This window comes from Neolamprologus brichardi, chromosome 23 (assembly GCF_056152115.1).
Source record: "Neolamprologus brichardi isolate AB-2024 chromosome 23, ASM5615211v1, whole genome shotgun sequence".
Lineage (NCBI taxonomy): Eukaryota > Metazoa > Chordata > Actinopteri > Cichliformes > Cichlidae > Neolamprologus > Neolamprologus brichardi.
In genome coordinates this window covers 43,859,231-43,929,699 of record NC_142125.1, presented here as the reverse complement: position 1 = coordinate 43,929,699, position 70,469 = coordinate 43,859,231, and the positions used below count along the sequence as shown (strand labels likewise).

General features: G+C 43.2%; 5 protein-coding genes across 8 annotated transcripts; 3 read left to right on the top strand and 2 right to left on the bottom strand.

Moving 5' to 3' along the window:
- Positions 1–10,490: 10,490 nt before the first annotated feature.
- On the top strand, positions 10,491–25,906 carry LOC102794178 (double-stranded RNA-specific editase 1-like). Its single transcript, XM_006802633.3, has 8 exons — positions 10,491–11,411; positions 14,842–14,956; positions 18,748–18,916; positions 19,710–19,864; positions 19,984–20,152; positions 21,690–21,871; positions 24,452–24,630; positions 25,654–25,906. Exons 1-8 carry the CDS (start codon positions 10,494–10,496, stop codon positions 25,828–25,830), a joined length of 2,064 nt encoding a protein of 687 aa, XP_006802696.2. The 5' UTR covers positions 10,491–10,493; the 3' UTR covers positions 25,831–25,906.
- A 6,008-nt stretch (positions 25,907–31,914) lies between these two features.
- On the top strand, positions 31,915–41,314 carry cep70 (centrosomal protein 70). 2 transcript variants are annotated; one of them, XM_087836015.1, is made up of 12 exons: positions 31,915–32,401; positions 32,709–32,808; positions 33,140–33,263; positions 34,183–34,363; positions 34,817–34,968; positions 38,009–38,114; positions 38,196–38,318; positions 38,414–38,563; positions 38,690–38,858; positions 40,501–40,609; positions 40,682–40,761; positions 40,980–41,314. In XM_087836015.1, the coding sequence occupies exons 1-12, from the start codon at positions 32,393–32,395 to the stop codon at positions 41,039–41,041; spliced, it is 1,365 nt and encodes a 454-aa protein (XP_087692141.1). In that variant the 5' UTR covers positions 31,915–32,392; the 3' UTR covers positions 41,042–41,314. The 2 variants fall into 2 exon arrangements, with proteins under 2 accessions (XP_087692141.1, XP_087692142.1); XM_087836016.1 differs by lacking the exon at positions 31,915–32,401 and adding an exon at positions 32,452–32,638.
- A 2,683-nt stretch (positions 41,315–43,997) lies between these two features.
- Positions 43,998–46,828, top strand: LOC102775574 (ankyrin repeat domain-containing protein SOWAHC-like). The gene is made up of 2 exons (XM_087835732.1): positions 43,998–45,133; positions 46,801–46,828. The coding sequence occupies exons 1-2, from the start codon at positions 43,998–44,000 to the stop codon at positions 46,826–46,828; spliced, it is 1,164 nt and encodes a 387-aa protein (XP_087691858.1).
- A 470-nt stretch (positions 46,829–47,298) lies between these two features.
- dhrsx (dehydrogenase/reductase (SDR family) X-linked) lies at positions 47,299–68,323 on the bottom strand. Of its 2 annotated transcripts, XM_087835734.1 has the most exons (7): positions 68,188–68,323; positions 56,795–56,902; positions 54,036–54,104; positions 53,110–53,211; positions 52,822–53,029; positions 49,375–49,582; positions 47,299–48,376 (listed from the first exon to the last, which is right to left on the bottom strand). In XM_087835734.1, exons 1-7 carry the CDS (start codon positions 68,285–68,287, stop codon positions 48,194–48,196), a joined length of 978 nt encoding a protein of 325 aa, XP_087691860.1. In that variant the 5' UTR covers positions 68,288–68,323; the 3' UTR covers positions 47,299–48,193. The 2 variants fall into 2 exon arrangements, with proteins under 2 accessions (XP_087691860.1, XP_087691859.1); XM_087835733.1 differs by lacking the exon at positions 68,188–68,323 and having other exon boundaries at positions 56,795–60,231.
- Positions 60,297–68,321, bottom strand: LOC102793692 (E3 SUMO-protein ligase ZBED1-like). 2 transcript variants are annotated; one of them, XM_006802631.3, is made up of 2 exons: positions 68,188–68,321; positions 60,297–62,873 (listed from the first exon to the last, which is right to left on the bottom strand). In XM_006802631.3, the coding sequence occupies exon 2, from the start codon at positions 62,847–62,849 to the stop codon at positions 60,792–60,794; it is 2,058 nt and encodes a 685-aa protein (XP_006802694.2). In that variant the 5' UTR covers positions 62,850–62,873; positions 68,188–68,321; the 3' UTR covers positions 60,297–60,791. The 2 variants fall into 2 exon arrangements, with proteins under 2 accessions (XP_006802694.2, XP_006802695.2); XM_006802632.3 differs by having other exon boundaries at positions 68,081–68,206.
- Positions 68,324–70,469: the final 2,146 nt, after the last annotated feature.

The window sequence follows — 70,469 nt, the reverse complement described above, 5'->3', positions numbered from 1 at the left end:
ATTTAATAACAGAGTTGTTTTTATTTCACTTTCAATCTGAAAAATGTTACAAAAGCCTTGAAATAAATCTGGTCTCGTACATGTCTTTAGACGCTGTTTCCTGGACGGCTGCTGTCAGCCTCCAGCACGCTGTATGACCATAGAGACTAACGTCTGGAGCAGCTGCTTTGAGGAAGGACTCCTGCAGCTTTTTCCCAGTGAAGCTTTTAATTGTCGCTACAGGAACAGGAGCTCGTGCCTTGGATGCTACAAACACATTTGTTTCTCTCAGCCTGACCTCATCATCTCAGTAACAGAGGAACTCCACACACACATCTGAAGATTACAGGGTGACAATGGGACACTGCAGAGCAGCGCATTGAACAAAGAACTGAGCAAATAATTCATGTTGAAGGTTTTTAACGATCAAATTATTCTAATTACTGCATGACTGAGCAGCCCTATACGTCACACACTCCCACTCAAAGGTTTGGACTTTTCTTTATTTTTACTATTTTCTACATCGTAGATACAAACTGAAGACATCAAATACATTTCATTTATTTATTTCACACATGGTTCAACAGCGTTTCGTTTCCTACACACAGATCCTCCTTACCATTAATATGACACTGCAGCTGTGGGTGAAAAGGAGCAGCAAAAAGAATAAGTTCTTGTTAGCGCCTGCCCCCCATCTGCAATCCAATTATTCTTACAAGATATAACCCCCCAAAAAACCCTCTAACATGTATCTCTATGTAAATATGCAAAACTAAACAACAAATCAGTATAATCACAATATGCAGCATTAAATGGCAATGAATTACCCAAATTACTTTCATGTTCTTCATATTGATTTATCCTGTTAAGTATGTAACACTCCAGCGTGGAATGAAAGATAGGAAAATATAACAAAGAGGAGTAATTATACAATCCAAAGTCTTTTTAATATAACCATATCTAAACCATCGCAATCAGTAGATGTCTTATTTTTAGTCTTTTTTAGAATTGCTGCAATTTCTTTTTCAGTGATATCAGCTAAAAATATAGACTTAACTGCTCTGCTTCCACCTTTCCAATCATCCTTTTCTTCTAACTTATCGTGCTTTCTAATTAGATTCGCCAAATTAGGGCCAATATTTACAAAAAAGGAATTGAATTCATTTACCACTTCATTCATGTCCTTTATAATCTTATTTTCCTTATAAAAATAAATTTAAGGTAACGTTCCTATTTATTACCTTATATTACCTTATTGCCTAATATCTCTCTGAAAATGTTCCAAATACCCTTTATATCATTTTTCTTTCTTGAAATAGTTTGTTATATTCTTTCTTGGCCTTCCTCAATATTAACACTAGCCTGTTTTTATAGACTTTATATTTCATGTCAGCGGTCGTTGTTCTGAGTTTTATATAATCACTGTACAGTTTGTTCTTCTTTTTGCACGTTTACAGCCCCTTAGTTATCCATGGTTTAAAATTACTTTCCTTCTTCTTAACCTTAAGCGCTACCAGTGGACAATGTTTTAAGGCCAAATAAGTATTTAAAAACACGTCATATGCGACATTAACATCATTTACATAAACCTCCTTCCGATCTTCTTCTATGAGGTCATGTCTACATTTATTTATTGCATCCTCATTTCTTATCCTTATACATCCTCCTCCTTACGATTTCTCGTATTGTAATCTAAGGTAAAAAAAAACAGGTAAATGATCACTTATATCATTTATGATGAGGCCATAATCTATTAATAAAAATATGATCAATTAATGTTGCTGATGTATCCGTTATTCTACTCGGCTTTAAAATCAGAGGGAATAATCTATTTCCAAGTAGTAATTCCATAAAGTCTGATGCCATGTGATTATTCTCTTTTAGAAAATCAATATTATAATATTATAATCTCCACACAAACAGAAAGTCTTGTTTGCTTTAGCCCGACTTAATAAATCTTCCACTACATCTAAATATTTCTGTCAGTGTTCCAGGTTTTCTATACACGTAACAATTATATTACTTCTTCTTTCCATTTCTACTGTAACAGTCTCCATTAAGTCGTCAATAACCATAGACATATCTTTAAGTTGTTTACATTTCAGATCACAGTTAACAAAAAGTGCCACCCTCCTGCCTTCTTACTAGATCTATTTATGTGATATAACTCATCAAAATAAAACTCACAGCCTCTTTTCTCATCTAGCCATGTTTCAGATAAAGCAATTACTTTAAACTTGCCTCTCAAACTATGCAAAAAATCATTAATCGGAGCAAAATTTTTATAGAAGTTTCTACAATTAAAATAAATGAAAGAAAAAATATCACTTATATCAACGTTATCTCTAAATTGCTCCTTCGTATAATATTCACGTCTCATTAATTGTGTTAAGCATATTCCCTTCTAGATCAATATTGGCTTCGAAATCATATGATTTATAATCTAAATCATTATAAATGAGTATTCTTTAAATGACTACTATTCTCACAAAAACAACAAAAACAACAACAAACAAAACAACATTAGCAGTCGTTTGTCTACCAACATAAAGAGAAGATCCGGTGATCTTATCACAGTCCCGTGTCCAAATTACAACCTGACTCTGGTCCTCTTCCATAGTCGACTCCAGTAGTATTGTCTCTTATATCCAATTCCTCGAGATCCTTAATCGTGATGACCTCAGCTTCTTCTGGTGCTCCATTAAACTTTATCATCACTTTACAGTTTCACGTCCAAGTTGCTTGGATTTTTGTTCCTTCTGTAATACGCGAGCTGGTCTGGCGATGTCTGCATTCTTTTTGTAAGACGTTCGTTCAAGTTTACTCCGCTTCCTCTCAGCTGTCTGCCGCAGTAAGTCAGTTTTGTGTTTTCGATTTACAAATCTCACTACTATCGCTGGAGGTGCTTTAGCATTCTTTCTGGGGAGGGTATAGCATGCTGCAATGTTGTTACTGTGCAGGGGCAAAACACTCCACAACTTGCCGCTCCAGTGTTTGCAGCTCCTCTACTGGGGGCTCACCACCACCAGTTTTTACACCGATCCCAGTCTCAATGACTCTCGCGTAACTCCAGACCAGTAATGATGACATCCTCAAGTCGTGTCTGCTGTTCCAACTCGTCCACTGTCCTTTCTAAGATTTTTTTGTCTTTCTCCGTAATCAAGTTTTTTAGTTCTTTAATTTGGTCCGTCAGAGACGTAAGTAATGTTGCTTAATTACTTTCTCGACATCCGTCGACAATGAATTAAGTGAAAGCTTGATCTCCTCTGAATCCTCTTCGATTTTCTTCATTTGTGCCATTTTCTCCTCTTTTAAATATCTATCCTTTGTTTATTTGTGTGCCTTTGTTACTGTTACCTAGTTCCAGGCAGGATACTCAGGGCTCGCAAAATCGCTAGCCCGACGTCCCGGGGCTAGCGACTTTTCCAGTCGGGCTACCAAAATCTATCGCTGCTCTGCCCGTCGGGCTATCATAGGAAGGAAAAATATATGTCAATGCTTTTGCATTCTTTCGGAAATGTAGCTGGGTAATTATGTCATTGGCGTCGGTGAGCCACTGTCAATATGTGACATATTGAAATCGCGTTTGAATTTGCGCTTGTTTTTTGCTGTCACTTTGCAATCGCGTGAACTGTGTATAGAGAGCAACAGCACTGATTGGTGAGTGACGATAATTTGCGCACCAATTCCTCTGACATCGTCTTATCAATCGTTAGCTTACTTTGCAAACATGACAAGTGAAATCTCCCGCAGCTTAAACATGTGAGAGGTTGATCGCGCAACCAGGGGTGCACATAAGTGGTCTGCAGGTGCGCATTCGCTGTCAAAATAAAAGACGCGCACAAGATAAGAAGTTGCAACGCGTGTTTGCGTACATAAGATTTTCTGGAGGAGGACAGACATTTGTTTAGAAGTCTTAAAGATGTCGAAGAAGCTCCTTTAAGCAATTACTTTGGTGTTCCTCCACCTCCAAAGAAATGTCAGGAGGAGTCCGAACCACAAAAGAAGCGCGTATTCTCGGAAAAGTGGTTGCAGGAGGTGAGCTGGCTTCAAACAAATGATGAACGCACAGAGATGTGGTGCAGAATGTGCCGTGAAAATCCCACTCTAGCGGACAAAAACAGCCTTTTATATGGACGCAAACGCGCGTTGCAACTTCTTATCTGCTGCGCGTCTTTTATTTTGACAGCGAATGCGCACATGCGGACCACTTATGTGCACCCGTGTAAATAACATAATGTTCTGCCGGGTGTGTTGTTGGTTTTCCCTCGATTTCTGATTCGACAAACGCCTTTGTTACTGGGACCAGTAATTTTAAGAAAGGCCCCCATTAGAACCCATGAGAAATGCAAGAAATGCATTATTGCTCAGTCTGCAATATCTTTCCCAGAACAAACACCAATTGCAAATAACAAACTAAAAATAAACCTGAAAAATCTGTTTAGAACAGCTACTATGTTGCAGAGAGTGAACTACCACTGGCACAATGTAGCAGTCTTTGCAAACTTCAAAAAGCAAACGGCCTCGATCTTGGTTCCACTTGCCTCTTACCCGTGACTTCAGTGGAAATTTCAAATTCAGGATCTGAAACAGACTGATTCATGTTCACAGTTCTTACAAGTTCACAGAAATTTCTGTTCAATTAGAACCAAGTATTTGAGTTGATGATTGTAATTTTTATACAATGTTGTAATTTGTGTTTCAACAATTTTTTGATTAATGTTTTGTTTCCTTTACAATATTATACTTTAATGTATAATATTGTAACAGAAACAAAACAGGAAACAAAACATCAATCAAAAAATTGCTTTCTTTTTTATTCGGGCTACTTAAATTTATTTTTTACCAGGGATTTTGAAATTTTGCGAGCCCTGATACATAGAATTACATAAAATTAATTAGACTCACCAAACAATTTTCACCACGCCACCCGCCTGTAGCTGCGCCCGACATCTTGCTGCGGCTTGTGAGCGTCACCAACATGAAACAAGATATATGGAAAGATAAATAACTCTAACTATGTTTTAGATTCCTGACAGTAGACGCCCTCTGCTGTGTTGACAGCGCTGCAAACACTCGGCCTTCTCTCAGTGAGCTTCATGATGTCATCACCTGACATGTTTCACCTCACAGGTGAGCCTGTCGGGGTTCATTGGTGGAGTTTCTTGCCTTCTTAATGGGGTTGGGACTAGTGCTGGGCCATATCATACCGTTCACGGTAATACCGGTATAATGTTGGGCAACGATAAGAAAATGAAATATGGCGATAGAATTTGGGTAAAACGCGCATGCGCAGTGCCTTTGTTTTCATAAGCATATGCATATGATTTTTCTGAAAGTCGACAGAGCCCCTTATAATCCCGTGTGCCTTATGTATGAACTCTGGTTGTGTTTACTGACCTCTAGACGATTTTATGTCAAATATCAAATGTTTTAGTGCGACTTTGCTAAGCTACGAAGCCGCACCGCTTGATGGATTAATACCGTTTTTGCAATAGTAATCCCTTACTTTACTCGTTACTTGAAAAAAGTAATCAGTTACAAGTAACGCGTTACTGCCCATCTCTGCTCATGAATATGGTTGTTAATGGGCTGAGAGGCTGTGCTGTTTACCTAGATGACGTGGTGGTATATAGTAGCACCTGGGAGGATCATCTGGATCGTATTCGCACTCTGTTTGAACGACTAGTTTGGGGAAATCTGACTATCAACATGGCGAAATGTGAATTTGCGAAAGCAACTGTGACCTATCTTGGTAAGGTTGTAGGCCAAGGTTATGTGAGGCCGGTTGATGGTAAAGTGTTGGCCATCAAAGAGTTCCCCATTCCAGTAACCAAACAAGAACTCAGGAGATTTTTGGGTCTGGTCGGTTATTATCGCTGTTTTTGTCTGAACTTCTCAACAGTGGTTGCTCCTCTGACTCATTTGTTGAAGGTCAAAGTAAAGTTCATTTGGTCTGCGGCATGCCAGCAAGCTTGATGTAAAAGCTTTACTATGAACCTGTGCTCTTAGCACCTCGTCTGGATCAGCCCTTCAAGCTGTATGTGGACGCCACATTGGTGCAGGTGCTGTTCTAGTCCAAGCTGACAAGCAAGGTACTGAACATCCAGTTAGTTTCTATTCCAAGAAGTTCAACTCCCATCAGCTGAATCATTCAGTCATTGAAAAGGAAGCTTTGGCATTAATTTTGGCCTTGTAGCATTTCAGAGTATATTTAGATTCTGCTCGGCCAATTGAGGTATCTTCTGACCATAACCCTCTCACCTTTTTGAACTCATTGCAGAACCCAAATCAGAGGCTCATGCATTGGGCTCTCTTTTTGCAGCCTTACACTTTGGACATCCAGCACATTAAGCAGGGCTCGCAAAATGGAAAAATCGACGTCCCGGGGCTAGCCATTTTTCCAGTCGGGCTACCAAAATCTATCTCTGCCCTGCCTGTCGGCCTATCGTAGGAAGGAAAAATATATGTCAATGCTTTTGCATTCTTTCGGAAATGTAGCTGGGTAATTATGTCATTGGCATCGGTGAGCCACTGTCAGTATGTGACATACTGAAATCGCGTTTGAATTTGTTTTTTGCTTTCACTTTGCAATCGCGCGAACTGTGTATAGAGAGCGACAGCACTGATTGGTGAGTGATGATAATTTGCGCACCAATTCCTCTGACATCGTCTTATCAATCGTTAGCTTACTATGCAAACATGACAAGTGAAATCTCCTGCAGCTTAAACATGTGAGAGGTTGATCGCGCAGAGAATCGCTGAGCGTTATGTGAATGCGTGTGTAAAAGCAGCAGGATATATGTTTTAGTTCTGCTGAGCCAAATAAGACAGGTCAGGGTGAAGAAGTGACAGCCAAAGAAAAGCTTACCACAAAACGGAAAAGTTATGACAAATCAGACTATAAGGCAAAAAGAAAGAGCAGCTTTATGGTTTCATGGACAAAAGAATTTCTGTGGCTGCAATATGACGAGCTAAATAACCAGAGCTGTACATAAGTGGTCTGCAGGTGCGCATTCGCTGTCAAAATAAAAACGCGCACAAGATAAGAAGTTGCAACGCGTGTTTGCGTACATAAGATTTTCTGGAGGAGGACAGACATTTGTTTAGAACTCTTAAAGATGTAGAAGAAGCTCCTTTAAGCAATTACTTTGGTGTTCCTCCACCTCCAAAGAAATGTCAGAAGGAGTCCGAACCACAAAAGAAGCGCGTATTCTCGGAAAAGCGGTTGCAGGAGGTGAGCTGGCTTCAAACAAATGATGAATATGTATGTATGTATGTTGTAATTTGTGTTTCAACAATTTTTTGATTAATGTTTTGTTTCCGTTACAATATTATACTTTAATGTATAATATTTTAAAGGAAACAAAACAGGAAACAAAACATCAATCAAAAAATTGCTCTCTTTTTTTATTCGGGCTACTTAAATTTATTTTGGGCTACAAAAAACTGAAGAGTCCCTGCCCGAAGGGCTACCAGGGATTTTGAAATTTTGCGAGCCCTGACATTAAGGGCAAAGATAATGTCTTGGCAGATGCTTTGTCCCATGCCCCTTTGTAACCAGCAGCTTCACTCCTCTTATGCTTTGACGTATGTCCTCTCCAGTATCGTTTTCCTTCCTCTTAAATTGCTCCTAGGTACCAAGGTTGCTGAGGTTGGAGATGTGCTAAAGATGGAAGGACTTTGAGCATGCAGAAAGGTGTTGCGTGGGTGTACATATGTTGAACATTAATCTCTACATGTTCTTCTAGCTGCAAATTCATAATGTGCATGATTGTGTTTGTCGACTCAGGGTGAAACTGTTCTATGGGGGGAGTGTGACAGCCAGTGGGCTGGCCTTTTGTTTTGCTTTTTCTGTTACCTGTTTCTTGCAGGTAGGTGGAGCTGACCCCATTATAGATGCAGCACACCTGAGAAGGCCAGTCCCAGTGTATAAAGACACCTGAAGCATGGGCGGCTGTCTCCATCCTTCATGTTTATTTGAGGCTTCAGTTATGGCTGTTATATCATTTCAATTGTGTTTAAGTTTCTTCGCCTTATTTTCATTAAATATATCGTACAGCCTTTAAAAGCCTGTGTGTGGTCTCCCACTTGCTTGTCATTTCCTTTGAGCCGGGTTGTGACAGACCCGGCTCAAAGACAGACATTTCCCAATACAGTAAGAGACAGTCGATCGAACGGCCTCTGTGCTGGTGAAATGCAGCAATGCTCTGGGGACTCGTTCAGTGGAGTGGCTTTACAGATAAAAGCTCCCAACATAAAGAAAAATAGCAGCAAGGAACTTGAGCTGAAGACTGAAGATTGAGGAAAAATGTGTTTATTGCAGGAGATCAAGCTCATACCTCAGAATTACTTTGGTTATTTATTTCTATCCCATAATTTTAAAATTCTTTGGATGTTCATCACACATGACATGAAATACAAGCAGATTCTGGAGTGGTTTAAATGATTTGAATTACTAACTACACTGTATGTTTACACACCCACTGTTCAGTGTTGGAGCTCCCACAGATTCCACGAGGCAGGTCCAGTTTGGCTTGATTAAACACTGGAGCATGACATCCACTAAACATTCTCAGGATAATGTTCAAACTGTTCATCACCTTCATGATATTGACTAGACTGCAGAATGTTACTGTGGTGCTGATCAGCAGCTTCATGAAACCACAGGTATTTGTATCCATTCTGTGAGGTCTTGGGGATAAAGTCAATGACAAGGTGCAATAACAATTTTGGCATCTATGGTACATGGATGTAGTGCTTCTGGCTCCCCATATACAATATGTATGGTCAACCGATTTGGCTCAGTTTGACAGTCTTTGTGTTCAAGCCCATAGTTTCATTCATTCATTGTGCAACAGCTGCTAATGTTTTCACTGTCTGCAGAACTGGAGGGCTCTTAATCGTCACATGAGTTCAGCTGTTGCCACCAAAAGCCAAGCCACAGCGATTTAGAATTGTTTACCCCATGAGGGTATATTCAATTTAGTCTAGTGGTTGGTGGTGTTCAGAAAGTAAACAGTGCAAGGACTGTTTGTTGGGCCAAAACCACAAAAAATGATCTCCTTGATGAGGAGGAGTTGATACAACCCCTCTTCTCTGACTCCGCCCACCTCTGCACTGCTGAGTTTGGCCTGAAGTTCTGCTGACGACCCGACTCTATAGACGATATGAATATAACAGTGCTGAAAAAACAAAAAACTCTTCCACCAAATCCAATATTTACATTTTTTATTAGAAATGGTCGACACCTGTAACATATCTGACTCAACTTTGTTTCCTGCAGGTGAAGGGCTGCTCATCATTGGAGGACACAAAGTAGAAACCATGAGTGAGTCACTGGTGTCTTTGTTTCAAATCCTGCTAAAGATAAAGTCTTCATTTGAAATATAAAAATAAATGAATAATACATAATATATGTCCAGGTATTTTATGAGGAAACACAATTATTATTCAAATATCCCACATATTCACATAGAACATGTTTCATCTTTAGCTTTCTTTAGGATTGATCTACTATGAGACTTCAGTCTGATGTGATGGCAGATTATGCTTGTTCCCTTGCTCTTAAAGAAAAGTTCCCTCTAAAGACCCCTAAGAGTTACGTTCCAGAAGTAGTACAGTACTTTATTATTCGTGTTCGACAGCAGTAATCCTGTCCCTGTCCTGTGTAAGCCCAGCGTTCCTCCACCGTACACTTCCAGGATGTTACATCCTCATCCTTGAAAGCGTGTCCACTGGCCTGTATAGACTGCAGAGTCCTGGCCTGATGACACCCAGTTTGTGGGTGAATGATGAGAGTTAAACAAACATTGACTTGGATACAATTTCTGTTAAATAAGATGACATTTTAAGCACAATAGTCTGTAAACAGAAGGGGAGATTATGGGTTTACTCCACCTTTGTTCAGATGCTGCTGACTCTAATCTCTGGTAACCACATTTTAAATTTCCTTAAAACCTTTGCTACATATATATAAGGTGAATCCTGCATTTTATAGGGATGTTTTCTGTACGTAACACTGGACAGAGGAACCTATTAAGCTGTTGCGTGAGGATGTTATAAATGACAATTGGCACCAAGTTTGGCTTTGTTGACCGGGCCTTGTGATGTGTGCTCCCAGACTGTTTATGTAGGTTTTCAGTCATCCAGGTCGAAGCAGTGTAGGAACAACCCCCACGAATTTAAATACCTATGACTGAATTGGGTTTTAGAAATGAAGAGGCCTCTTGGATGAGAGGTGAAATGTCTTCACAAAACTTAAAGTCACTTTCTTTCCAGGCTCCTTTTACTGTATTCCCAAAAAATAAAATCATTCTGAAAAAGACTTCAGGAAAGATACATAGTGAGTAATGTGTAATGAGATACATGTTAAGCTTTCCATGTTGAGGAAAGTATTAAATGTTAACCATCTACATCCTCAAGATAAACCAATCTCTACATTTTACATTTACAGGATCCTTCAACAAAGGCATGGTGAGTTACTCTTTCTGGGCACTGCAGGTTCATGCAGCATGAGCGTTAAGGAAAATCAGAACCTGGACAACCACGTCTCCAAAGAGGGAAGTGCAGCTGAGGCTGTTCGACTCCCCAGTGGGAATGCGAGGCATGGGAGGAAACGCCCCTTAGAAGAGGGCAATAACGGGCATACCAATTGCAGGTACAGGCCCAGGAAGCGTAAGAAAGCCCCTCGGCCCATACTGCCCAAAAATGCTCTTATGCAGCTGAACGAGATCAAGCCGGGGCTGCAGTATAAGCTCCTCTCTCAGACTGGGCCGGTCCATGCACCAGTCTTTGAGATGACTGTGGAGGTCAATGGGCAGGTGTTTGAAGGCCTGGGTCCTACCAAGAAGAAGGCTAAGCTGAGTGCAGCAGAAAAGGCACTGTGCTCCTTCGTCCAGTTTCCCAATGCATCAGAAGCACATGTGGCCATGGGCCGGAGCCTGTCTGCTCACACGGACTTCACCTCGGACCACGCCATTCCAGATATGCTCTTTAATGCATCGGAGACATTCAACCCTACAGAAGACACTTTTTACTTTGGCTCAAATACCAGTTTCTTCAGTTCACTGGGAATAGAGTACCCATTGGCATCCTCTCCTGTCCCAAACCTGGCACAGTCTCCCTTACCTCCAGCACCCTCCGCCTTCATCTCCCTAACAGCTGGCAAGAATCCTGTCATGTTTCTCAATGAGGTGCGTCCGGGCCTCAAGTATGACTTTGTGTCAGAAAGCGGGGAGAGTCACGCCAAGAACTTTGTCATGTCGGTGACGGTGGACTCGGAGAATTTCCAGGGTTCTGGGCGCAATAAGAAGCTGGCCAAGACTCGGGCTGCCCAAGCTGCTCTGTCTGCTCTCTTTAAGATACAGCTGGACCAGACACCATCACGACAGCCAATACCCAGAGAGGGACTGCAGCTTCACCAGCCACAGGTGAGCATGGAAAACATCAGTCTGTCTGACTCACTGACAGACTGACGTGGCCTCTTCCTGATGACAGCATGTTTGTCACGTTTCAGATCATCATTGGTGAGGGTGAGATGATTATACAGCATCTTTAATAACTTTAAAAAACAAGAATTGCGTGCACAAGTTTGTATTTATTTTGGATTGGACAGTGCCAGAATTATTCATGTCTGTGCATTGGGACCAGCAGCAAAGACCGTTCAATTCAGTTTTATTTAAATAGCACCAAATCACAACAACAGTTTCTTCGAGGTGCTTAGCTGATCGTAACTGTGCATTTGATCTTAGCTCATGTTTAAATCCTTTATCTAATTTGCTGGCCGGGGTTTCTGATGAACTTCAGTGATGCTCTATTTTGAGAGTTCTTGGACTCTGTAAGAGCCCCTTTCTTTAACCACAAACAATGGAAAAGTGGAACACGGATGTGTCTTGATGCATGCTCAATCATCCAGGTAAGTAAATCTCTGAAAGTTGATTCTGTTCATCTGGACGTAGTTTTTTCTGGGAGGAACATTTCATCATCATCAGGTGACGTCTTCAGGCTCAGCTGACTGCAGGTTATAACCTTATAAACAGGACATTTGTATAATGACTGAAACCAGCCCACTGAAGGAACAATGGGCTGGGAGGTCACCTTCATCATAATTATGCAAATTCTCATGACCATTGATTAACAACCACTGACCAAAGCCCACTGATCAATGGCTATGAGTCCCATTCACAGAGAGTTGGGTAATGGCTGCAATCACAGCATTGTAAGATGGCGACAGATGTACCCTTAGGCCTACAACACAGAGCGAACACCATCCCCACTGACACAGCAGCCAGGGAGGCAGAAGAACATCAAGAAGGCCCTGGGTAAATGTGGTTATCCCAACTGGACTTTGTCAAAGCTGGGAAGGGTCCTAAAGAAAGCTCCAGCCGATCCAGGAGAGTCCTTCTCTCACCCCAACCAATCACAGCAGATGGCCCCGCCCCTCCCTGAGCCTGGTTCTGCTGGAGGTTTCTTCCTGTTAAAAGGGAGTTTTTCCTTCCCACTGTCGCCAAAGTGCTGCTCATAGGGGTCATATGATTGTTGGGTTTTTCTCTGTATCTATGAAGCGCCTTGAGGCGACTTTTGTTGTGATTTGGCGCTATATAAATAAAATTGAATTGAATTGAAAGGACAACCGCTGCCTAAGCGAAAACCTGTAGTGATCTCGTACGTGTCAGGAGTGTCAGAACAGCTGAGACGCATTTTTTCTAAACACCGGGTCTCTGTGGCTTTTAAACCCCAAAACACGCTGCGCTAAAAACAGGTCCACCCCAAGGATCGGGTCCCCGACACAAACAGAGTAACATAGTGTACGCTGTTAAGTACCAGGAGGATATGGCGTTATTTTTATGCCACTATTCTGAGCGCACGTAAAAAAAATTGCTGTAAAAGCTGCTGCTCATGATATCGGTTTGGATACGTGGTGAGAGGGAAACATAAAGGTGATACAAATCATACCAACAAGACAGTGTACATCACTGTCACAGCAGTGTTTGTTTTATTCAAAGGCTTTATGGTTTTTCCTGTAATACCTGGTGGTGGTTTTGTCAGTTCAGCCTTTTATATTATGTTTAACCCGAGTGACGCGGTCAGCTGGTGGGTAACAGGCATCTCCGAAAACGTCAGAGCACTTATGCAAATATGTGATGTCTTGATGAATCGAGCAGATATTTGAAGTTTACACAGAAACTTTCTCACATGAAAATATCTTAAAGTTTATTTTGTGACCCAGACAGAGAAATATTTCAAACTCCGCCCCTCTGTGTTCCTCCGCCACTGCCTCGTTTGAGTTTAGGATGAAATGCATTCTGGGATATTGCATTTCCTCATTTCGAGCTGATTGGAGACCAAAACAGCCAATCAGGTTTTTTTGCATCCAAGTCTGTGATTGGCTGGTTTTGTGGCACAAATATAACGGTGTAGAGAAAGAGTTGAAGGCACGGGCAGAAATGTTGAGAGCGCGAGCGACACATTGCGAGCGAGCGCAAATACAAAAACTGAGCGAGAGGGGCTGCTGTTGTGTGTGTGTGTGTGGATAACAGCAAACACTGAAATACATGTTTTGCAAGCAGGAATGAATTTTGTTCACTCAAATTCAGCTTTTCTTCGCTCAAAATAAATTTCTCCTCAAAATGCAACACTTGCACCTGCAAACTTTTTTTACGTGCGCTCAGAATAGTGGCACAAAAATAACGCCATAGGAGGATTGCCAGGATTTATGCATCGGGGAAACCAAACAGCCTCTGGCTACAACACAGCAGAGCGACCTCGTCAGGCCAGGACTCTGCAGTCTGTTCACACCTACAGGCCAGTGGACACTCTTTCAATGATGAGGATGTAACATCCTGGACAGGGAGGAACGCTGGTTTGAGGGCGGAGTCAAGGAGGCCATTTACGTGAAAAGGGAAAGACCATCTCTGAATCGAGGAGGGGCCTAAGGGTCCATCTGTCACCATCTTACAATGCTGTGATTGCAGCCATTCAACTCTCTGTGAATGGTACTCATGACCATTGATCAGTGGTTGTTGATCAATGGTCATGAGAATTTGCATAATTATGATGAAGGTGACCTCCCAGCCCATTGTTCCTTCAGTGGGCTGGTTTCAGTCATTATGCAAATGTCCTGTTTATAAGATTGAAACCTGCAGTCAGCTGAGACTGAAGACGTCACCTGATGATGACGAAACGTTTCTCCCACTGAAAACATCCAGATGAACAGAATCAACTTTTGGAGAATACGGATGTGATTGTGCAGCAAATCCATTCCTGTTCTAATGAGGGGGATTTAAAGTGATTACCTGAACCATGTACGTGTGACAAATATGAGAAAAAGAAATCAGGAGTGAGGATCTTGGACTACAGCCTGAGTTGAATGAGGCAGTGGGCTGTATTGATCATGGACAGATCCTCGTTGCTCATGACCACGCTGTCTAAGGCTGATTGAAGATGATAGCTTTAGGAGAGAACTTCCATGATGCTGAGAAGCTATTTAAACATGCTTCTAATCCCTATACGACAGCAAAGCTGCGATGTTAACCCTCTGTGTGCTATTCAAACACTGTGATTTGTTAAACCAGCCTTTCCAAGTCATTTGTTGAATTAAAGGATTTGGGTGTTTCTTGAAGCTACTCACATCCCTGCTTGGCTTTCACAGTTATGCAGCATTCCTTAATGAAATAAGGGATGATATACTGAAATATGGATTTAAGCTGCTTTTAGTAACTTCTTGTCCTCCTTCACTAACATTTTCTTTTGCTAATGTTTGTTAAATACAATTGAATAACAGTTGCTTCTCTAAAATTGTTGGTTGGATATTTGTTATGTCTTATTTCACATAATTTGCACTTGTGTGTCACTCCTCAGGTCCTGGCAGATGCCGTCTCTCATCTAGTTATTGATAAGTTCAGCAAACTGACGGATAACTTCAGGGCTCCACATGCTCAACGGAAAGTCTTGGCAGGTGTTGTCATGACAGCAGGTATTCTTGTAGCCCAGGTCATCTCCTAATTAGGTTGCTCGTCTGATCCCAGCTGCTCCGAGTTCTGTCAGCGTTCAGATAGTTTCCAAAAATGCTTACACAGCAGTTTAACTGTGTACATAAGGCTCATGCCACCAACGCCCAACCAAATCTGCAGGAGATCTATAGTGAGGTACTCGTACTTGTTCAACTCAATTCAAATTACTTTTATTTATGCAGCACCAAATCACAACAACAGTCGCCTCAAGGTGCTTCATACTGTAAGGTCGACCCTACAATACATACAGAGAAAAACCCAACAATCATATGACCCCCTATGAGCAGCACTTTGGCGACAGTGGGAAGGAAAATGCAGAGAGGTCTGTTAACACATAGTGAGTGAAGCAGAAACTCCCAGTGCATCATGGGAATCCCCGGCAGCCTACGTCTATTGCAGCATAACTAAGGGAGGATTCAGGGTCACCTGGTCCAGCCCTAACTATATGCTTTAGCAAAAAGGAAAGTTTGAAGCCTAATCTTAAAAGTAGAGATAGTGTCTGTCTCCTGAATCCAAACTGGAAGCTGGTTCCACAGAAGAGGGGCCTGAAAACTGAAGGCTCTGCCTCCCATTCTACTTTTAAATACTCTATTTTAGAGTATATATAAATATATATATATTATTATTATATATTATATAGTTTGCTGTTGCCTTTGTCCACCCAGTTTTTAGATTAGATTAGATTAGAACAGATTTCTCTCAGGAGTCTTGTTCCCCTGTTAGGTTTCAGCAGTACAGCTGCATTAGGCGTTGTACTGATTTGCTTTCTAGTTATTGTGCATCAGGCGGCTGAAGCCATTGGCTTGGGAGTACCGCCGCAGTTTGTGTTTAAGACAGTTTGTCTTCCTCACAGCTGACGGTATGGAGGTACATAAATACCCACCGCTAGTATGTACGGAAGACTAGGTTGAGTTAGTTAGGTTTAATAGGCAGATAGTGGGGGATATTGCTCCTGTTAATTGTGTGTGTCCAAGGTTTATTGAAGGGAATGTGTGTCAAAGGTGCAGTTCAGCGTTTGGATTTTGTAATGTTTTGAAGAAAAATGGAGACACACCAATTAAGACAATGTGGTGATGTGGATGGAAAGAAAAGACAGTTGAAACCGACTGCTAAGGCTTTCAAACAGAACATCACACTAAGATTAATACAATTAAAAATGTCATAAAGGTTATTAAAGAATTAAAGCAATCTGAAGATGTTTCCGCTGTTCAGGCTCAGTTAGAGAATTTGTCTGTGTTGCTTAATGAGACAACTCATCTGCATGAAACCTTGCTTCCTTTGCTTCCTCAAGAGCAAGAAAAACAAACTGCTTGGTTTATAAGTGTGCGAGCACATAATACTGAGTTTATGGAAGAGATAAAGAAATGGCTTCATGGTGCAAAGGGAAACCCTCAGAGTACAAATCTGGTGTTTGAGCTTGATTTGCCACATTTAAATCCACCTGGTGTTGAGTCGTCTGATGTATTACCTGCTGGAAAGGGTTCTGGTGCTTCTAGGCACACCGGGAATGTTGGTAAAGGTGCTGCGATAGATGATGTTAATCCAAGTGATAGCATCTCTAATGTTGGAAACAGAAGTTGTAGGAAAAGTAAATCATCACTCAGTAGCTCCATGGTTTCATCTGCCTTGTCAGCACGCATAATGGCAGAGGCTGACATGGCTGCCCTTCTTGTTCGACAGGTTGTTGAAAGAAAGGCATGCTTTGGAAGAACAAGAAACAGCTTAAGAAAAGAAAGGAGCTGCTTGACTTAGAAACTGAAATAGCAGCTTCAGCAGCAAAGGTGAATGTTTTAAAAGCTTCTGAAATGTCCCGAGTCTCAAGTGCTGTTAATGGTAAATCTGATGGAATGAATTCGTATTTAGAGCGAGAGCAGGGGTGTTTAGGCGTTTTAAACCCTAATGCTCCGACGTTCAAACCTGTGTTACCAGAGCGACCATATCAGGGTGTTGATGCAAGTGATCATCAAGCGCAGGTATTGGATGTGAGGCCCAAGGTTAAAACTATTTCTCAGCCTAAGGTCGTTTCGTTGGAACAGTCAGAGACGAAGTTACATCAAGTATTTCCAGGTGCAGTTTCAACTACTCGGATGATGTCAGTCTCACGCACAATCAAAACATCTTACACATACAGCGCAAGGTAGTGAGGGTCATGATCATCTAGTCACCGTTTTGAAGAAACAAAATGAAATTACAACTTTACTGGCTGAGCAGCAGTCTCTGTTTTTGCTACCAAGGCCCCTAACCCCTAACCCTTCTCCAGGAGAACTTTGGCAATTCGCTGTGAATTGCTGCTGCCTACATTGAAAGGGTCAGTAAATGGCCACCTATAAAACCTGATGATGTGAAGGCTTTGCAGGAATATGGGTTTTTGTTAAGGCAATGTTATAATGCAATGGGAGACATTGAGTCCTTGCATGAGTTGGATGTCTCTGCTAATATGCAAGCAGTTATAAAAAAGTTACCTTATAAGCTCAGGGATAAATGGAGGAATGCTGTGTGCGATCTGCAGGAGAGGTTTCAACGTAAAGTGGTTTTTAGCGATGTTGTTGAGTTTGTCGAAAGGCAAGTTAAGATCGCAAGTGACCCATTGTTTGGAGACATAAAGGATCCTCCAACAGCCATCAGAAAAGAGGTGAGGAAAGTTAAGTCTCAGTTTTACCCTAAGGCTAAGCGGAGTAGCTTTGCTACTACAGTGGCCAAGGTGGAAGGGAAGATTGAGCCAGCGTTGAGGCGTTTGAGTGGTTCAGTTGTGACCAAGGTTTGCTTGTTTTGTGGAGCAGGGCATATGTTGGATTTGTGTCCTTCATTTGAAAGAAAGTTGCACTGTGAAAGATTATCTTTTTTGAAAGAGAATGGTGTGTTTTGGTTGTCTGCGCATTGGGCACAGAAGCAAGGACTGTAGGAAACGTCTGTTGTGTAAAGTCTGTAATCAGAAACACCCCACACTCTTACATATCCACTCAGAGCAGAGGGAAAGTGTTTCAGTGCAAACTATAGGAGGGGGAGAACCACCAGATGATGGTCCTTCATGTGCTGTGCAAAGCAGTGGTGTTACTGGGGCCGGTGAGCAAAATAGTGCTCTGTCCATAATACCAGTTAGAGTGAAGTCCAAGCAAGGCAACCAGTCACTGATAACCTTCGCTTTTCTAGATCCTGGGAGTTCAGCTTCATTTTGTACTGAAGGGCTCATGAATAGGCTGAATCTTTCAGGAAGGAAACTGGCATTCTGTTGCAGACAATGGGTCAGGAGAAAATGGTCAGTAGTTATGTGGTTCCAGATCAGCTGGTTTGTGCTGCCAGACGCTTGTGGAGTCCAGGCAGCTCCTTCAGCCGGCATGAATCATGTCAGGGCCTGATGCTGTCCAACTCTTCATACTGGAGCTTACTGGTCTCCTATAAACAAGCTTTTGGTGACAGTAGGAAGGTAAAACAGCTTTTAACAGGAAGTAACCTCTGGTGGAACAAGGCTCAGGTACGGGCAGCCATATGCAGCAATTGGCTGGGGTAAGAGGAGGGAGGCAGGGCCATGTTTGGACAGGTTATTATGCAGAATGGAAGATAAGATATGTGGAAAGATAAAAGACAAAGTTTCTCAGCAGGACATCTCTCCTTGAAGAAAAACTGTTCCAGACACTATTCATTTTAAATGTTCAGGATAATAAGATATGCTGAAGTTGAGGCGGTCAAATTGATTCGGCTGAAGTGACAAGATGTTAGGGACCTTATGAACCAGTGCAATGTTTTCCCCATCCAGGTGCAGATGTGAAGGAGGCTCAGGTCATCTGCGTATCCACAGGGACCAAGTGCATCGGTCGTGAATACACGAGTAACCGAGGTTTGGCCCTCAATGACTGCCATGCAGAGATTGTAGCTCGTCGGTCTCTCGTTAGGTTCCTGTACTCCCAGCTCGAGTACTTCCTCAGGTAAAAGCCTCCCACCTACTTTCAAAGTGCTCCCTACAAACACTGTACATAGAACTGAGTCTACCAAACCAGTCTTTACCCTTACTTACTGATTCAAAAGAACTAAATACAGTTGGTCTGTTGACTGTTTGTACAGTGGTGTGAACAAGTGTTTGGGCCCTTGCTGATTTCCTGTTTTTTGTATGTTTGCCACACCTAAATGTTTCAGATCATTAAACAGAAATATAAATATTAGACAAAGATAACACAAGTAAACGTGTCTATTATTAAGGGGGAAAAATCCAAACCTACATGGCCATGTGTGGAAAAAGTGATTGGCGATGGCCCCGAAACCAAACAACTCTTTGGGCCACCCTTAGCAACAACAACTGCAGTCAAGCATTTGCAATAACTAGCAATAACTCTTTTACAGCACTGCAGAGGAAGTTTGGCCCACTTTCCATAATTGTTGTATTTCAGCCACATTCAATGGTTTTTGACTATTAACCACCTGCTTAAGGTCATGCCACAGCATCTCAACCAGGTCAAAACTTGGCCATGTAGGTCTGTATTTTTTCCCCTTAATAATAAACACCAAATGTTTGTTTACTAGTGTTATCTCTTACTAATGTTTATATTTGTTTGATCATCTGAAACATTTAAGTGTAATAGAAATGGATAAAATATTAAATCAGGAAGGAGGCAAACACTTTTTCACACCACTCTAGTGTTTTAACAAATTACTGTCAACCAGCCGTTCTGAATTTCAGAAAGCACTGCTAGCCTACCAGTCTTTTGTCTGCATTTGTTTTAGTAACAGTGAAGAAGAACATCAGAAATCCATTTTTATGCGGTGTGATAACAGTCAAGGCTTCAGAGTAAAGGAAAATGTCCAATTCCACCTGTATATCAGCACCTCCCCCTGTGGAGATGCTCGCATCTTTTCACCTCATGAAGGTGGAGTGGACGGTAAGTGGATAATTATGATAGTTAGAAATGGAGATTCATAGTGATGAAACAATATTTGTTTTTTGTCTGAAAATATGTAGATTACTGTTATGTCATCAGTGACTTTTTACCTGTGTCAGATCAGGGAGATGGACATCCCAACAGAAAGGCCCGTGGGCAGCTGCGCACTAAAATCGAGTCTGGTGAGGGAACCATACCTGTGCACTCCAGTAACACCATCAAGACATGGGACGGTGTTCTTCACGGAGAAAGGCTGCTTACCATGTCTTGCAGCGACAAGATTGCAAGGTGTCTGTTTTGTTTGTTACATGCTCACATGGTGATTAGCAACATCACATGTTGTCCTTTTCTGGGGGCTTTTATGGCCAGGTATAAGGGCATAAAAGCTCTTATACCTGGGCCCTTTATATAATCTTTGTAAAGTATGAAAGTACAGATAACAAGCTAAGGAGCTTGCAAAGAAAAGCGTCTGGACTTAAGTTTTCTTGAAGACGTTTCATCTGAGAAGTTCTTCAATTCTAAGAAAAATTGGTGGAGAGTACCAGATTTTAAGCCCTATAGGAGTGTCCCCCCAAGAGGGTCATGGACCCCCTTATGATCCACTACCTAATCACACGAGGCAAGGTGTGAAAATGGGTGTAGGTCACAATCAGCTAAGGTTTCCGGTGAGCTCATTGTGAAACCTGGCCCCACCCTATCATGTGATTTCCTGAGGTCAGATGGCCCAGGGTGTGAGTGGGCGTTAAGGCGTCTGGGAGGGATCTCCAAACTGGATTATAGATGGCAGACAGTTGGTGTGTTAAGCCCCGCCCTCTGTTCAAAGATGGTTGTTTACAGTGGACATAGATGCTTCGTTCTAGAACTGAAGAAGCTTCTCGGATGAAGGTGAAACGTCTTCAAGCAACTGAAAGAAGTCCAGACACTTTTCTTTGCAAGCTCCTTTGACTACCATGACCTGGATGACTGAGAACCTTCACAGACATACAGATAACATTAAATTATACCCTCCCCACCCCCTCATATAAATTTGAGTTTTGTCAAAAATTTCTGAAGTTCATTTTTAGCTGAGCAAGGGATTTTCAACATAGCATTTATAAATATACTAAACCCTTTTTACCTTCTTCAATATGATATGTGCCCTAATTACTAACTTTCTAAGGTGGCCTTTGTGGCTGGAAAGAAAATGATAAAAGGCACTGCTGAGAGGCTGGGCTGATACGATATGTAATATAAGTACATCCATGATTGTTTTATTTAATGTTTTATCAAATAAAGTACTCTGGGAATACTATGAACAAGCATCTTGTGCTTCCACATCGTGAGATAACATCAGCCAGGCAAACTTAAATGAAATGGGCTCAGCTTAATTCAGAGTGAGTTAATGGCAAGAAGAAGAAGAAGGCGAAGAAGAAGAAGAAGGCGGCGAAGAAGAAGAGGGCGAAGAAGAAGAGGGCGAAGGCGAAGAAGAAGAGGGCAAAGAAGAAGAAGAGGGCAGTGAAGAAGAAGAATTTTGATTGCACAGGTCGTCGAATAGGCAAAATAGATTTTGGTGTGAAGTCATTTCTACTAGCCGTTGTCTATGCTGTCGTCTAAATGCACAAGTTTAACTCCATCTTCATATTTATAGCCTTGTACTATCGTTTGTTCTAAATATTAAAACCAGCTCTGCAGAATCACTTTAGTTTGAAGTGTTTTGGAAGAGATCAATGGGAATCCTGTTGATGTGTACAGAGGCTGAATCCAGGAGGACACTAACAGCAGCAGACCCCTCTGTGTACTAATCTGCTTTATTTCTTTGTTTCTGTCAATTACTCTGTTCCTTCAGGTGGAACGTTGTCGGATTTCAAGGCTCTTTGTTGAGCTACTTTACTGAGCCCATCTATTTCTCCAGCATCATCCTGGGCAGCCTGTACCATGCCGACCACCTCTCCAGAGCCATGTACCAGCGGATTACTGAGATTGAGGAGCTACCACAGTCCTTTAGCCTGAACAGGCCACTGCTCAGTGGTGAGAGGCACTGCACTTTTCCACAGTTCACTGATTTCTCTGATCTGTTCATTCGGACCTGATTGTTCTGAGAATCTGAAACTAGGTCCTGCTCACAGATTTTATGGAGAATTCCCAAACCAAGAGATATAATTTGTTTTAATTTTTAACATTTGAAAGGTTGCCAATTAATTAGTAAAATAATCCATGAGGTAATGAAAATGGCTGGCAAAATGTGTTCACGTGTTTTGAACCTGTGTACAATACGCAGAATTGATATCAAACCCATTTTACATCATGGGCCATGTACAGCCCACTCTGATGTGAAGTGGGCCAGTAGTGTGGATGGCATTCACGGCCGTGGGGGTCTTTATTAGAATAATTAGTAAAATGCACAAAAATACAGTTAAAAGTTCAAATCCACACTGTGAAGTATGCGACACACACAGCTACGCCAGGGACCACACCTCCGCCACACACCTCCACCGCACAACTGAGGCCGGGGAGCCGTCTGGCTGAACCTAATTTCCCCCCCACCCCCCCATGCCGCGGGCGCCCCTGGCCTATGGACCACCTTGAACTTAAAGGGCTGTAAAGCCAGATGCCCTCGGGTGATCCGGGCGTTAGCATCCTTCATGCGGTGGAGCTACTGCAGCGGGGCATGGTCCGAGCAGAGGGTGAATGAGCGCCCCAGGAGATAATAGCGAAGGGAGTCGACCGCCCACCGGATAGCCAAGCACTCTTTCTCCACCGCCTCACCCGCTCGGACAGCTTCCGGCTAATGTAGAGCACGGGCCGGTCTCTACCTGTGGACGCACCTGCCCGCCCCCCAAGTGGTACCCCAAATACTGAACCTCCCTCCGTCGAACTGCACACTTCTTCGGGTTGGCCGTGAGCCCCGCCTGCCTCAGGGACACCAGGACTGCGGCCACCCGCTGCACATGCTCCGCCCAGGTGTCACTATGGATGATCACGTCATCCAAGTAAGCGGCAGCATACGCAGCGTGCGGACGCAGCACCCGGTCAATGAGACCGGGGCTCCAACAAGCCGAACGGAAGCGTGACGAACTGGCACAAACCGTACGGAGTGGCGAAGGCGGTTTTCTCCTTGGACTCGGCAGACAAGGGAATCTGCCAGTAGCCCTTGGTTAAATCCAGTGTCGTGAAAAAACGGGCCGTGCCTAACCGCTCCAGGAGCTCGTCGACCCGGGGCATGGGATAAGCATCAAACTGTGACACCTCATTCACTTTGTGATAGTCGACACAGAACCGTATAGACCCATCCTTCTTCACCACGAGAACGATGGGGCTACACCAGGCGCTGTGCGACTCTTAAATTACTCCCATCTTCAGCATTTCGGCCAATTCCCTCTGAACGATTTGCCTTTTGTGTTCAAGGAGTCTGTAGGGCCATGAACGCACCATCACGCCAGCTGTGTTTCAAAATGATGCTCAATGAGAGACGTTCGGCCGGGCAGGGGGGAGAACATGTCCACAAAGCGCTGTTGCAGCGCTCTCTGGGCCTGTGTGAGATGGTCACCACAATGGAGGGAGGTGGGAATTATAGAATTTGGCACCTCTGGCCCCAACTCATCTCTCTCCTTAACCAGGCTCACTAGAGAAGCAGACTCAGCCTCCCTCCATGCTTTCAGCAGGTTGAGGTGATAAATCTGCGTGGCCCCTCCCCTGTCCATTCGTGCGACCTCATAGTCAACGTCCCCAACTCGCCGTGTGACCACAAAGGGGCCTTGCCATTTAGCGAGTAACTTTGAGCTAGAAGAAGGGAGTAATACAAGCACTTTGTCTCCCGGTGAGAATTGCCCGAGTCTAGCCCCTCTGTCATACAGGCGTTGCTGACGCTGCTGAGCCTGGAGCAAATTCTCCCGTGATAACTTCCCCAAAGTGTGGCGTTTCGCTCTCAGGTCCAACACGTACTGAATCCCGTCTTTTTGCGGGGCTTGGACCATCCTCCCAGCTTTCTTTAATTAGGTCGAGCACCCCACTTCGAACGGCCGATCCTCGCCAGTCAGCTCGCAGGCACGGAACCGCTGCCAATGGTCTTCCGGTGTGAGGCCCATCCGGTCCAACACGGCCCGGCACACGTTGTCGAAGCTGCTCCACGAGGCTGGCGGCAGGCCCAGGGCACCCCCACGATGCGTCGCCCACTCAGCCTGTGCAGTTGTTGGCACAGATGCTGGCGGAGTTGGCGACGCATCGTGGGGCGTATGCGACACACACACACACTGTTTTTGCTCACGATCAAGTGTTTATTTATAACAATAATGCACCGTGACAGCTCGTTCCGGTCCAGCCAGCCTCCCGCTCGACTCTGCCGTCACTATATAGACACACAGAAGGAAGACACTCATGACACAATCGCCGCCACTTGTGGCTCCCCTGCCTTCCAGTACCACCCCCCTGAGCTCACCACTCCACCCCTCCCAGGGACCACACCTCCACCACACACACATTTCCTCACCTTTTCTAAAACTGTCCGGTGGGCTGGATTGGTGTTTTCAATGAGCCGACTCGGGCCTTTTGTACAGCCAAACAGCTATCTCATTCATGTTTTTAAAATAGTTTAATGTGCCCAATATGCAGGAATAAGTAACACAGAGGCCCGTCAGCCAGGAAAAGCTCCAAACTTCAGTGTGAACTGGACGGTGGGGGACAAGGGTTTAGAGCTGATCAATGCCACCACTGGGAAAGATGATCTGGGTCGACCCTCCAGGCTTTGCAAACATGCCCTCTACAGCCGATGGATGAATCTACACTGCAAGGTAACACAGTGCTGATTTTTCAATGCATGTACTGTAGTGTGAGATTGCATACTGTATCTATCCGGTCTTTAAGTGATGACGTGATGAATCCTGCTTCCGGGCCCAAAGTAGTCTGCATTTAATAAGGCTGTTGTATTTTTAACATGTTTTAAAAACAGTCAGTGATCGCTGTCGGCCTCTCGGTTTTTATTACCGCTAATCATTTTAAAGCTCAGTTTTTAAACCCTTACGATGTAACTGCAGCCCATGCAGCAGTATATTAATGACTAACCTCGTATTGTGGATGGATTATCTCAGTTGTTCTCTTGACTGAAGTTTGGTCCGTTTACAGCATCCTGCCATGCGATTGCATTTGCCCCTAACCATCGGGAACCCTCACGTTAACTTTTATCGAGTCCTCCAGCTTTACTGTTTATGCTATGCTAACATAGCTTTGTCATGCTAGCGATCACGTAGCACATCATTATATACCAGCTAGCCCAACTTCAGTAACCCTACAAACGTCACTGCTGTTTAGTTTTCTGTCTTCATTCATGTTGGAAGTGATAGCAGAGCTGTACGTTTGAATTTTTCAGAAATCTCTGTCAGAACATGCTATATCATGTTTAGGTGGAAGCTAGCGAGCTAACGTCCTGCTAACTTCTAACTCTGTTGAATTTAATAAATCCTGTCTTCATGGATACCTGGATGTTAAACTTCATTGTTACACCTGGTAAAGCAGCAACGCTGATCATTTTATTACAGATGAAAGAGTTTAGACAGTTTTTAACTCTGTGATGCCGCAGTGATTGTGTGACCTGCAGCAGAGTTTGGGCCCAGTTACGGCTAATGACGTCAGACTTAACGACTGGATTAATAATGAAAGTGTGTGAGCAGGAGGTCTGGCCAGAAAGCCTGCGCGCGAGCCCGACCCATGGCCCTTTTCTCTTCCTGCACTGCCAAAAAGATGCATTTTTAAAAAGTCCTGGTTGTTGCACATTGTTGCTGTTGTCTAAGTGAAGGCTTGTCTCCATTATACCATAGCTCTCCTCCATGCTGCGAATCAGAACGCTGAGACTCAGAAGCTACCATGAGGCCAAACAGGCAGCAAAGGAATATCATTCTGCAAAGCAGACGCTCTTCAGGGCCTTCCACCATGCTGGACTGGGCGCGTGGATAAAGAAGCCTATAGAGCAGGACCAGTTTGCCCTCTCCAGCTGATGTACCTCATTCTGCATTGTGCTACTCCCTCTTAGCCTGGACTACATGTTAAAAAGGTCAATATTCAGTCAATTATACAACTTCATACGAAGGGTAAATGTAAAAACAGACTGAGAATAGCAGTAACTTCGTAAACTGTTAGTTCTCAGGTGTGGTTATGCTAAATCAAGTATGAAAACCTTTGTTTTCACTTTCTGTATTGGGAGCTCTAATGTTCAGAGCTGCACATCTCTCACTGACTAAACTCACAAGGACACAGCATTTCTTTCTGAGGTCTAATACACACACTCGTGTGTCTTATCTGCTTGAAAAATGTGTCGTTGCATCTTCTGTTCTCAGGTAAGCACACCTACAGTCTGTTTATCAACTTTATGGCGGTTTAACATGCCTGGGCACGCTTAAACTGCCATGTTCACAACCAAGTAAATGTTGGAACTGTTATGATATTTTTATTACTTGCAGTCAATTTCGTATCAATTACAGAAACTGAAATGTGAATGAAGAATAATTCCTGAGTTCCAGTGGGAAAAAAAAGACAGAAAAGACGTTTGTGAACACTTTGGAGTCACCAGGATTTCTAAATTGCAAGATTTGCAGAGTGTTGCAGTCTAGCTCAGTTTTTCATGAAGGGTAAGCCAGGCAGACTTCAATATCTTTCAATCTCATCTTTCTTCTTCTTTCTTCTGGCTTAAGTTGGATTAGACTTGTAGTCAAGACTGCCTAATCCGAGACCAAGACAAGACCAAGTCGAGACGAGACCAAGACAGAGTCAAAAAAAGTCTTTCAACTGCAGCCAGATGCTGCTTCGTTTACGGGTTTCAGGCATATTTGTGTTTTTTGCTTTCACACAGCCCTCCTCACTGCTGTCTACTGTCTCACTCACTTACTGAGAGGACAGACGCATGCTCCACTTGACTGTCGCATCACCCTCTCTGTTTTTCACATAATGACATTATCCTCGCATGTGATTGGCCACAATATGGAGGGATTGGAGCGTAGCTGAGCCACTGTGTGAGAGCTGAGCAGCCAAAGGAAATGAAGTGAGCGTAGAAATGACTGAAAGATTAATAGATTAATGTTCAAAAAAGAATGACTTCATATAGGAAAAAAATAAATATCACATATGCAGGACACCTTAAACTAGTTTTTTAATTAAGCAGCAAGGCAGAACAAAGTCAGGGCTGTATCAAGACACAGGGACTAAACCCCAATTCAACCAGACCCAGAACTGATCTGGAAGTAAAACAGGACTACAACAGTAAATCAGGACTACTTAGGACTTAACCAAAACAGAACCAGAATCAGAACTAGATGATAGCAGCACTAAAAATCCTCATAGACCTGCACTACACTTATTGTTTAATTCTACCAAAGTCCACTATTTAGATTCAGAAACGTTTATATAATTATTTATCCTCGTTGTGCAAACAAGCTGCAAAACTTAATAAATATAGAGTTTGAAAAGTAACAAATGGTATCTAAAAAGTTACACTAGGCACTGGATACATGTTCTGATGAGTTTTGGCAAACAACCATTTGACTAACATGTGTGTCTCTCTGTGTGCTGACAATCAAGCCAAACACCAACATCATCAAATATACAGTTGAAACCAGATATTTACTCTTCAGATAAAAACACTTTAATTGTAACATCAAATCAAACTAAATGTTTATTTTTTAGATAAATATAAAAACATATTTGTTAACTTTAAGAGTAAAGAGAGTAATCGTCTGTATTTCTTAACTGTAAATGGCACCAAACTGTATTCAAACTGAGCCACACTTATGGAGCTCCACAACTCTGTTCCTGGTGTTTTGTTGAAATCTCTTGATGTTCCCATGTCACAGAAACAGGCTCTGTGTTTTGCCTTATATGCATCCACAGCTGTGCCACCAATTTACTCACATGGACTCTACGAACCAATCAGAAGCTTCTTCAGCTCAGAATGGAGCCGTCTGGAGTTTCTTATAATGAAAAATAAACTTAGTGTATATGAACTCCTACATTTGATGAAAGCTCCCTCCTTTTATTCTGACATTTAAAAGTCTCAGGTACATCAAAGTGCTTCACAGACGAGCCACATTTGTGGGGTTACAGCAGTAAAGGAGCAGGAAATACAATTATCAGCAAAAGAAATACAGTTATAAAAGGGTGACGTGACAACAAGCATGAACCGGGGAAAAGTTAAAAACTAAGTTGTTTGGAAGGCTTAAACAGGTGGGTTTTTAAATGTGATTTAAAGGATTGGATGGATTCTGACGCACGGACATCAATCGGCAAGCTGTTCCAGAGTTTTGGTGCGGCAAAAGCACGACCCCCCCACTCTTCCGTCGAGACACTGGTTGCATTAAGAGCCCCTGGTTAGAGGATCTGAGAGCTCTCGTGGGGATGTATTGGTCAAGGAGGTCAATTAAGTAACTGGGTGCCAGGTTATTTAAAATTTTAAAAGTGTATAAAAGGATTTTAAAAACGATACGGTATTTGACAGGAAGCCAATGAAGGTTGGCGAGGGTGGGTGTGATATGGTCATGTCTTCTGGTGCCGCTTAAAAGGCGTGCTGCGGCATTCTGGACTAGTTGCAGTCGTTGGATGAGGGAAAGCTGGAGGCCTAAATAAAGAGAGTTACAGTCGTCCAATCTCAAAGTTACAAAAGCATGAATGAGCTTTTCAAGGTCATTATGTCGTAAGTAGGGCGTGGCCTTAGAGATTTGGCGCAGTTGGTAGAAGCTGGTTTTCACCACTGCAGCCACTTGCTTGTCTAATTTGAAGGAACTATCCAGCACTACTACAAGGTTTCTGACAGTAAACGATAGATGACTGGCAGAGGATCCCAAGGTATCGATAGCTGTTTCAAGGGCATGTGACTGTCAAAGATGATAATTTGTTTTGTTTTCATTAATCTCCAACACTACGAATGATCAGTCAGCTCAAACAAGTTCTCAGTCTTGTATCATCTGAAATCATGTTCTGTCTCCCATAGTGTACGTGATCCTTCAGCACTGCTTAAAAGACGGCTGCTTGCCTTTCAGGATGAGGAGTTGCTCCCAAATGTCACAAACTGTACACACCTTGCCTTTAAGTCCTGCAGTTTTTAACTGTCTCGTTTGGAAGACTGCTGCAGATATCTATATACCTAGCACTAACTAGATTAACTGCAACATAAGCAGTGAAACCTCTCTCCTACACAAACCCTCTTACACTAGAGTACCAACCTTTGTGCAGCGAAGCTCAACTAAACCAACATCTTCATTTCTACAGAGGCAGTAAATCACAATACTTCTGGAATCCAGCATATCTGGTTGTAGACGTGGTGTTGGCACAGATGATGTAGTCCTTTTTACTACCAGTTAAAACCTGTGAAATTCCACCTTTTCCAGGATTCCTGCTGTTCTTTTATAATTGTAATATACCTCAGTAGACCTTATATCTCAAGCCTCAGAGGAGAATGTGAATGGACTGCAACCAACAGAGGCCATTTTTAACTAATTTACTTTCACAAATGTTAATGTGAATCCTGCTGTTAATGCTGAAGACACGCCCCATCTTTGCGCACCTGTGAACCTGACCCCTCTGTGCTTGAATCTTTCCTCTCCATGTGCCACTAACAGGTGAGCTGCTTTGGTTGCAGATTGTTCACTTTGACCCCTTGAGGCCAAATGTGTGAGGTCTACCTGTTAAGCATGTAACATGTGTCTAATATATACAAATACAGTCAAGTCCCTGATTTGATGAATACTGAAATAATGATCAAATAAAACGCACTGCAGTGTTTTGGGTTGTTTGGTTCTCTGAAAATCTTTTCTTAAAGTGGATTATTTATATTCACCCTTACTATCCTGTGTTTGACTAAAAGACGAAAAGCTTTGGAAGGATTTCCTTCCCATCCTAAAAATCACCATTTAATCAATCGGTCCGTAAACGTCGGGGAAACAGAGCCAGAACATCGTATTTTATGCCAGCCGCTGGTGTTGGTGGAAGCAGTCTTTAACACTGTGGTACTGACAGACCCCCTGTTGAGGAATGCACTCTTCCCACCTTTTTTAAGTCTACAGGCCCGACTGGAGGACAAGATATTATTATAGTATACAGAGAGCAGTGGGACACTGCAGAAGAAGTCATAGAAGTAAAAGAAGATCTCATTTGATCACATAGGTTTAAATAACACTAAAAAAGATGAACAAGAATGAGACAGGGAATCGTGAACGTTGTGGACCACAGGAAACATTTGAACATGTGATGTTGGAATATGGGAAACATAGACGGGAAAGGCTAATGCTCAAATCTGAATTGCAGAAGAATAGAGTTCAATTAAGGGTAAAAGAAATATTTCAAAGGGACACAGGTGGTGTAGTTTATAGGGAAATATTTATTTTTTTGTTTGTTTTTCATATTTTTATTAGGATGTTTTTCATAGTAACAGACAAAGACAAAAGAAAACCAGAACTTAGCTCAGGCTGTTTTGAGGCACATACAAGGCAGTTGAGGTAAACCACAACCCCTCCAGGAATCAAAACAAATCACAGTAAGACCAACAGTCAGGCAAATTAATTCAGTTTGGGAAAGCCCCGCAACAAGGAGGATGCCAGTACAGGTCCAACGTAGAGATGGGTCCCAGGTCTGTGGAAAGAGTCCAAGGTGGAGTTGAGCACACGAGTTATATATTCATTGGGAATACAGTCCATACAATGTTATGCCAGGATTTCCTAGTTGGGATGGCTAGCCTGCCCCAGAGGAGCAGGATATTCTTTCTGGATGAAAAATAACAGCTGGAACAGCCTCTTGTGTTTGCCTTTGAAAACCAGATTGTCCATTACTCCCAGTATAAGAACTAGAGGGTCCAGAGGAACAGCAGGAATGAAAATAACTGAAAGCACCTTTGCAACATCAGACCAAAACTTTAGAGTTTTCACACATGACCAAAAACAATGCATAAAGTCCCCCCCGCAATACACTTCCACCATACAGGGGAGGAGTTTACATCTGTTTTATAGAGGGTGTGATGTATGCACAATCAATACATCACACAATTTTGAACTGAAACGATTTATCCTGGTTACAGACAGATATCCTAGAGGCACAGGCACAAATCTCCTGCCAGTCTGGACCATTTATAGAGCGGCCTAGGTCTCTTTCCCAAGCCTGCTTAGCAGCCAGGAAGTGAGGGGCTGAGCCGGAGTTAAGTATCCTTTAAAAGGAACTAATGGAAATATTTGGGTTTTTAAAGAGCAATAAGTATTTATATGAGACCATAGGTGTAAAGGCTGTTCCGATCCACACTCCAGCCCAGAAGGTGGCGGTAATGCGCCTGAAGTTTGACAAGATAGACGAAGAAGAAGAAGAGAGGGGATACCTACCTTGGCACGACACCTGTCGGATAGTTTGCTTTTTTGTTTTAAACTTTATTTAACAAACAATGAGTATACAACATACGAACAGATGAAGTATACAAAACAACAGAACATGAACACAAAAAGCCAGGGGTAAAAGAAAAAAGTAACAATTATAAGAATACACGCAAAAATTCACATACAGATATTGTTTTGAGAGCCTTTTTGTTGGTGGAGTCTGATATTGATTGTATGTACATTTCCACATCCTTAAAAAAATGACAGAAATATGGTGTTTTGTTAGTGAACTTACATTTATGGATAAAAAATTTAGCTAAAAGTATTAACAAATTTATCATAAAAAACATTTATCATACTTCTTGGGGAACTTAAAGAAACAGAATAAAACATTTTCCCATCGTAAAGAAAACTCCCTTAAAATATGGACAATAACAAACCTGCTAAATTCCTTCCAGAATCTCTGTGTAAGAGAACAGCACCAAAAAAGATGTGTCACAGTTTCTGGATGATCCCCACAGAAAGTACAATTAGTATTTATGTCCCTTTTAAATTTTACCATGTAGTGACTGGCTGGATAACATTTATGTATAATTTTAAATGAGACTTCTTTCACCTTATTCACAATCAAATATTTATGGGGGATCATCCAGACTGTCTTCCACTTGAGTCGGATAGTTTGCTTGTTACACTTGTTTGAAAAAAAAAAAAACCCTGTCGGATAGTTTTTTTGTGTAAGCTGATTGGTGAACAAGTCGAATAACCACTTCCTATTGGTTTACTATAGTGACATCATCGCGCACTTATTTGAATGACGGAAGGAGCATATTTTCTGTGTGAGATGTCTAAAAATTAGCCAAGTGTACATCAACAGCTGGTAACTTATACTAAATTAACCAGCCTTCTTTGTTCACTACGTTAATATTTGCTAAGCTAACGTTCAGGGCTAACGCTAACTTGTTAGCTAGTGCTGCTAACACAGTCTGTGCCTGTTTGCTCGATTAATATTTTTAAGTGGACGTTTATTTATCGACTTTTTACAGGAAATACTTACAGTAAGGACTTAATTTAACCACTTTAGGAAGTCTAAGGTGAATGAATGTGAATGGCTGATTAAAGAATACGTTAAACGAAGGTTACTGAGTTGTGTTGAGACGCCAAAAGAAGAGCTGAAGCCCTTTGGACACTTGTTGATCTCTTTCTGCAGACTGAACCGATGAAACAGGTAAGCTCCGTTATTAAAACAGCATGATGACGGTGGTCCGAGGCTGCTGGGTTGTTGGATCGCCTTTCATACACTGCTTAGCGACCGCTCTCAGATACACGAGCTGCATTGTTAATGAAAGCTGGGTTTACGTTGAGTGGGACGTTTTTACGCGTGGATATGGACTTCAGGACTACTTGTGCTTTACAGTCAAGAAATCAAACATATGTTTATCTGTGGAGCTACAAGCAGTTTCAGGTAGAGCTGTATTTGTGTTGACTGGAAAGTGTTGAACTCGGCTGTCAGTGACGCTTTGTGTGTGTTGCAGCAGGAACAAGTGGAGTGGGATGACGTGAACAAACGTTTACAACATCATGGCTTTAAACCGGTGTTTTTTGCAGATCCCGCTGAGAATAAGAGTCCTGCAGGTAAGAATAAAAGCACGAGACTTTATCAAAGGTCACGTGTTACGGTGGTCGAAAGTGAACAATCGTATCAGGCTGGAGACTGTAACAACTATAGATGGAAACAAAAATCAGAATTAAAGAGGCTGACTAAAATTAAAGTGGCTCAACAATATAGTTACTGTGTTAAATGTCAATAGATTTAATTTACATGCAACTTTAAATGAAAAGAATGATTTAAATGGTCTTTTTGTTCTTTACTTGTTTATAAATTCTACTTTGAGTTTTAAGCAAAAATGTTTGGCTTGTCAGTGTGATTTTATGAGTAATGTATTCGCTGTCTGTGTGTTTGCAGATTTGGTCCTTCTGGACAAGAAGTCGGCTGCTGAGCTGAGGACAACTCTGAGGGTGATGCTCACAGACTCAGAGAGAAGGCAGGCCCTGATCCAGGAGCTTGTCATGTCCAACAACCAGCTCAAGTAAGTTCAGCGCTGTGTAAGAAACACTCTAAATGGTGCTGGGATGTTATTTAGTGATGTTTTCAGTGAAACATGTTTGTAACTATCTGTTTAAACATGGACACTGTAAATAGCCCCCCACCCCAAGGACATTATTGCAGTTACGAATGTCATCTCACCGGACTGAACCTCAGACTGTCCTGTGACGTGGCTAGGAGAGCTGGGGTCTGTTTCAGTGACACATGTGCAATGCTACAGGTGGATATCAATAATGTATATGCAGTGTTGTGTAGACCACCTGTCCTGCTGTCATTTAACCTCTCCAACATCAGATGAGTATCAGGAACGCACATTTCTTGATCCTCACAGACCAGTACAGGCATGAAATGTGAGACTGGGAGGCACACTGCTGAGATGGAGTCTGTATGGAGCGTGTATGCTCACCAAGTGCCGGCCAGTTTCTGTTGGTGCTTGGCTTTTCTCCAACAGTTCAGCTCTATTCAATTCGGTTTTATGTTGATAGGGCCAAATGATAAGTTTCCTCAAGACGCTTTATATTGTCAAGCAAAGACTCCAAATTAGAGCAGAGAAAACCCAACAATCATATGAGCAGCACTTTGGCGACAGTGGGAAGGAAAAACTCCCTTTTAACAGGAAGAAACCTCCAGCAGAACCAGGCTCAGGGAGGGGCGGGGCCATCTGCTGTGATTGGTTGGGGTGAGAGAAGGAAGACAGGATAAAGACATGCTGTGGAAGAGAGACAGAGATTAATAACAGATATGATTCAATACAGAGAGGTCTGTTAACACACGTTGATGCTGTTTTAATAATTTTACATAGAAGTTTGAAGTCATGTTGCCATAAAGTATTCAGGAGCCTTTCAGGACTTCACAAACTGCAGTCAGCAGGTGCAGAGATGCTTTGCTTTGTGTGTCGTCAGAATGGAGGTTCAGGAGCACATGAGCCAAGCAGCTCAGCAGTGTCAGAGGGTCACAGAGCTGGAGGAGCTGTTGGACAAGGTGAAGACCAGAGTCCAGGATCTGGAGGACCGCTACCTTAGCAAGGCAGTCCAGCAGCACAGCCACACACAGCAGCTGCAGAAGGAAAAACTGGACGCACACGTGGGTCATTCAGCTTTTTATTTCACTGTCTTTAAATTTCCCGTTAACAAAAGGGCATTTACAAAGAGTCAAAACAAACAGCACAAGCACGCGAAGCCACAGTTACTTCTTACAACTCGGCACCAAGTAAATTCAATTTCTTTTGGAAGTCTTAGTCATGCTGAACAGCTCTGTGCATGTAAAACACTGAAAAACACTATAATTCATATAAGCAGATGTCTCCAGGTGTCTGCTAAAGTTTACATGATGTCACCAAAGTTAACACTGAACCTTGAGCTGTTTCCCAAACATTCAACAGGCTACCCTGAACTCTTTAAGATGAGTGTAGTGTTTGTTTATTTTCATCGACTGCATGTTTTCTTATAGAGCACACATTTAAACATTAATGTTATGTTTCATGTGTCAGTGGTTTGCAGTTTCCGTGTAAAAGAAAAACCTTCTGCGTACTTTCAGAGACGGTGTGAGATTCTAGAGCAGAAGCTGTCGAAACAGAAAGAGGAGGCGACCCAGCTTCAGAGGAAACTCCATTTCATCACCAAAAAAGAAGAGCAGCGATTGGCTTTGCAGCGTCAAGCCTCCCAGCAGAGGTCTCCTGCAGGTCAACAGTAAGATATTTGAAAACCTCACACACAAGATCATTGAACAAAGTCTGTTCCTGACTGTCTAGGGTAGGCAGGCAGCCATACTGTAGAGGAGGGCTCATGTCAAATAATGCTACAACATGCTTTTTGTAGAATACCAAGTCAAAGTGAGCCTGTCCACATCAGTCAAACATGGCATGTTGTTGGGCCCGTGCTCAGAAGTCAGGCCCGTGCCCCAGACGTGCTGAGACATGCAGACGGGAACATGCTGTGAGTTTTTGGGGACGTTTGACTGAGTCAGCGGCTTAATCTGACCTCAGATTGCCTCAAATTTGGCCTCATTCTACCCCTCTAAGTCAGAGCACCAGCAGAAGAACCTGGAGGAAACAGACCGATCTGACCCAAGCTCAGTGCACGTCACAGTGTCAATGCGATGTCTCGAGAACAATGCGATGTAGGATTTTCAAATTGATACCAGAGTTACATGTAATAAAAACAAATCAGAGGCTCGTTTGAATCCTGGTGACCTTGACTTCAAGGTCAGGGGTCAGGTTTTCTGAAAATTCAGTGAATGCAATAACTTTAAAACAAGGCGATGAAACTGTTAGGAGGCTGAGGGCTAGTCCTGGCTGCTGCTAGGAGTTTCAGAGCTCTCAAAAGATGTCTAGTTGGATTTGTATCTTGGCTCTGGCTGAACCACTTAAGGATATATACAGACTGGTCCTGAAGCCAGTCCTTTGTTATCTCAGCTGTGGGCTTAGGGTTATTGTCGTTTTGGACGATAAGCGCAGGTCTGAGCTTCAGAGCCATCTGGAGGCCACTGTGCTCATTAGGACCATCGGTGCTGCTGGGATTGTTCTGTAGTCTTTCCCCTGTGCCTCGATACAGTCCTGTCTCTGAGGTCTGCAGACTGCTCTTTGGACTTCAGGACTTGTGCCCTGACATTCACTGTCAACTATAGGGTCTTATATAGACAAGTGTGCTACTTTACAACATGTGTCCAGTCAACTGAATTTACTACAGGTGGACTCCAAGTTGTAGAAACTAAAGATGAGCAGTCTGAGGAGCTTGGAGAGAAAAGTTTCTGGACTTCTTTAAGTTTCTTGAAGGTGTTTCACGTCTCATCTGAGAAGCTTCTTCAGTTCTAAGAGCAACTGGTGTAATAAAATCTGGGACTCTCCACCTCCTCCTCTTAGAACTGAAGAAACTTCTCAGATGAAACAGCTTCAAAGAAATCCAGACCCTTTTCTTTCCGACTACAATGACCTGGATGACTGACAACCTTCACAGACTAACAAAAGTGTTCATCTTTTAAAGTTACATTTATTTATTTTATGAATTTGTATTTTATGAATCCAGTTTCAAACAAGGCTGTAACATGACAAAATGTGGAGCCAGTGAAGGGCAGTGAATACTGTAAAACCCTTGTAGGTTGTACTGGGAGGGGAATCGGGTGTAAACATCTGCCAAGTCAGTTATGTGGTAAAGAGCAGCTTGTTGTTAAGCAGCCTTGGGCCCTCTATGGCCCACTGTGAGTCCTGGTATCAGGAGGAAGTGTTGTTATTTATTTATATAACAGCAAATCACAACAACAGCCCACTGTAGGGCCCCCAGGCCCACTGTAGGGCCCCGTGCCCACTGTAGGGCCCCCAGGCCCACTGTAGGGCCCCGTGCTCACTGTAGGGGCCCCGTGCTCACTGTAGGGGCCCCGTGCTCACTGTAGGGGCCCCGTGCCCACTGTAGGGGCCCCGTGCCCACTGTAGGGGCCCCGTGCCCACTGTAGGGCCCCCAGGCCCACTGTAGGGCCCCGTGCCCACTGTAGGGCCCCCAGGCCCACTGTAGGGCCCCGTGCTCACTGTAGGGGCCCCGTGCCCACTGTAGGGCCCCCAGGCCCACTGTAGGGGCCCAGGCCCACTGTAGGGCCCCCAGGCCCACTGTAGGGCCCCGTGCCCACTGTAGGGCCCCCGTGCCCACTGTAGGGCCCCCGTGCCCACTGTAGGGCCCCAGGCCCACTGTAGGGGCCCCAGGCCCACTGTGGCTGCAGCTTGCTCTCCGATGCATCCGTTGGAGTCTGAATGTGTGTGAGTGTACTTTGGTTGCTCCGAGTAGAAAAGCGCTCTGTAAGAACCAGTCAATCTGCCAGTTAAACCCTGGTTTTGTTTTCGTCACTATGAAAAATCCTCTGAGGCTTTGGGGATCATGTCACAATAACTCATCATTCATGCATGTTTATCCCAGTTTGTTCAGCAAGTTTCAGTAACTATGTAAGAAGCTGCAATCGCTTCCCTCCTGTAAGATATACCTACAAACTCCAAGGTTTCCTCCACAGCATCTCCTAGATCGTCAGTTAGGGCTGCTCGATGGCAAAAATGATCACGATTATTTTCACTGGAATTGAGATCTCGATTATTTGACGATTGACCCTTGAGCCCACAGCTGGCGCCAAAGGAGTAGCCACATTATGATGGTGATTTTTCTTTTGCAACAACTTGTGAGAATTTCAAAGCTGTTCTTTAACACTCAACACTGGTCTCTCAATCTCCCGTTGGAGAACCGCGAGCTTCCCCATGATGGTATCAAACTTACTGGTGTTTTCATTCTTGTGCTCAGAGAGCCGATTCTGAGAACTCACAGCTGCAGTGAGCTGTTCCACGATGTAATCCAACTTTCGCTCAGAGGTCTTATTCTGAGTATTCACGGCAGCTGTAAAGCACGAGTGGGGGGGGCTAATAATCGGCTCAGTCATTTTTAATGATCGCTGAAAGCCGAGATCGTAATTTAGATTAAAATTAGATTAATTGAGCAGACCTATCGTCAGTCACACTCCATTAGAAAAGGTCATGCGCTGCATTGTGACTCATGATAGACACAAAATCCAATCCAAGTAGAAACTGAACTCCCAGTGACAAACAAAAAGCCTCCAAATAGTGTTTAAATATGAGTCTCGTGAGTTTTTTGCTGTCCAGACTTTAACAGTGTGAGATGACCAAAGTGAATTTGACCCGTTCCTGAAATTAAAGTAGAATTTCTGTATCCAGGAGTTCATCTCATTTCTCATTCGCAGAGCCAACTTCCTGTGGAGCTCGCCAAAACAAGACGGCACAGCTGAGATGAGCGAGCTCGTCAGTGACCCAGCCAGGGAAGCCAGGCTGTGTGTCTACTATCATCATGTAAGTGTGACTGGATGGAGTCTCGGGCACGTACTGCTTTCCTGACATAACAGAAATCTTTCTTCTCTCCTGAAATTTCAGCTGTTGAGTGAGATTAGTGCAGTTGTCACTGATCATAAAGGTCCTTTGAGAGTGCGCAGCCCGGACTTCCAGGATGTCCTGTCTACACTGAAAGTGTGGGCGGAGCAGCTCGACCTGCTGAAGGTAACAACAACAACCTGCGAAACTGTCTCGAGCAGGTTAGGGATGTGACGTTTGCTTTGAAGATGAGCTTCCTGTGTATGCGTGCTTGTACGTAGGGTCTTCAGTGCAGTTTAAAAGAGCTGTCTGTCAGACTAATGCCCTTACAACCATGTGATGGTGGTGATAACACTGACGAAGCAGCGGAGGTTGGAGACATGTTGCTGCTTGTAGACGCCATGCTGGAAAACGCCTCGGCTGATGATAAGGTAGAAGTTTGTTGCTCTTTTTTGTGCTACTCCATCAGGCTGTTGTGTGAACGACACTGCGGCGGCTCACATGTCTGAGCGTGTACTTCAGAGCCTGCTTATTGGAGCGTTTTCTTTCCTCGTTAGGTCCTCAGAAGCCCCACTCGACACACTCTGGAGGCCATGGTGTCTCATTTTCAGAAGCTGTTTGACGTCACCTCTCTGAGAGGAGTGTACCCCCGTATGAACGAGGTCTACACTAAACTGGGAGAGACGACCAATGCCATGAGGAACCTTCGAGAGATCCTTGATCTAGGTGACTTACACAGAGTGCCTAGTTATGGATGTTGTTTACGCAGTATGACAGTCTGGGCTTCAAGAGCATCTCCTGGACACATTTTTCTTTGTTTGGATTGAAACCCTGAAGTTAAAAGTAACTAAGAGTCAATAAAATAAGCAAACTCACTCCTGGAGGCAGAGTAGACCTGAACTAGGAGGTACTAGTGCTAATGTCCTCATGATGATCCATTGTTTGACTGTATAAACATGTGGATGTGAACTGCTTGTTCTTCACATCCAAGATATTCCAAAGTACTGCACAGTAGTGCTTAATTAAATCTCTTGGCACACACACTGTCCAGAAGTTCAAAGTAAACTAAAAACAATGACTGTTTGGAACATGAGAGCAGTGACTGTAGAGGCCTGGACCTGCCAAACACTGCTGCTCCCTGCAGGTAGCATCACCCACACTTATCCCTTTAAAGCCGGTCAGAGCGGGCACGCTCTGTTTTGCGTAACTATTTTTAAATCCCGGTAGCTCTGCAACCACGTGAGCTAGCACAATAATTTTTTTTGCATATGAAACCGGAGGAGTTGTACTTACATCTTATGCCATCAGCTTGTCCTCGGTCACAGTTTCCTTCCACATATAGCTTTGCAAAAACTGCATAAAAAGCACTTGCAGCAACAAAAACATAATATTCCAGAAACACGCTTTGCTGATCCGATCAGCTGTTCATAACACTTCCTACGTTGGAATAGACGTCAGTGCGAACTTTCACATGTCCGCCATGACCTGCCCGAAACCGGAAGTGACGTCATTTTGCAGAAATATAGTTTTTTACCATCAGGGCCTCATGAGCCTATACTGGTGTTTTTAAAAGTTATCTTTGACTTTATGACTTTCTGTGTGGTTTCTGGGATGCTTAGGACTCATATTGCACTGCTGGAAATAGTTTATTTTGATGCATATGCTGCTTTTTTGCAGATTTGCATTATAATATTTATTTTCGTTTTTCCTGCAGTATATAAAAATTGGTGTATTTCAAAAATAAAACTATGAAGACACTCAAAATAAATTTCCTGTGGTGGGAAACTATTTTGTGCAACTTTTTTGTATTTACAGTTTTGAGGGATAAGCCTCTTAAATTTCTCTAACTAGAAATATATGTTAAAAAAACAAAAACGATTTTCAATATTTTTGTAGTTTATTGCACTTTTTTGCAATTTATGTAGTTACTATGCACTTAATGCAGACATCTTATTAAAATCTGGGCTATAATGGTTGTATTGATGTATATCAACTTGAAATGCTCCCAAAAATGGCTCCACAGCATGTAAACATATAATATAAGCTCTGGCGGACCTAAAGGGTTAACTCCTAATGCACGCCTTGGCCACTAGATGGGGCAGACTGACAAAAATGAATATTTGTGTAACTGTATTGTCATCTTTGTTTTTGTGTGGTTATATTAGTGTCACGTCTCCACTCGCTGTGACTTTGTTCTCGATGACTAACCAGCATCTTCCTCCTGACCTTGACCACAGCAGCAGCTTTCATAACGACTTCTTTTTCATGCTGCTTCCATAACCAGGAGAGTCTTCCATGTTACACTGAGTGGATTACTGTCATTCAGCATCATTCAGCATGCTAACAGGGCTGTCTGTGGTTTTGTCAGACGGGGCTGTTTCTCCTGCTGAGGTTGTGAAACACATGTCCAGACTGGTGTCCTCCATTGAAAGCATGGCGAGGTTCCCTGAGCTGCTGGGAGACATTGATATCGACAGGTTTGCTGTTCTCACACATTAGTTGACTACCAGCTGCTCAGGCCTGCTTCAATCTTTGCTGCTGTTTTTCAGCATCATCATGAAGGTGAAGCAGCACGAGGAGTTCTTCCCTGCTTTCCACGCCCTGGTTACAGCAATCTTACAGACTCTAGGTGAATTCAGCCAACTCTATTTATTTTATGTAGAAATGACTTCTTGGTAGAAATAAATCCAGGACTCTCATCCAGTAATTACTGAGGAAACGTGGAGATGAACAGATTGTGGTGTTTCCAGCTCGCAGTCAGAATCATTGTGAACTGCTCGTTGTAATGTGATTTAAGACGATCCTGGGCTGGGATTGGCCGAGCTGACTTTTCTCTGTGTGTTACAGGAGTGAGCCACCTAGATGACATCCTGCCAGCTCTGAAGGCTTTGACAGGAACAGCACAGTGACCTGGATCAGTCAAACCTCTATTTTATAAGCTGCCCTGAAAGCATGGCTGATGCTGTTTTCACTCTGTGTGGATGATGCCAACACATTTTTACACTTTTGATACTTTACCATTGTACACCTGGCAGGAGTAGATGAGTTAAAGGCACGACGTGATGGTGCCGTAGGAGGTGTGGTCTCTGAAAATCATGTCAGTGCTGTCAGCACTTGTGTTTGACATCTGTGCACAGCTGTAACAAAAGCAGGTCACAAATATGGGAGGAATAAAGCATTTGTCAGCAGTTTGATGTCTGTGGCGTCTTCATTTGGTTTGTGCAGCGTCCACACGGCTCATAGATTTATACTCCCAAGCATTGAGAAGCAAAACTGTTGCAGCTGTGATGGACGAACGCCTCACAGGAAGCTGGTTAGCATACCGTGTTACTGAGGGAAACACAAACATTTAACATTAACACTTATTGTGTTTTTCACAGATAAAGTCTCGATCAGTAGCTTTAACTGGACACTTTGCTGGTTTACCATCAGAATGGTTTATTTGTAGCTGAATCATGGTTAATCCTAATCAGAATATAATCAAACTCATGAACATGTGAACTCATGTAGTCTGAGTAATGGAAAGGATTTGTAGGCCTGCCCTTTTTACCCTGACTGCCAGGAGCATTGTTATCACTGCTGTGCGAGCGCAGCAGATAGTGTGAGATGTGAGAAGCCCCGACTTTACCATGTGCGACTGAAACTGGGATTTTAGATTATGTTGTGATGAAGAGTCGTGAAGAGAAAAGGGAAACTAAGAGGAGATGTCATATTCATGTGAGACTGATTCAAGAAGAAGTAAACTAATGATGAACTCTGAGTCTTTCTACAATAACATTAATTCCAGTAAGGAAGACTCAAACTTTTGGAGTAATCAATGATAGAGGGACGGTTTTATTTAGCTGTACACCTGAACAGTTTCCCAGGAAACAAACTGGATTTCTGCAGTTTTGAATGTCGAACAGTCTCTTTATTCGTTTGAATGTTTGTGGATATAATGGAGACTCTAAGAACAAGATATTACTGGGAAAAAATCAGATGTTATTGGAGATCTGAAAGCAAATCACCCAGATGACTTTACATTAGCTGGTGTTAGTTGTGGCCCTGATGAATGGTGTGATAGTCTATTTACACCATGAATACAATCCAAACAAGATCCTTTTAATAAGCATCTCAGGAAAACTGTTGTTGTGATTTGGTGCTACATAAATAACATTGAATTTAATTGATTGGACACATTTTAACCCCATAATAAGCTGGTTTTCATGGATCAGACCCAATGAAATTGTTGATTAAGATAGTTTTTGGTTTGTTACCCAAGATATTTGTTAAATGTGTTGCAGGCCAACATCTCTGCAGCTGCCGTTCATCTGAATCAGAGTACTTTAACTAAAGTAAGACAAAGTATGGAGAGAAAAGCGGGAGCAACTGAAACAGGCTGCATGCCGGTTGACGCATGCGCACTCCTTAATATAAAAATGATTGATCATGTGGCGTCACTATTACTTTAAAACCTGGAACAGAACTAACACTCTGACAAAAATGGTAAAAATGTAACGAATAAAGTTTAAATGATGGTGAAAAAAAAAATCCTGTTCAGGTAATGAAAACGGTCAACTTGTTTATTTATAAAGTGAGAGAACCCCAGAAGACAAACGTTGAGAAAACTCATCAATGACATCGGTATCTGTTGTAAAAACAATGTGGTGTCACAGAAGGAACAAGTTGTATCGGAGTAAAGATGTAAACAGATTTTCAATTCAACTTTATTGACAGCACCAAATCACAACAGCAGTCGTCTCAGGCGCTTCACATTGTAAGACAGACCCTACAGTAACACACATGACTGAAGGTGATTAAAAACAGTTCCTACTTCATCGAATTACAAAAAAGGAGAATAAACAAATGTGACGGTAAAATGATGAGCAGCCGTAAAGAAAATGTAAATTATCAGAATATTTTCATAGCTGCTCTCAGGTATTGTTTTTAGAAAAGGTTAAACTGGTTATTTGTCTAAAGGACTTTTTAAAAATTAACTTGACTCGAGGAGGAAAACGTCTCTGAGAAAATCAGCAGGACAAGATCGCTTCAGCATTTTGCGCAGATATCAGAGGTTTGCTTCGTAAAACAATGTGTGAAGCGAGAGATGATTAGTTTAATACCGAAACAAAATATTCTGAATAATTTAATTTAATATTTACACAGATGTCTCAAACACATGATGACAACAGTGGCAGCAGGTTTGTTGGATTCTGCTGGAACAGAAAGAAAGTGAAATAATTTGTCAGGTTTCAGTTTTTAACAAACAGCAACGACAGATTTCAGTATTTATCGATCCAACGCGTGCTTTAAAAGTATCCAACGGAACTATTGATACACCAAATTACTATTTCACCTAAAATAATAACATCTCCCTCGAAAAAGCTTAATAGTAAAGTCGTTAGAGACAGGAGGTTAGACTGTAATAAATGCTGTGAACAGACATCCATCAGTTCTGGTTTACTCCCAGTATCCTGCCCAGTAAACACTGGCTGGGGTCCAGTTGGACTCTTAAACGTGCGGGCCTGAAAAAAGGCTCTGCGAGAGATTTTCTTCTCAAACTGAGCGATAATATTTTTCCTAGTGTGGCTTTAACACGCCGTCGTGGGTTTTTACGTACACAGGTGTAAATAAAAGAGTATTTGTTTTATAAGCGCTGCCCTGTTTCACAGAAAAATGGTGCTTCGGTACTTAAAAAGTCCAGTAAATCGCAGCTGTGAGTAGTTTCGTGGATGCGTTACAGCCGCGGAACAAGGCGTGAGGAGAAACACCTGGTTCAGGTTACGGAAATAACAGCCAAGTCAGAGTTCCGCATAATTTCAACACTGAAAGAAGTTGACAGACAAAGTGTCCTCGGTGTGTTTGTAGGACAGCAGCTGGACGGCGATGGGAAACTGGGAGAGCTTCAGACGAGACAACAGGGAGTCCAGAAAGGAGCCGGTTGGAAAAGAGCCCGACGTGCCCGAGATTACAGTGACGGAAGCGTCGCCGCTCGCTCCAGAGAGATCTTTCTTTAGCGCACCTGGGCCTGCTCACACTGGCAGGACGGGGCAGGTACTGACTGCTGCTGAGCAGGCTGAGTCACAGGGAAGCCTGAGCGCAGCAGAGGGGCTTAGTGCGACCATGCGCAGAGAGTCCCAGCACAGGTGTCCCTTTGGCCCGGAGTCACAGGAGGAGGAGCGCGTCGATACGCACAGTTTGTCTGGAAGTGACGATAACAGCACCCCGAGAGGGAGTCGCAAGCATTTCATAGAGGTCATGATGAACAGCTCCCCAGGCATTCGGCGCTCTTTTTACCTGTCCCCCAGGGCGGAAGCTGACTCCACCTCTATGGTTTCCTCCACCCTGGACGAAGACAGGACAGCTGTAGCCCTGGAGCCTATGGAGCACGAGTGGATGATGTGTGCGTCAGACGGGCAGTGGAGCAGCTTGCATCGCCTCCTCACCGCAGAGCCCAGCCTCCTCCTGAAGAAGGACTTTGTGACGGGCTTCACCTGCCTGCACTGGGCCGCCAAGCACGGCAGGCCTGAGCTCATAGCCATGATTATTAACTTTGCCAAGCTGCACGACATTTCTGTTAGTATTGATCTTCAATCCAGCACCGGCTACACGCCTCTGCACATCGCCGCCATGCACGGGCACGTGGAGGTGGTCAAGCTTCTGGTTAGAACCTACAATGCAGATGTGGAGATCAGAGACTATAGTGGGAGGAAGGCCTGCCAGTACCTCACCGACAACGTGAGCGTGGAGATACGGAGCATCGCTGGAGGCTGTGAGTGCTCTGCAGGTGAGAACGCTCATCCCAGGGACGGACGACGCTGGAGGATCTCTAACATGAAGCCCCTCAGCCAGCTTAACTCCAACGATTGTGCTTCTGGGGACAGTGAGGGCCAACCCAGGGAAATACCCCTGTGGAGGAAGTCCTCACTGAGCAGGATGAAGCCCAAACTGCAGAAGCTTCGTGACAGGACATCCCAGATCATCCACAGCACTTCGTTCAAAGATAAAGAGCAACAGGGAGGGTCAAAGAGAGCCTCTACATCCAGAGCCAAGAGCCACTTCTTTGGGTCAGATCAGTGCTGACAGGATGTGGAGCACTGCTACATCTCCAGCTTATCTTCATTCATCGTCATTGCAAACGAGCTTTCAGTGCAGCGTCTGCTGGACTTGACTGAATCATGTTGATTCAATGGGAATGAAAAACATGCTTCACTAGCTTTGGATGATCAAACAGGAACTTTTCTGTGTGGTGGATACATGAAGCAGCTTTCATGGTTACTGTGGGGTCAGTAGGGGTGGACATGAGCGACTGTACTGTAACAGCTTTTCTCTCCTTTAAGTTTTCTTTATGAAATAAACTAAGGCAACAGTAACGATCAGCTCCATGATGTACAACAAACAATAACTCCTATTACCCTTTAAATCAGATCACAGATGGTGCGACTCCCTCTGCAGGCCAAGCTGGGTATTTTTATCCATCCACAGCTGACACTAAAGCCTGTGGACCGTAAGTCAGTAATCCGCCTGCAGTGATCCAGATTACTGTGTCACGAGGCTGTGAGGGAGTGTAAGGTGACAGAAGCTCTGGCAAAGTGTGACCACTGTGTGTGACCGCTGAGCACCGAGTGCACGTCACATGATCCGTGGAGTTTATGGTTTCTGTATGTGAGGACCAGTGTTGGTCAAGTTACTTGAAAAAAGTAATCAGTAACTAATTACTGATTACTTCCCCAAAAAAGTAATCCCGTTACTTTACTGATTACTTATTTTCCAAAGTAATTAATTACTTAGTTACTTAGTTACTTTTTAAAAACACGATTTACAACCTGAATAGGTGATAAAGTGATAGATCTTTCAGCCCAATTCTACTTTTTCTGCATAATCATCATACAAAATGTAATCAAATGGAAAAGTCTCTTTTTAAAACTTGTTTTATTAGTTTTAATCTTTTAACTTTATGCATCAAGCAAACATTTAATTATCTGCAACATTCTCTGACTGGAAGAAATTAGTTTAACATTTAAACCTATTTTCTGCACATTCCAGCACATAAAATAAAATATTTTGTGTGTTTACACTCAGTCTTTCAAATAGATGCAAGTAAAACACAGCAGAAAATAAATAAAGTCAAAGACTAGCGGTCCTGTTGCTCTATTTTCACCTGTAAAGCAGGAGTGGGGTAGGCGGAGGGTTACCCTGGTGCAGGTGTGCAGCGGTCAGTGGAAGAATCCGCGAGTTTCTCTGTGAGTTTCCCATTACGTCGTAGCTACTCGGTGCTTGTTTGGAAGTTTAGGGGTTTTTTCGCTGTAAAAAGAAGTTTTCTTCCCACGCACAACGGACACTAATGTTTTTGTCACTTTTTATGGAATCAAACTCAAAGTAAGGTCAGTACTTCCACGCTTTAAACGCTGCACGCTCATACTCTCTCTGCACTCGATATATGATCCATTGTTGATCTGCACACAGCTGTTGTCACGAACGTCGCACTCGCTTACGTCACTGTCATGAGACATTCTCGCAAAAAATCACGGTTTTAGTAACGCAGTAACGCAGCGTTCCTACGGGAAAGTAACAGTAATCTAATTACCGTTTTTGCAATAGTAATCCCTTACTTTACTCGTTAATTGAAAAAAGTAATCGGATTACGTTACTGCCCATCTCTGGTGAGGACAGCAGTGCTGAGGTGGAGGACAGCAAAGTGGAACAGAGGCTTATGAGCCACTAAACGTCCTGCTTCACCTTCTACTCACACCAGCATCTCATTTCTGGGAAACCTTCTCCTGATGTTGTTTGGATGTATGGAAGTTCTGTTTTTCATCGCACTTCTTCTCTTAGCTGCACGTTTAATCTTTAACAGCTTGCACTTCAAACATTCAAATGGTGGCATTAAGCCAGGCAAACGTGCAAAAATAAATAGTTTTACCTATTAAATAAAACATCTGACTTAACTCTTGTTGTTTCAGCTCAGCTTGGGTTTCCTGCTCTGAGGAAATATTTTTGTAATTGAAAATGTTTCGTTACCAAATCCGTTAAAGCAAACTGCTGCTTCAGTAGCCCAGTGAAGCCCAGTGAGTGACTTTGATTTAGACCTTTCTAAAAACTCTTCCCTAAAGAGTACATGCAAGAAAAAGTACTTCCAACAGTACTGAGCTACAGAGTAACAACACCAGTCCTTGATAGACCGAGACGTGACTTTTATTTACCATTGCAGAGATCAAATAACAGCACAGACAGCAGAAACATGGCTACATCGGTCCAAAGTGCGTAAACAGAGCAGAATGTGCATGGAACAATATAAATGAAGTCATACATACAGTGTCCACAGGGTGGCGCTGTGAGCCTGTGTCTGAGAGTTAACATGTAGGAGACGAGTGTAGCAAACCAGACTAAAGCAGCAGTGATCATTAGTGTTAATAACACTGACAGGTTCATGTTTCTTTTATGGAGTCACATGCATGAAGCATTACAGTTACAGTTACAGTTACTCTACGTGGTCCCGTCTGTGGGTGGAGCCAAGCCCACCCATTTACAGCCTGAGTTAAAGGGACTGACTGTCCAGCTCCAGTCATTTCAGCGCCTTAAAGCGAGTGTTGCTGTGATTTGGTGCTGTATAAATAAATCTGATAAAGCATACATCACTCCTGAGGCACGATTGCTCCTTTAGCAGCAACGTCACAGCACACAGTGAAATATAAAGTGAAGAATAAATCAGTCATTTACAGGCATGAACAGGTAACGAAGGCACGAAGGCTTCATGTGAGCTCAGACCTTTCTACGTCTGTGTTTGGATTATGAATCATATTAAGGTGTGGTTTAAAAACAGGCACATGTGATGGGCCATGAGCTCGGGTCTACCATGGCCATGGATGTAATTGCTCCTTTGGTAGAGTTATCTTTTTTGTCAGGTAACGTTCAAATAGAGGTGGTTAAAATCATAATGAACACGTCCATATGAGTAAAAGTTAGATATGAAATCAAGCGTATTGTTGCAAAGCTTTGAAATGTTTGACTTCTGAAACATAAGATTGTCCCAGTGAGGACCGAGGATGCAGAAGAGTCCAGCCTTAAGGTCAGCAGGTGGGTCACGCCTCCTGCAGGCCCACCAGCTGGCAGCTCTTTTTCCACAGCTTGGCCTGTAGTTCAGAGTCATAGGAAACACCTGCAGACTGCGTCTTCTGGCCGTTGTACAGGTAACAGCCACCCACGCCCTCCATCTCAGAAGCAGCTGCAGCATAGACGGCTGTAGAGGCGCCCTCTGCTGGAGTCTGAGCAGAGCACAGAACAACAACAGCTTCAAAGCCTCGTACCTGTAACATCTGCAAAAGTGTTTCCTCTCAGAAAGATGCTGCAGAATACTTCAGCTGCAGCATGTCGGACTTCTGTGCCTGTCAGTGAACGCATCATGTCATCATAACAGCATCACACACGTGCAGCTTCACAACCACGTGGTTCAAACTGAGCTGAAGGTTTGAGCATCAGCCACACACACAGCTGCTAACCAACAGCTTACACCTGCAGAGAGAGAGAGTGTGTGTGAGTGTGAGAGAGAGTGTGATGATGATTATCAATGGACAACTCAGTATTTATGACTGACAGAGGAACACACACACACACACACACACACACACACACACACACACACACACACACACACACACACACACACACACACGTCATGCCTATGGTATGACAGCTTTTCTCCGTGCCCCTGGTACACTGCGCAGAAACACCTTGCCACTCCTACTCTCACACACACACACACACACACACACACTCACACACTCACACACTCACACACACACACACACACACACACACACACACACACACACACACACACACACACACCAGGTCTTTATGTGCATCATTATCAGTAATGGAGATAAGAATTCACTCGCTGGGCCACGTCCTCATTTTAGGTTTAACAGCGTTTTAGTAGGTAAAGGTGAAGCTTTGACATGAACTGAGCTGCGGTTTGGGGAAGGCCTTGAAGGGGCCTGGTGACGGCTCCCAGGCCTGGCAGATCCTCATGGACTAAATAGAAGCGAGGAAGTTAAAGATTTGAGACCAAGGAGGGAGGGAGGGAGGGAGGGAGGGGCACGTAAAGGAGAATGACCAGCTGAACTGGGGGAACCTCTGTAGATGACAGCTGGAAGGAGGCGTGGTCCTGCTCCTGAAATTCAGATACATAATCTCCAAAACATGAACACAGAGTAATAATAACAGAGGAAAACCTTCCAGCTGAAGACGATGAGTAACTCACCCTGAACAATATCTTGGCTACCGGCTTCTTGAGCAGCTGCACCAGAGTCCACAGGTTATCGTACAGCGCCGTGTCCACCATCCCTGGGTCCACAGCATTCACCGTCACACAGCAGCTGCTGGCAGTCAGCTGCTCCTGCAGGCAGTAGGTGAACAGCACCAGAGCCAGTTTGCTTTGGGAGTAAGCACCATGGGAACTGTACTGGATCCTGGGAAGAGGATGAAGGGAGAGTTAACCTGGCTTTTTATACATCCAAACTTCCCCAGAGTACTGCAGCCGGTACAGAGCTGAGAGCAGCCTGAAGCAGCTTCATATCCAGCTGCTGTTAAAGAGCACGGTGTGGGTGTTACACTCATCTTTACTCGTAAGCATTTACTTTACTCATTACTCCACCTGTTTAGTTCACTTAGATGTGCTCAGTCAGAGAAAACAGCATCCAGGTCAGAGCTGCGTTCATGAAAACTGCGACATCACATTATCACTCTTGTTATCTCGGGGTGAGAACATGTACTCAACTAGAACACAAACCAACAGTTCCTGTGAACAAAAACCTGAAATGTCTGAAATTCAACATATTTTATTGGTCGTTTTCTAAAAGGCAGCGTTGCTGTGAGAGCTGCTCTCAGTCCGTCTGCATGTTCACACATCATCCCAGTAAAACTCATTATGTAACATACATCACAACCATGGAAACATTTAACACCATCCAAACACTTCAAAGTGTGTTTTTGAAATCATTTTTTAACTTCTCCAGATTCTATAAAATTCAGTCCATAGACGGTTATGCACATGGTTTTAAATGCAGCTCAGCTCATAACCCTCCTCTGTCTCTGTCTGTGAACCTGATTTTGTTTCCTGTCCATTATTTGACCACATCTACGAGTTTGTGTGCTCCACATATTCAGCTTATCTGGTTTCTGTAGTGTGCCTGTGTGCATTAGCCCGTATCCTCACACAGTAATGCAACTAAGATAAAACCTTTGAACATGTGCGCCTTGTTTTTCCTAATCAGGAGCAGTAAGAGATGCTCCAGCAGGCCCACCGCTCTGTAGGCATGCTAAGAATACATGCTGGCTGAAATCAGGAAGCACAGTCTTTAGATGTGTCTGATTAAAGTCTGCAGCTACGCTGTGACCTGCAGCTACGCTGTGACCTGCAGCAGGATGGTTAAAGTCTGCAGCAAAGCTGTGACCTGCAGCAGGATGATTAAAGTCTGCAGCTACGCTGCGACCTGCAGCAGGATGGTTAAAGTCTGCAGCTACGCTGTGACCTGCAGCAGGATGATTAAAGTCTGCAGCTACGCTGCGACCTGCAGCAGGATGGTTAAAGTCTGCAGCTACGCTGTGACCTGCAGCAGGATGGTTAAAGTCTGCAGCTACGCTGTGACCTGCAGCAGGATGATTAAAGTCTGCAGCTACGCTGCGACCTGCAGCAGGATGGTTAAAGTCTGCAGCTACGCTGCGACCTGCAGCAGGATGGTTAAAGTCTGCAGCTACGCTGTGACCTGCAGCAGGATGATTAAAGTCTGCAGCTACGCTGCGACCTGCAGCAGGATGGTTAAAGTCTGCAGCTACGCTGTGACCTGCAGCAGGATGGTTAAAGTCTGCAGCTACGCTGTGACCTGCAGCAGGATGATTAAAGTCTGCAGCTACGCTGCGACCTGCAGCAGGATGGTTAAAGTCTGCAGCTACGCTGCGACCTGCAGCAGGATGGTTAAAGTCTGCAGCTACGCTGTGACCTGCAGCTACGCTGTGACCTGCAGCAGGATGGTTAAAGTCTGCAGCTACGCTGCGACCTGCAGCAGGATGGTTAAAGTCTGCAGCTACGCTGTGACCTGCAGCAGGATGATTAAAGTCTGCAGCTACGCTGTGACCTGCAGCAGGATGATTAAAGTCTGCAGCTACGCTGTGACCTGCAGCAGGATGATTAAAGTCTGCAGCTACGCTGTGACCTGCAGCTACGCTGTGACCTGCAGCAGGATGATTAAAGTCTGCAGCTACGCTGTGACCTGCAGCAGGATGATTAAAGTCTGCAGCTACGCTGTGACCTGCAGCAGGATGATTAAAGTCTGCAGCTACGCTGTGACCTGCAGCAGGATGGTTAAAGTCTGCAGCTACGCTGTGACCTGCAGCAGGATGATTAAAGTCTGCAGCTACGCTGTGACCTGCAGCAGGATGATTAAAGTCTGCAGCTACGCTGTGACCTGCAGCAGGATGGTTAAAGTCTGCAGCTACGCTGTGACCTGCAGCTACGCTGTGACCTGCAGCAGGATGATTAAAGTCTGCAGCTACGCTGTGACCTGCAGCAGGATGATTAAAGTCTGCAGCTACGCTGTGACCTGCAGCAGGATGGTTAAAGTCTGCAGCTACGCTGCGACCTGCAGCAGGATGGTTAAAGTCTGCAGCTACGCTGCGACCTGCAGCAGGATGGTTAAAGTCTGCAGCTACGCTGTGACCTGCAGCTACGCTGTGACCTGCAGCTACGCTGTGACCTGCAGCAAGATGGTTAAAGTCTGCAGCTACGCTGTGACCTGCAGCAGGATGGTTAAAGTCTGCAGCTACGCTGCGACCTGCAGCAGGATGGTTAAAGTCTGCAGCTACGCTGTGACCTGCAGCAGGATGGTTAAAGTCTGCAGCTACGCTGTGACCTGCAGCAGGATGGTTAAAGTCTGCAGCTACGCTGCGACCTGCAGCAGGATGGTTAAAGTCTGCAGCTACGCTGTGACCTGCAGCTACGCTGTGACCTGCAGCAAGATGATTAAAGTCTGCAGCTACGCTGTGACCTGCAGCAGGATGATTAAAGTCTGCAGCTACGCTGTGACCTGCAGCAGGATGGTTAAAGTCTGCAGCTACGCTGTGACCTGCAGCAGGATGGTTAAAGTCTGCAGCTACGCTGTGACCTGCAGCAGGATGGTTAAAGTCTGCAGCTACGCTGTGACCTGCAGCAGGATGATTAAAGTCCGCAGCTACGCTGTGACCTGCAGCAGGATGATTAAAGTCTGCAGCTACGCTGTGACCTGCAGCAGGATGGTTAAAGTCTGCAGCTACGCTGCGACCTGCAGCAGGATGGTTAAAGTCTGCAGCTACGCTGTGACCTGCAGCAGGATGATTAAAGTCTGCAGCTACGCTGTGACCTGCAGCTACGCTGTGACCTGCAGCAGGATGGTTAAAGTCTGCAGCTACGCTGTGACCTGCAGCAGGATGATTAAAGTCTGCAGCTACGCTGTGACCTGCAGCTACGCTGTGACCTGCAGCAGGATGGTTAAAGTCTGCAGGAGCACTAACAGTGCTAACGCTGGGATCTGGGGGAATGAAGATGACAAAGTGTTCCAGTTTAAACATGACAGTGAAGTTGCAGATTTGTGTGATTATTATAAAATGTGATCACTCTAAATGTTTGTATTCTTTCAGATCAGAGGCTTTCACACCCACAGATTGATCTTCTCACCTCCTGTTTAAGTCCTCCATGTCTACGACTCCTGCGTAATGTGTAGCAGAGGACATGTTGATGATTCGAGAGCAGCAGCCCGGTTTTCCCGACCTCTTCAGCAGATCAAGCAACAAGTTGGTCAGCAGGAAGTGGCTCAGGTAATTGAGGCCCAAGTGGTACTCAAAGCCATCCTCTGTCTGTCTGTCAGGAACCATCATGGTCCCAGCTACGTGAAAGGAACAAGTTTAATATGTAGTAACCTGGTGACTTTGTAAAGACCATCATCAGTGTGTTTGTACAGCCTACCGTTATTAACCAGGACATGGAGGGGCAGAGCTCTGTCCCTGAACAACCGCACAAAGTGTCGCACAGATTTCAGTGACGTCATGTCCACGAAGACAAACTCAGCTGTAAGAAAAGAGCAGCACTGACTCTGACTGTCATCAGGTAACAGCAGTCAGTCGTTGCAGTGCATGTGACCTCTCGAGGTCACTGTGCACGCCACATCATACGCTCCACCATCAACAGGCAGAAATGATTGAGTTTGTCTCCTAGAAGTCCCTGAAGGTAACAAACATCTCAACAAGTGAGGACAGTAATATGTAAGACGAAGGGCTCTGTACTCGTAAGCATTAGCACACATGCTCATTTCTTTACATGTTGTTACACAGCAGCAGATGCTGGTTCGTCAGGATTTACATCTTGTATTCTGAGGGGAGATCGTGTCCCAGGTCAAACTGGTTTTAACATCCTTATGTTGCCATGGTAATGGAGAAGAAAATGTGACATCCCTGGTTCATAACACCGATTATTTACTGTTAAAGTATCATTTCTAGGAAGAAATCAGGATTATTGTCATTGACAGTATTTTAGATGATCACTTATATGTTTTGCTACAGGCTGGGATGACTGATACTCACCATGTGTGGGGATAAAAGGTGTGTTTTCCAGTTAGGCTGGACTACACTAAGAGTTTATTTTCACTTATTTAAACGCGTGTCTGCGTCTACAGGCTTTCATTGGCTCTCTGTGTCACTCAGATGTGATCCTGTTATTTAGCTTTTCAGAGAGCAAGTATCACAGCTGACATTATTTCATACATGTATTTATGATGTAAAGCATTGCCATGGTGTAACATTTTTATCTGATTTGAGCTTTTATTTTGGAAGACCCACTTCCTGTTTCAGAGACAATACTGAATGAGAGCTTCCGTGTTACTGGATGTGACTTACCGGTCCCTTCGGTCCCTTCTTCATGAATCTTCCTAACAGCTGCTGCACCTTCTTCTCTCTCATTCCCAGCTGGAGATGATGGAGATCAAAAGAGAGGCTTGGTGGGCAGATATCCAGCAGCTGATCCACTCAATCCTACAGCCTACACTCGCTAACAAAACCTTTGGTACGACTGATACTAATGAACAAAACACTGGAGAAAAAGCCAATCACAATGCCTCTATCAACAGGGGAAGGTAATATTCTTGTATTTTAGTCCGTCGTCATCAGGATGATGGAGGTGATGAAAAAATAATCTAGAGCAGGGTTGTCAAACATGACGCCCAGGGGCCAGAATGGGCCTGCCAAAGACTCCAATGGGGCCCACTGGATGGTTTTGGAATATGTTTAGGAAGTTGGGTTTTACAGCTTTTCCTGCTGATGAACACCAGTACCATGACCATTCATAGTACACCACAGTAATTAGATAAACAATAAAAACACAGAAGAGTTCATGTGGATGACTCTACTGGGCGATGAGACAGCAGAACTTTCTATAATTTTACACATTTATTTGTGAAACAGATTTCTTTCAATCACTACAGCAGCATCTTGTAGTAAAAATGAGACAATGTTGAAATTGGACTTAATGGGATTAAAGGTGTAGTTTAGCGTATTTACGCTGACTGAAACGAGGGCATCACTGGTTCGGCCCACTTAAGATCAAAATGCTGTACGTGGCCTGCAATAAAAAATGAGTTTGACATCCCTGCTCCAGGGTTTGCAAAGTTTGTATGTTAATGTCTTTTCAGAAAGTATTTATTGTTGGAATTCTTATTTTGTAACAATCTTTAATCAGTAGTAAGGTGGCATGCATTGACACCAGGAACGTTTAGTTAGCCTTATTGTGCTAGAAAAGTTAAAGATTTTAAATCCAAGTAAAGCACTCAGTTGGTCCTGCATAAACTCTAGATTCATTCTACAAGGTGGGCCATTTATATGGATACACCGTAATAAAATGGGAATGGTTGGTGATATCAGAGTCCTGTTTGTGGCACATTAGTATATGTGAGGGGGCAAAGTCCTCAAGATGGGTGGTGACCATGGTGGCCATTTAGAAGTCGGCCATCTTGGATACAAGGGCCATGTGACACATCAAACTTATTGGTAATGTCACAAGAAAAACAATGGTGTGCTTGGTTTCAACGTAACTTTATTCTTTCATGAGTTATTTACAAGTTTCTCTTTGTTCACAGCCATTGACATGTCGAAGAGGTTAAGACATGAGGAGCGGATCGAAATTGTGTTGATATCTGGTGAACGCAGTAACCAGGTCATTGCAGCAGATTTCAATGCAAGACACCCTACGAGACCACCCATCTCCCATGCTACAGTTAGCAAACTGCTTGCTAAGTTTCGTGAAACTGGTTCAGTGTTGGATTTGCCAAAATGTGGATGCAAGAAAACTGTCACTAATGAAGAAACATCAGTGGCTGTCCTAGCTTCATTCAGCAAGAGCCCACAGCGTAGCACTCGCCGCAACAAACAAAACCACCGCTATTGGTCTGACACTAACCCACATTGGATGGATCCCTCCAAGACTGTTGGACCAACAAAAGTGATGGTTTGGTGTGGTATATGGGGTACAACGACAGTGGGTCAGTTCTTCATCATCCTCAAGGCCACTGGATATTTGAAATTGCTACATGATGATGTGTTTCCCTCTTTATGCACTGAAGCTGGCACGTTCCCTGAGTTTTTCCAGCAAGATGGTGCACCACCACATTATGGGTGTCAGGTCCGAGCATTCCTAGATGAACAGTTTCCTGGAAAGTGGATTGGTCGTCGTGGACCAGTTGAAAAGCCCCCAAGGTCTCCCGATCTGACCCCCTTAGACTTTTATCTTTGGGGTCATCTGAAGGCAATTGTCTATGGTGTGAAGATACGAGATGTGCAGCACCTGAAACTACGGATACTGGATGCCTGTGCTGGCATTTCTCCTGCGGTGTTGCTATCAGTGTGTGAAGAGTGGGAGAAGAGGGTTGCATTGACAATCCAACACAATGGGCAGCACATTGAACACATTTTATAAGTGGTCAGAAACTTGTAAATAACTCATGAAAGAATAAAGTTACATTGAAACCAAGCACACCATTGTTTTTCTTGTGACATTACCAATAAGTTTGATGTGTCACATGGCCCTCTTCCTATTGAAAAAACAAAAGTTGTATCCAAGATGGCTGACTTCTACATGGCCACCATGGTCACCACCCATCTTGAGGAGTTTGCCCCCTCACATATACTAATGTGCCACAAACAGGACTTTAATATCACCAACCATTCCCATGTTATTACGGTGTATCCATATAAATGTCCCACCCTGTAGATCACTTCATTTTCATTAATACATTTAGCTGGCCTGTGGGCTACACTTTGAGAACCTATGATCTACTGGCAGTGCAGATATGAAGCATTCAGCTCCATATATGGAAAGATTCCAGTGCTGTTGTGTGCAAGTCATTCAATAAATGAATACAAAAGGTCAAAAAGTTCATATTAAACACAGCTGCTGTTTAGTTCCATAGACAACATACAAAACATTTATAGCTCAAGTGGGCAGTAGGTTCCTTTTTACATAGTTGTACACACTGTTTTTGAGACCAGAGTCCCAGCCTGCGGGACATCTGAAACAATGCAACTTTAAGGCACTGCCACAACTAAGAAAAAGTATAAAAAAGGGAACTGACTGAGTGAAGGCATGTGATTGGATATTAGCCTACCTATGATAACATGCATGCCAAGGCTTGCCAGGTGTCTTGCTGTTTCAAAACCAATTCCTCTGGTACCCCCAGTCACAATGGCAACCCTTCCATTTTGCTTGGGTAAGACTGTGTAGGAGGAGAGAGGGGACCACATAAGAACATTACACAATCTTTCATTTAAACTCTGGCGAGGTTCAGTAACGATGAGGTTTAAGACAATGCTGGGACAAAAGTCTTCTGTGACTGATTTATTAACAGTCATCTGTAAATATGCAGCAGCAACACAGCATTCGAAGAATCAACAGAACAGAATTAGTGAGTGCAGATAAGTCTACACACTTTTGTAAGTCAGGTGATTTACAAGAAACTTCTTCTATAGTTGCTCAGCTGGTTTTGTATAGAAACATATCTGAAGACGATGCTATTTGAAGCAAATTAATTATGAATGCAATGACATGTCATTCTACTTGACTGCCACTGGGAAACACAATGACCAATTACCCAGGCCAGTGACGGACATTTTTTTAAATAGTGCAATGAAGAGCATGAAATGTGGATTTCTTAGATCAATTTTCACAGAACCTTTCTTGTAGCGCTCTTTAAGAAATAAATACCTGTTAATCTGCTTTGTTTTGCTTTCAACCCAGGAAAACAGCAGGAATATATGAAACCTATGAAATACACCGCTCCAGAACAGAAATCCGTTTGTATGACTGCATTGCATTTTCAAATATTGAACATTGTTCCCATGCAAAGTGAAGACATCAAGCAGCCAGACAAGCAAAACCTTTACTCACATTTATTATCAGTCAGTTCTGCAATATGTGGGCAAGTATTTACAAAGTACATAGCCTGAATGACATTTGAGGGGGAAAAAGGACAACTAAACAGAGTATACTAGGAAGTCACAACAACTGAGGTAAGATGCGCCCAACTACTATCAAAGGCAGGTTCCTGTAAGTCTGCCAAGGTATTCGTCCCCCAACATACAAACCAGAAGATTTTCACATGGTTAATGAGTTTAAAATATTCTATTTTAATCTTCTCCTAACCATTACAATGTAGTTTTGGTACATAAATCTCAACAGCAACTGAAAATTAAATTTAAACAGCAAATAAAACATTGTTGTTTCAGACTGTGTAAACTGATCACCCTCGTGGTATTTCTTAGAGATATTTATGAACCAATAATTCATCGAGGTTTCAAACAGCGCAGTAAATTACACGTTTCCTTATCACATAATATCGTGTTGAAATGTATGAAGTTCAAAGAGATATAATTAATCGATCTCTGGCTTCCAACATTGGCTCGTGGTACATGCAATGTCACTTCACTGGTGGGAAAGGAGTCTGATCCTAAGCAAGCGAGTGATGGCGACTAGATCGAGTTAGGCTCACCTCAGTGCACAGCTTGGGCACTGGAACCAGTTTCCTGTACTCTGTTCCACTCTGGACTTACTCTAATTGAAAAGAGGCTGGCAGAGTGTGTTTGCACCCCTTACTGTGGAATTTCCATGCCCACATGGGCAGCAAATGTTTTACCTGGAGAGGTGTGTTTCTGCACTACGTTCCCCACCGAGATGTGTACAGGTGAGACCATCAAGCAAGACTTTGGGAATGGCCACAAAGTGATTCGGGAAAACTGTCGAATGACTCACGAGAGGGAATCGGAGCTAAACTCACTCTACATAGTGGTAGTGAGATGCTACTAGCCTCAACACTTTGACCATCTCCTCGACGGTCTTCCACAGTTCATCAGGTACTGTTCGTGGCTGAGTGTGAAGCAGTGGGAATGATAGACAGCATCTCCAAGTCTAGAAAAGGGTGAAGTGCCCACTTCAGTTTAAGTATCTCAGAAGTGAGGGGAGAGTGGAGGGTGACATTTTACAGTGAAAAGATAGCAGAGCTAAAACAATGCAATTGATTCCCCCTTTGATCAGTCAATCAATCAATAGACTCTGTGTTGAGCCACTGTTTCTACACATCAAAAGGAGTCAGTTGAGGTGGTTCAGAAATCTGATTCCTAGGTGAGGTGTTTCGGGTATGTCCTACTGGGACGAAACCTCCGGGCAGACCAAGGACTCACTGGAGAGATTATATCCCTCATTTAGCTTGGAAACAACTTGGTGCCCCACCCAGAATAGGCCATTAGAGGATTCTGGGTTGATGGAAGTCTGAGATTCTCTGTTTAGGCTAAGACCACTGCCTGCAAAACTCAAACCAAGAAAGCAAAGAAAGAAACAAATCAAACAAAAAACAAACAAAAACAATAACAATGGATACATGCATGTTCCCATATAGCTCTTAATACCCTCTTGACTTGGCGTGGCACTTGCCAGATTAATTTGCATTTAAACGCAACAGGTGTGCACAGATGAGGGGAAAAAATAGGCTGTGGATTTTAGGTTTTGTGACCCATCTAATGGAAAAATCCTGAATACCTAGCCTTCCAGTATTCCACTCTAATCACCCAAAGCTGAGGCAAGTATGAGTTGTAATTCCCAAAAGTTGATTCTGTTCATCTGGATGTAGTGATTTCAGTGGGGGAAACGTTTTGTCATAATCCAGGTGACGTCTTCAGTCTCAGCTGACTGCTGGTTTCCAATCTTATAAACAGTACATTTGCACAATGACTGAAACCAGCCCACTGAAGGAACAATGGGCTGGCAGGTCAGTTCCTTGAACATTAATATGCAAATTGTCATGACCATTGATCAACAACCACTGACCAATGGCCATGAGTCCCATTCACAGAGAGTTGGGGAATGGCTGCAATCACAGCATTGTAAGATGGTGACAGATGTACCCTTAGGCCCCTCCTCCATTCAGAGATGGTCTTTCCCACCTCTGCTCCAGCTGATCCAGGTCCAGGTCCGGAAGCTCCAGCCGATCCAGGAGAGAAACACAACCGCTGACTAAGCAAAAACCTGTAGTGATCCTGTACGTGCCAGGAGTATCAGAACAGTTGAGACGCATTTTTTCTAAACACCGGGTCTCTGTGGCTTTTAAACCCCAAAACATGCTGCAACAAAAACTGGTCCACCCCAAGGATCGGGTCCCCGACACAAACAGAGTCCCATAGTGTACGCTGTTAAGTGCAGGAGGATTGGCAGGATTTATACATCGGGGAAACCAAACAACCTCTGGCTAAGAGGATGGCGCAACACAGAAGAGCCACCTTGTCAGGCCAGGACTCTGAGGATGTAACATCCTGGACAGGGAGGAACGCTGGTTTGAGGGCGGAGTCAAGGAGGCCATTTACGTGAAAAGGGAAAGACCATCTCTGAATCGAGGAGGGGGCCTAAGGGTACATCTGTCACCATCTTACAATGCTGTGTAAGATGGTTCACAGAGAGTTGCAACCATTCCCCAACTCTCTGTGAATGGTACTCATGGCCATTGATCAGTGGGCTTTGATTTGCATATTTGCATATTAATGATCAAGGAAATGACCTCCCAGCCCAGTGTTCATTCAGTGGGTTGGTTTCAGTCTTTATGCAAGTGTTCTGTTTATAAGATTGGGGAAACCTGCAGTCAGCTGAGACTGAAGAAGTCACCTGGATGAGTGACGAAACGTTTCTCCGACTAAAAATGTCCAGATGAATAGAATCAGCCTTTTGGGATTTACTTACCTGGCCGACTGAGCATGCATCAAGACATGAGTTGTAATTTAAAAAACAAAACAAACAACAGCTGATACACATTTATAATAAAGACAAAACACAATATTGCTACATAAACGATAAATCTTTTTTTCTTCTGCAACCTTCCACTTCATTTTAATACAATAGAGTTTCTGTGCAGAGTTTGAATGCATAAGGACATCTGCTCCGTAAAGGAGAGATGTGTTTACAGCAGTTAACTTAAAAGCTAATGTGTCCCATATGTTATAAAGGCTGAAAAAGTTGTCCCTTTATGCCACCAGTGGCTTTTCAGCCTTTAGAACCTCTGTCAAGTAAACACACAAAGAATACAGATAGCAAAGTAAATAAAGTTCTTTAAAACCTCAGTCACTTTAGTGCTGAGCCAAACTAGAGTTGGTTTCCAAAACAGTTTCAAATTCATCCTCACAGGGTTCAGGCTCATAGTAGCTCCGAGAGTTCTCATACAGGAAAACCTGCATATCCACTAGAGCTAAAGGTATGCGGTTTCTTTTCCCAGAAAGAAACGTACCTGATGAGCTGAACAACCTATGACAAGGAACACTTGTGGCAGGAACGCACCAATACTTCTGGAGCACCTTAGGAAGTGTGGGGAACAAAGGTGCATGGTTCGACCACCAAAGCAAAGGGTCTTCATTCAGACCTAGAACCCTCTGTGACTTGTAGTTGCTCAGCTCCTCTACTACTTGAGCATGTAGCTCCTCCTGGCTCTGGTCTGCATCTGACTGGCAAAATATGGCAGCCAGAGGGTTGTCTTGAACTGAAGTGCTGGCAGAAGATTCACCCGATAGTCCCTGTTTTTTGCAAGGTGGCTCATCAGACACCAAAGAAAAATCATCAAGGCACGGTCGCTCCGAAATCTGCTTCTCCAGGATTGCTTTGGCCTCTTCGATAATAATACTCTCAACTTTGGAGCGTTCTTGGGTGGAAAGAAAAGGCAGTTTCTTATAACGAGGATCCAAAAATGTAGCAATGTTGAGGAATGTTGCGATCTCTTGGGATAACTGTGAATTCTGCGAATATGTGCTTGACAAGACCTTGGAGATGATCTCTTTGCTCATGCTGATCTCTTTGAGATCCCCTTCCTTAATTTTGAGGGTGGTGTTCAGCAGCATATGAAGGACAGGTCTCACCATGCTAATGGTTGGATACTTACAAGAAGTGATCATGTTTGCCACAACTTTAAAGGGCTGGAGGACTTCAATCAAGCCCTCCAACAAGGCCCAGTCAGAACCACTGAAGGTGAAATGATGGCTACTAGAACTCTCTACAAGTGTCATACTTATAACAGCCTGTTGCTCTTTCAGTCTTTGTAGCATTGCCAATGTACCAAACCATGACCTGTCCTGGTCTGTGATGAGTGTACACTGCGCAAGGCCGTGTTGCTTCTGCTTTTCTGTATACATTGCAGAGTCTCTATAATGATCGACAAGCTTGCGGCAGCATCCCAAAAAGCCACTCACTCGTGGCAGCTGGAAGGCTTCAGCCATTGCATGATTGATTGTGTGCCCAAGGCAGGGCATTTCTACTGTCAGATCCAGGAGGGAGCATGCTTTCACCACATCCACCGAACCATCTGTGGTAGCCCCAATGACTTTATGAGTTATCCCCCACTTCACAAAGGCTTCATACATGGCTCTGGTGATATTCTCAGCTTTGTTGTCCTCTTGTACTTCAAAGGTTTTAAGGCATTTGTTGGTCACCGAGAAGCCAGATGCACTGTTGTAATTGATCGAATGCACAGAAAGTGAAATATATGTTCTGTTTTGTGTTTGGCTTTGCCACAGATCTGTAGCAATGCCACAATTCATAACTCCACTAAGCTCATTAAAGACCACATTTTGGGTACGGCAGTACATTTCAGGAACCATTTTGCCTGCGAGGTCACTTTTGCTTGGAGGAGAATATCCAGGGTCGACAATACCGATTAAACTCTTGAACGTAGGCTCTTCAACTGTACATACAGGATATAACCCCTCACAAATGAACTTGATAATAGCTACTGTCAAATCATTGTGTCGTTTGTTTTCAGAGTCTAAGCTCTGCCTTGAATAGGTTTCCTGGGACTGCTGCTGTGAAACTGTAGGCTCAGTCTTTATCCGAGAAAACGCCGTAGCAAAAGCTTCACGCATCTGATCTGTGTTGCTTTTCACAAACTCGCTGAACTCTATGGGATGGTTCTTTTCAAGGTGGTATGACAAGTTTGAGGTGTTTCCAGAGTAGGCAATTTGGCTCATACATACACGACAGTAAATCCTTTTCCAGTGTAATATGCAGCCATCTGCATCTGTGTCAAAGCCAAAGTACTTCCACACTTTGCTTTTGGCACGTGGGTGTGCGACCAGATTGAGGCCTGAGCACGAAGGTCCTGAACTTTTACCCTCCATTGGCTCCTTAGGTAAAAAGTCCATCAGGGTGATGCTCTTATCGAGAACCTAACAAGAACAGTGAAATAAACATTTGATTTTGGTGATAAAAACATTTTAAGTGTTTGAGAACTGGATTTTACAATCCTCCCAACAATTAACATGCAAATGAGCAGATAAAATATCTGGCTAAGATAGGAATTTGCATGATGGTTACCACTGATACTGAGGTTTGCACAAGTAACCCTAACACAACAACGCCACATGAGACACTACATGTACACTACGCAATCCTGCTCTCAAAAACTGACAGATTTAGCCTCTGAAGCTGGATTTAAGAAATAACTGTTTAAAAGAACATGTTTAGCACCATCTTGAGTTAGTATAAAATATCAGGTCACCAGGTTGGTTGGTTATTTGCAACTGATAGACCCACATTAGATTAAAAAAACTTGTTGCAGCCAGGAGTAATTAAAAAATACCCTTTGAACACATTTTTTAGTTTTAGTTTGTTTTCATTTTCGTCACTAGCTTACATAAACTAATAGAAGTCTGTTAACCACAACCGACCAACTCTGATGTCACATCCTGTACTGGCACAGGATAGTGCTAAGCATGTTCTAAAACCTTTAAGCACTTATTCTTATTTAAGTGTTACAGCTATGTCGGTTTTTGACAGCACATCCTCCATAGTGTAAATTACACAGTGTTTCATGTCCACTTTAAACCTACCTTCATTAAGTCGATAATGTTGCTGCCCTTTTAGGTCGGCACCAGAAATATCAGTCAATTAAACAAATTACTCATATCTAAATCATTTACCACATAGGTGTCAAACTCTGGCCCGCGGGCCAAATTTGGCCCGCGAAGTCATACCAAATTACTATTAGAGCTGGCCTACTGGTATTATACAGCTAATATATATATTGTTTAGTATTAAGCTTTGCTTGTTCCATATTCAGTTTTCCAGCAAAACGTGTTTGAGTCCATAAGAAAAGATTCATTCTTATATCTGGAGGAAGATTTATTTTCAATAAATATTAATGTTAGCCCGCGACTTTGTTCCAGTTTTGAATTTTGGCCCACTGTGTATCTGAGTTTGACACCCCTGGTTTACCACATCATTTAACTGCTGGTTTTACTACACTACGGTTCCACCCACAACTATTTGGCAGCCACATCGTATCTAACTCGAGACCAATAACAGCCAAGTGGAGCTGCAGTTCTCCAATATTTGGCTGTACAAAATAAGTCTCGGTCGTTGTGTCCTTGGGCAAGACACTTCACCTACTGCCTACTGGTGTTGGTCAGAGGGGCCGATGGTGCGATATGGCAGCCTCGCTTCTGTCAGTCTGCCCCAGGGCAGCTGTGGCTACAACTGTAGCTGCCTCCACCAGTGTGTGAATGTGAGAGTGCATGAATAGTGGAATTGTAAAGCGCTTTGAAGGTCTCAAAAAGCGCTATATAAATGCAATCCATTATTATTATTATTAAATGTTTGTGAGTCAGAGTAATCAGACACAACCATTTAATTACAGGAACGACAAATTATAAACAGGCATATTAACATTAACCTTAAGGAATGAAGGCTACCGGTTGCAAATACTGCTAAAGCATGGCGCATTTAATTATGTGAAATGCTGTTCACATTCCTAAGTGGCACATGTGACGTGACACGGTTTTCACACGCTCTTCAAAAAACCCGAATCCTTCAACTACGTTCACATTCCTGGAAGCAAATTTCCAGTTTGTGTAATGGTTGTTTATCCCTGCGTGAAAACGACTGCCACAGGTCGCGCTAATTATATAAACACACTTCAAACAAATTAAAGGGACACTTTTTAATCAGAGTACAGCACTGAGTCAATTAAACTTGATATGGTCAGTTAAGTAGCAGAAAGGATTGTCAATCAGCTTCAGCTGCTTTGGCATTATTGAAATTAATAACAGAAAAAATACTGTTTAACTTTGTGGCCTTCTATATACTTCCTCTTCTATACACTTCCTGTTGGTTACTGGGACACTTTGATTGCACTACTTTAGTACTGATGACTTTTTGTAAATTGAGCACAATATACACTGTTTTTTTCCATTTTTGCTATAGTTTATATATAAAAATAAATGCGTATCAAGAACAAAGTTATGAAAAGAAAATAATTAATTTCAGGTGGTTTGAAAGGATTTTGTGCAACCTTTTATTTATAAATTGAGGTTTACATCTAAAAAAAATGACTTTCAGTTTCTTTGTGGTTTTATTGCACTTTTTAGCAGTTTATTTAGTTACTCTGAACTAAAGTTACTAAAATTAGGATTAAAAAAAAAAATGTAATACTGATGTAGAACAAATTCCATCCATCCATTCGCTTCCGCTGGGAGGAAGCCGGAGTACCCGGGGAGAACCCACGCAAACACGGGGAGAACATGCAAACTCCACACAGAAAGACCTGATGGTGGAATTGAACTCAGGACCTTCTTGCTGTGCGGCAACAGTGCTAACCACCGGGCCACCCATTTAGAATAAATTGAAATGCTTAAAAAACAATTTCCGTATCAATAAATACTGGAGTAACATTTTTTTCTTGACAATCCTACTGTGTACATGTCTAAAGCCCGGCCTCCAACCTGAGCGGTCTCTCAGATAAACTCGTCTCTAATCCAGCTCCTCCTGGTTCGTTCCAACAAAAGCACACATGATTAAAGATGATTGATTTATTGCAAATATCCAACAAATCTTGATTCGTCACCAGTAACACTGATCATTGCTACTGTACTGCTCATTAAATCAAAGGCCAATCAGTTTTGATCTTTGATCTAAAGCTGCTGGATATTCCCAAAAAGAGGAATGCAGCAAATCTGTCATTAGTCTCACACTCGGTGAGATTATGTGGGTATAAAACCCAAATCTGCAGAAACACTTCCCTCTTTGTCTGACAGTGTAATGCATTAGTGACTTTCCACTCTATGGTCACATGCTTAATTCACTAAAATTAAATGAGTAACACTGCTCCTTTGATAGATGGGTTTTCAAACACCTTTGGCTGTAACTCCACCTCTCTACATACTTTTGCTATGATTTTGAAAAAACAAATAAAAACAAATAAAAACAAACATTTTCTGGCGATGAGAAGTTCACCTGGAAAACCACCTCAGTGTAGGGAATGGAAAAATGAAACACTGGGTTAGATCATGGTGAAGTCAGCTGTGTAAGTCCACTATGGAGCAGCAGTGGTCACACATGGCAGCTGATCACAGGTACACAAAGATCTGCTGGAGCTCACAGCACGAATCACTGGGATGCTTTCAGACATGTTAAAGTACTACAGCTGATGTTCCCCTGGAACTTTAACCCACTTTAACCCAGGAGTTCTGTCTGGGTTAAAAATAGAAGTTTGGATTCACATATACTATTATTTTATGACATGTTATATAGAGGTGCAACGGATCACGGTTGATCCGTAATCCCAACCGATCCCACTCCACGGTTCGGCACGCACGTGGTCCGAAGATTCGAAAAAGAAGGAAAAAAGTATGTGTATGGTGGTGTGGTGGGTCTGTCAAGCCATAGTTCTGGCCCGCGCTAGCGTCCAAGTGGAGGAGCAGAGGAGTTTAAGCAGCCCTTTGCTGCCCAGCCCGACCGACTAAAGCTATTACAGAAGCTGTTGGGGTGTTCAGCTGCAGACGGGAGGCCGTATTCTGTGTGCAAGACAAGGTTTAAACTGTGATGGACGTGCTTGAGCCACGCTATGATATCCCGTTTGTGTCCACTTTAGTGGCAAGATCGTTCGTATATATCGTATAATTTTATATATAAAGCGCCAAATCACAACAACAGTAATAGAATTGAGTGGTAGATACAAAGACTGTATGGACCTATATTGTACCATCGTTTTTTTTAATAATTGCGTGGAATGAGTCTAGAGCTGAATGTTTTTAAACAGGCAAAAATAATTCAATAAGTAAATTTTTGTCTTTTTTCTTTTTTTGCTGATCCGTAAAATTGATCGGATCCATGACTTAAAACTGTTAACAATCCGAACCGTGAGATTTTTGATCCGTTGCACCACTAATGTTATATAAATATAGTTTACTTCGGACTAAAATAGCTGGTAAAACATGCTTCAGAGAGCCACTTATTACCTCTGTCACCGTTTTAATGGACCCAGGCTGTTACAGCTCCACAGATTCTTCTGTGTGTTTGTAAAGACAAAGCGGGTCTCATGTCACACCTTTACTACAGTGCCTGTGAGCTCAGTGAGTATGAAGCTTGTCCCTGGGGACATTTTAATGCACGTCAATAGAAAACGCATAGAAACGTGCTTGTAAAGGTCAGTGCATTCACCATCACAGGAAGTGTACAAACATGAATCAGTGTAAGAAAACAAATGATTGATAAAGAAAATTAAATGAACCTCCTTTGAAAACAGGATTATTCTGATGCGATCTGAGGCTACGTCCACACGTACACGGGTATTTTTGAAAACTGAGATTTTCCGTTTTAAAAAATAATCCCGTCCACACGTAAAGGCAGAAATGAAGGAAAACGCTGCTAGGAACATGCCAAAGCAGCAGGTGGCGCTATATTCCTAACCGTGTAGAAATGTTGGCCAATCAGAAGTCTAGAAGCCTCGGTGGGAAATAGTAAACAAAGCTGGGGCATAGAAGCAGAACCGAGTCGTATGTGTGGAGGGACAGTAACTGTGTGTGTATATGTAAGCATTTAAACACTGCAGAGAGAACAATTAACAGTAACAGTATTGTAGAAATTCATTTCACCGAAACAATCTCGTGGCGCACAGTGTGACGTCAAAAAATGCGCGCACCTTTGACGCTGCGTTTTCTCCGTTTTTCTGGTCCACACGTAAATGCAAAAACGGAGTTTTCAAAAATATCCAACCTGGCTGGAGTTTTTAAAAATCTAAACGCCGTTTACGTGTGGACAAAAAGTGCAAACGCATAGAAAAATGTGCGTTTTCAAAAATACCCGGGTACGTGTGGACGTAGCCTGAGAGTCACCTTTGAGTCACAGCCCGCGCAGGAGCCCACGAGGAGACGGACTCACCGTAAGAATCATCTCCGTTTAATCTCATCCCAGCATAAAACCGTTTGCGAGTTAGAAAGCGCGACTTTAACAGCTGTTCAGCCGCAAACACACGCACCGCACGGCTCTGGCAGAAATCACATCTTCCTCACACTATCGATCGGTCCGGAATTACGAACTAACGAGTACTTCAAACTCTCCGCGTCCTGTTCTTACAGCTGACTGAGCAGTGTTATACCTGCAGGCGCTCCTGTCGACGACGACATCAGCACCGCACATGGATCACACGGTGACAAATATGCACAAAGCAGCAGACACAGAACTGTGTAAGAGAGAGGAGCTGACCTGGGAGCGTAAAGGAGCGGTTGAAAATTTGGTAGAGAAGAACTTTAATTCCGCATAAGTACAGTTTGAAGAGAGGCACCAGCACCGACTGAAGAGACATCCTTCTGCTTCCCACACCGAAACGCTTCCGAGTCCGAGTGTGCCTCCGTTAATGAGTCCGAGTGGACGCCTCACTGGGATAAGTCTGTCAGTGGTTCCGCCCTCTTTGCGTCAAAACCTCTTGAGGGCGGAACCAAAGAGCTGAAACGCATTTTCTCCGCTAAAGCTGTGAACACTGTTTACTTTGAACAGCCACATCAATGCGTCTGCTGTCGTCATGTCAACAATAATAACAGTGCTTTGTAGTTTCTGAGGAAGAGGCTGTGAGCTGTTTGATGGCCTTATTCAGACGTTATATTTATTGGGCCATAGCAGCGGGGTTAGGGGCAGATGAGGTGCAGACCCGCCACATGTCTATTGATCAACATTAACAACAATGAAAATAGAATACAAAATAAAACAATAGATCCCAGTGGGGGGACGGGGTACCATGACACAGAGCCTCTGAAGCACAGTGTGGTTTGTTTTTTGTCACATGCACTGGAGCGTCACAGACGTCACTACTAATGACTAGGTTACACATCAGCTAAATGTCAAAGTCATATTTTCCACCAGCTTAACCAAACTCGCCAAACTAACTGAAATTTCTATTCTAGGCAGACATTAACCAGCAGCTGGAAGAAATACAGACAATAAAAACATGTCAAACTTGTTGTATGAGTGAGATATTTTCTGTTGTTGCTGAGGGAGCTTTACAGTGACATGAGACTAATCTATCACATGATCGTTTGGACTGAAACATCCTTCTGAATGATTCAATTCTATACAGTTTTATTTAAATAGCACCAAATCACAACAACAGTCACCTCAAGGTGCTTTATATTTGTGCGGCTGGATATTCCCAAAAGAGGAATGCAGCAAATCTGTCATTAGTCTCACACTCGGTGAGATTATGTGGGTAAAACCCAAATCTGCAGAAACATTTCCCTCTTTGTCTTACAGTGTAATGAGTGATTTTCCAGTCTATGGTCACATGCTTAATTCACTAAAATTAAATGAGTAACACTGCTCCTTTGATAAATGCGTTTTCAAAAAGCTCTGGCTGTAACTCCACCTCTCTACATACTTTTGCTAACAAACAGACATTTTCTGGTCTTCAGCAGATTCATTCTCCACATCTTTGACTGTAGTTCAGCAGGTCGCCTATTAATCACACGGTTGGTGTTTAGCCTACCACCTACACCACAATAAAACTGAAATGGCTATTCAGTAGTGATGGCCTAATGAAGCGTTGAAGCTTGAGTTAAGTTTTCAATACAGTCTGCTTTGGTGCCGTCATATTGGCAAAAACATGAAACGCAGCTTGAATCTATGAACTGCCCGCCCTCAGAGCTCAGTTGTTCTGTTTGATGTAAGGTGACCGATCTGAGTGATCATTGAACGTGTATGATGTGATGTCCACTCGACTAATGAATCATTTTAAAGAAGAAACCTTCCTTGTTTGATCAGGTGTCACGCTGTGTTCTCCCTTTGCTTGATGACATTTGTAAAGATGACAGATAAATAAAACATTACATATATTACAGTACAAGACGCTGTTATAATAGGCTGGGAGTAATGCTTGTGCTGTGAGGACCTTATAATTGTGACAGTTACATTTATATATAACATATTACAGCTTATTTAGTCTGTTTCTTCTTTATGTTTGTGACCTGGGAGCAGAATTGCTTATGAACTTATAAACGTTCATAGAATTTATTTTTTAAATTCTAATTATAATCAGCTTCAATCTGAAGAAAAAGAAGGAAAATAAAATATATTTCTATTTTCTGTTGCCTACATTGTAAAATATGTACAGTCAGGAGGGATTCAGCAGGCTGGGGTTGTCTCAGTGTGGGGAAACAAATCATAACAGAGCTCCAGTAGATTTGTTTTAGTGTACAGGCTGTGATCAGCTGACCTGCTGCTCTCTGTGGATGTACACAGCTGAATTCAACCAGATGTGAGCAGATGTTTCATAAGCGGCCCTGGCTTCATCCTTTACACTGACTGTTTACGCTGTCTTTATATTAGACACTATACAGTTGGTGTGAAGGTGGAATTCAGTCAATGGATCTCAGCATCATCAGCTACAATGTATATGAATCTCTGCTACACTTGATGTAACCTAACTGTGACGATGAAACCACAGCCACTGTGCACCAGTCACACACTGTTCTTTACTTTAAATCCATCACAGTGCA

Coding starts and splice junctions, on each gene's coding strand:
- LOC102794178 (XM_006802633.3), top strand. CDS start 10,494: ATGAGCGTTAAGGAAAATCAGAACCTGGACAACCACGTCTCCAAAGAG. Junction 19,865..19,983: donor TCATGAAGGTGGAGTGGACG/GTAAGTGGATAA, acceptor TACCTGTGTCAG/ATCAGGGAGATGGACATCCC. Junction 20,153..21,689: donor TGCAGCGACAAGATTGCAAG/GTGTCTGTTTTG, acceptor CTGTTCCTTCAG/GTGGAACGTTGTCGGATTTC.
- cep70 (XM_087836016.1), top strand. CDS start 32,516: ATGAAAGCTGGGTTTACGTTGAGTGGGACGTTTTTACGCGTGGATATG. Junction 38,319..38,413: donor AGCAGCTCGACCTGCTGAAG/GTAACAACAACA, acceptor GCTTGTACGTAG/GGTCTTCAGTGCAGTTTAAA. Junction 40,610..40,681: donor GGAGACATTGATATCGACAG/GTTTGCTGTTCT, acceptor GCTGTTTTTCAG/CATCATCATGAAGGTGAAGC.
- LOC102775574 (XM_087835732.1), top strand. CDS start 43,998: ATGGGAAACTGGGAGAGCTTCAGACGAGACAACAGGGAGTCCAGAAAG. Junction 45,134..46,800: donor GATAAAGAGCAACAGGGAGG/GTCAAAGAGAGC, acceptor GCTGAGGTGGAG/GACAGCAAAGTGGAACAGAG.
- dhrsx (XM_087835733.1), bottom strand. CDS start 57,038: ATGACTGTTAATAAATCAGTCACAGAAGACTTTTGTCCCAGCATTGTC. Junction 53,212..54,035: donor AGAAGGGACCGAAGGGACCG/GTAAGTCACATC, acceptor CTTTTCTTACAG/CTGAGTTTGTCTTCGTGGAC. Junction 53,030..53,109: donor CCATGTCCTGGTTAATAACG/GTAGGCTGTACA, acceptor CCTTTCACGTAG/CTGGGACCATGATGGTTCCT.
- LOC102793692 (XM_006802631.3), bottom strand. CDS start 62,849: ATGGACTTTTTACCTAAGGAGCCAATGGAGGGTAAAAGTTCAGGACCT.